We start from the raw sequence: 72089 nt of genomic DNA, 5'->3' as shown, positions 1-72089 counted from the left end.
AGAAAAAACAGCTGACTCCGTTAGCTGGGCGACCCTTATTAATGGATCATATTACGTTCAAATGCCCGAATATCAACATCAACATACGTCTTTTCCTAATGCAAAAACTACAAAATGTTGACATACACCAAACTTCAATCGACATCATATTAAAATCGAACAACGTCAAAGCTTACTTCGCTTTATGGAAATATTACAAAGATGCAGACATCAAAATCTAAGAATTAAAAAACAATTCATAACTACAATTTTACACGTGAAAAAGACCAAATTTACAATATTCCCAAAAAATATATATTAATACCCGTGAAAGTGGCAATATAGACATAGTGTCTCGTGTCACTTTATAATTCCTCCCCTAATTATGGTGGAATTGACATATGGCAACGTATGTCTGAAGAAGAAGAAGACCTTATTAATGGATGTTGATACAACTCTAATCAGTCCAAGCTACCACCAGAAACAAACAGAACAAAACAAAAGCTTTACCATTTGCGAAAGAGGTTCTCCAAAAACCAACAACATTAAGGTATAGTGTATCGTGCTAACAAAATTAGATCGTGAAATAAATAACAAACATCATATATCCAAAGAGGCGTAATGTGTCAATTGTAAATAATTAAATACGTTAAAAAGACATGAACTCGTTGCGTAACCTCTTTAGTTCGCGTACACTAAACTACCTCCGGCAAAATGGACAAAATGCGCTTATTAACATCACACAACCGGTGGACACTGCCGCCCAGACCAACCCAAACACCGGAGCTGAGGTGAAGAAAATCGATCAAAATCGGCCAAAAGAACCTTTGCTAATACCAAAAACAATACTAGATGCCACCGTCTTTACGGGCAAGAAACTGCCAGCAACTTCGTCCGGATCAATCTCGCCAACAACGCTTCAACAATATCGTCGGATGTCGCGTAAAATTCACATAGTCTATCGTTGTAAAATTTGTAATACCCGAAACAGCAAAAAGGTTTCCGAAGAGGCATATACAAGCGGTGTTGTGATCCTACAGTGCGATGGCTGTTCCATAAATCATTTGATCATCGACAATGTGGGATGGTTTACAAATACGAAGGGTAAAAGTTTTGATGAGGTGCTTGCCGAGAATAGCAACAATGTTAAAGTCATTAGAGTTAATGAAAAGGGTGAATTAATTTAGTGTTAAACAAAAAACAAAAGGAGAAACTACATAGATTTTTAAGTTTTTTATAGTGGTTTGTTTTTGTTATTGTAAATGTTTAAAAGAAATATACTATTTGGTTCGTTTATTTGAACTTTTGTATTTTTTCGAATACTTTTTGGTTTTTATTTTTTTGCATTACTCATTGGAGAAACAAATAATTTTATTTTTATATAAATGCAAAATGTTTTTTAATAATTGTTTTATAATAAAAAGAATCTTATCAACAAGTGATCACGGAATTTGTGTGTTTTATTATTTTTAATTTCTTGGAATCGTCTTACCCCTTACCGCGTAAATAGGGTAGCTATAAATACGCGTGGCATTAGCAGCCCCCACCACTGTTGCCTTTTTTGTTTTGTTTGTTGGTGCGTAAGGCGGCCATGACAGACAAATTTGTTTATCAAAAAAAAAACGAGTTGTTTTTTTTGTTGTTATATTTATATAGTGAAATTAACAAATTGTTGTTGGAGATGGGGTGGCCGTAGTGTATAGTATAGAATTGTGAAATGTCGTTCTTGAGCAGTTAACAGATTCTAGATGTAAACAACCGAACCAAATTGCGTTTTAAGAATTGGAAAAGTTTCCGTATAATAAAAACAACAACAATTATTATTAATAATTGAAATCAAAATTAACTATACAGTATGAGATTCTTTCCGCGTTAATAATTAATAGGATCTGACTGAAGATCAAGCCATTTACGACAACCTATTGACAGTTGGAAAAATGGGGATTATCAGCATCAAAAGAACTACTAGGGCAAAATTTTCTGAATGTTGCCCCCAAAGAATATATATTATTTCATTTATATGAAACTTGAACATTTAGACGATAGCAAAATGGGCATGTTGTTAGTTCGCCGCATAATGTCATTCGCCTGCCTCCACAAAGAACCTTTCAACAGTATATGAATGGATAGAGGCCAGTACTCGCGTTCTTCATCCAGCTGTATGTTAGATATAATCTGATTTCCCTTCTACATTTTCCCAGGTTATGACCATCATTTCAGTTCATTCTGATATATGGTTTTGACAAATTCCAACGATACACGCGAACTAGGTAGACAAAATTATTAAGTTCTATGCCGCCCCCTGAAATGGTGAGAATTCATCTAGTGACACAAAATTATGGTTCCTCCATCCCTTATTAAGCAACCCAGTCTGAACATCCTTCCTCAGAGACACATCCTTGAAAACAACACAAAATTATGCACTCCGAATTGCAACGGACTGTGTACAGATGACAGGTGTCTATCACATCTGTGAAGGCACCATTATGCCGCTATCTGTTCCTGTTCCTTAAATGCTATCATGGTGGTGGCTAATCAACCTACGCGACATCTATGTCAGGACTTCAGATGTTATCTGAAGTCATCCAAGGTGGTAATAAATAATATAAATGCAAAGCCCTAACGACACATAATTTTTTTAATTGTTCATCCGAACCAAAAATGTCTCTATCCAATTTTGTTCTTCTATTAACAAATAAATTTTTTCCATTTTCTGCCATTATTAAGGAACCAAAAATTTCAGGAACGATCTTTCAACTACTACAACCATATGTCAGAATGGGTCGTACCCAGTTATTTTTAATAGTTCGCTTGACTTAAGTAAAACACATAAAGCCTTTCTTTGTCCGCTCGACAATATATCTAGTTTTAACTGTGATCATACATTGTAAGTAAGGTACTAGTGCTACCAGGTATCTGTTTTATCTACAGCTTTGAAATTAGCAAAACACATCTCTCAACTCCCTCATATTTTATCGATATCCTATTTTAATTGCAATCACGTATATAATTTTGTATGTGTGTGGCGTGCTAATAACAATTGAAATCTGTTGCTATGTGGTAATAATAGTTGGTTTGGAACGGGAAGTTAAAATTAAAATTTGAATTTATTGTCGCATGAAGGTATACAAAACTTGGTACATATTTTTTTCAACATAAAAAGATAGAATTCATTTTTTTCTTTTGGGATATAAGAGGAACACATGTTTTCATTAATAAATCAATTGTTAAAAAAATAAATCAATAAAAAATTACATAAAAATCATATATAATATAGGTTGGTTGTGGTATATACCAAGGAATAAAGAAAATACACATTAATTTCAATACCTTTTTGAAAGGTAAGTAAACCTGTAAAAATAAAATTAAAATTAAAAATGTATGTATATAGAAAATAAAATAAAAATTAATAAAATATTGGCATACCGTCAGTCAGTATATAAATGTCGATTTGAATAAAATAAAAGTGTGTGGCCGGCAGGAACACTTTTATTCTAATTACTAGTTGCCATAAGACCAAGGCACTGCAGTAAATTCGGTGAACATAACAGCGGTAATTCATCCAGATGTACCGTTTGGACACACTTAAAAAATACTTGTTTCAATTGAGGGGCCTGATTACTGGTGGTATTATTCAGCAGACCGATGGCCATTTCCTCTAGTACGGGTATACGATAATGATATTGTGTATTATCGTTTGTAAAACTCTCCATATAATCGGAAAACATTGTCCAATCGGATTTCATTATTATGGCGACCAGCGCATCAATTACCGGTGTAGATCTATCACGACTGCGCTTCAACATGAGACGACAGGCATTCACGGGACTTAGACCACATTTGACCAATGAATCGAAAAGTAAAATTAGATTGTCAGCTTGTTCCGGATAACGTTCACAGTCATTTACCATTTTCAGTAGTATCATGCGATTATTACGTAGTGTGTGTATGTTACAAAATATACTGAAAAATTGTCGATATAATTTGTGATGATTATACACGAAGGAATAGGCTGTATTAAAATCCGATATGTTCAGGGCGTTTAGTGTTTGTAATACCACATCGGTGTCATTAATTTGATGGGACTTTTTACAGAACAGTGGGTTGTGGCATAAATTTGCAAGATGTTCCAGACATGTTATACCAAATATTGCTGCTACATTTCTAATGCCATAAGAGGAACAATGCTGTCGATTTGCATCACTGGTAATGGTAGGAGGAGGACTAAGGCCACTTTTAACTGTTTGTTGTTGTTGTGGTTCTGATTCTTTAATTGCCAGTATATCGGCGGGAACATTATTAAAAGTACATTTAAATATAGTTTGTTGTTTTTGTATTGATGTTGTGGCAGCAGGTGGGATGAGGAGGGACGTCTCTTGTTTAGAATTTTCCTTTGCTACTATTGTAGTAGCAACAGCAGTATTAGATTCATTCTTTATTATTCGATTAATATTTGAATAATTTGTATTCGGTGGTTTCAGCATAGCATAATAATCTTTAATTTTGATACTATCAGTATTCAACGAAGGCATTTTGACCAACTGTACAATGGGATGATTGTGTTTGTCAGGTATTTTGTTAGTATTATTGTGACTTTTGGTGTTGGTGGAGGAGCTAGTGGCAACTGTTGGATTTATTTTCTTCGGTATTTTAAAATGTTTAAATATTTCTGCTGAGGCTGGATTATGTTTGTCATTCGAATTTAAAATATTATCTAAATTGGGAAATTTAGGCACCTCAGTTGAACTCTTATTACTCGTTGTTGTGTTAATATCTAAGAGAGGTGTTATGATGTCTTTGTTGTTGCTGTTTTCCGATAACATTAATGATGAATTTTGGTAACGGTCCTCATTGGGAGAGCTTGGAAAAATAATATATTAATGGAAAAATTGCAATAAATCTTGCTGTGGGGTAATTACTAAGTTGATTTTTTAATATGTATATTATTTACAATCTAATTTTGTTAGTATCTCAAAAGTTTACAGATTTAGTTAGAAATTAAAAATAAATAAAAAGGATTTTTTTTCTTACTCGAAACCACAGGATGAAGTATCCAATACGAGAGCATCTAAATCATCATCGTCTTCCTCAAAATTTAATATATCCTCTTCCTCCATTTTGGACTCTAGTTCTAGCAGAGACATTTGTAATTCAGGCCACTTATTTTTTGTTGTATTACCTAGGTAAATTTATAAAAATATAAAATAAATAAGATAATACGAAACAATACATATTTAACCAAAAATCACATTTATAATAGAAAATGTCTCATGTCTTGGGATACATGATCTGTAGAGTAAATACTTTTTCGAAGAAATATATCATGTAATAAATTGTTTGTGAGAAATGTATCATGCGATACATTTTGTCTCTTTCAATAGATGTCTCATACAATAAATTTTCTATTGCTAAATGTATCATACAATAGATTTGTTTAAAAAATGTGTTAAGCCATACATTATTTTCGTTTAGTTTTAATGTAATTCAAGGAGATCACGCCCAATAATGATGTGTAAAATAGATTTGAGAACCCTTGAAAACCATAAATGACAAATTTCGATGAAAGCGTGGTTAGAAACTATAAATATCGAAATGGTATCGTTATATTTGTGCCATGGTTAAAGGGAATTCGTGAAACTACTAGGTTTTGAGTAATCATATTAGAAATGACTTTTTGAGTAAATTATGAATATTAAAAAATACACACACTTATAATTTTAACTTACTTTTTTCTTGCTGTACATTTTTATTCCCATTATTCTCCAACACATGAGAACTGCTTGTGTTTTTCTCATCTTGCAACTCACTTTCATTTGGAACAATCTCATCATCACTGTCGTCAACAACAGACTTAGTTTTTGTGTTACTATGTTCCACGTTTTTATCGCCATTTTTCATAAACTCATTATCAGCTTGTTCATCCATTTCAACATTAACGATTTCATCAGTTATATCCAAAATTTCATAATTATTTCTAAACTCATTACCACTTTGAATTTTGGCCCCATTATTGGACTCCATTGCAGTAACATGTTCAACTCTTATATTATCATTTGTAGACTCATCACTGTCGTTCTCTACCACTTCAACAACGACCGCATTATTTGCATCATTGACAATTTCATCTTCACTTTCAGAAATTTCTAATGGTGGAAATGTATCACAATCTTTTTCGTCTGCGTTTAAAGGATCATGGGTTTCATTTTTAAAATTGAGATTATTCGGCGGCTGACAGTCCAACAAATTAATTGTTGATGATTCATAGAATGATTCCGGCAGGGTTTTGTTATAATTAACTCTATCAGTTTGTTGATAGGTGTAATCTAATTTATGTTTTTCATCATCATTCAATTTTTCGTGGAACATAATTTTGTTTTCATCGACTTTATCGTTATTAAACGGCGTTTGCTGCTGCTGTTTTTGTTGTTCAGTAGAAATTGTTGTATTTAAAATACTTTGAAATTGATTTATTGTTGCCACAGTTTCGGAGTTTTGACAATTTTTAGGTGAAGGAATTTCCTTCAGATTTAATGGCTTACAAAGATCAATAATAACAGTTTCATCTGTTATATCCAAACAATCGACCATTTCAATATCTTGGAAGACATTTTCATGACTTTGGTTTTGTTTCGGAGGATCCGGGCTATTTTCATTACACGACGCATTGTTTAAATCTAGAGAATCCTTCCTGATTAATATTTCATTTTGTTGAGTATTTACATCTCTGTTTTCTTTAGACGCATTGCTTAAGTTTAAAGGATCAGCAGGAGCCACGAAAATTCCAAGATTTTCATTATTATACAACTGGTATTTGCTTGTTTCAATTGTACAATTGTTATTATTTGCCATTGTCTTGTCTCCAGTCTCAACTGGACTTGCACCACTCATCATAGTCAGATCATCAATATTTTGATTTAATGCATCCGCCGTTCCATTTGACATGTCGTCATCCTGTAATGCTTTTTCATCACCTTGCTTCCGTTGTTGTGGCACATAGATGGTATTCTCTTTAGACATATTGCTTAAATCTAAAGGATCACCCAATAAAACACTTTCTTGATTTTCGCCAGTGTGCATCACGTCTGAAATGTTTGTTTCAATTGTACAGTTGTTATTATTTTCCATTGGCATGTCTGTAGTAGCCAATGGGCATGCTACTTCAGCTGTGGAACCATCACCGACAATAGAAATGTTCAGCGAATTTGTATTGTTATTGAGGTCATTCGAGTGATCATCAAAGGATTTATTTTCTTCAAGTTTCTCAACAATTTTCGCTAATGCATTATCCTTTACCAACTTGTTATTCTCAATATTGTCGTCTTCATGGCATTCCAATTGTTCTTGAGTTTTATTGTTTTGATTAACCCCCTCTAATTTGATAGAATTATCAACATCTTCTTTTACTATTTTATCATTTGTTTCATCCGATCTTTCAGGTTGTTCCGGTATTGTAATGACAATTATATTATTGGTTTCATTGTGTTTAATTTCCTCGCAAACGTTTAAAAATCCTTGCTTGGATTTGTTAACAATCTTTGGTTGTGTAATTTTCTTAGCAATGCCATCTTCATGATTATCACATGTCTTATCATCATCTATTATCGCCTCCTTAATGGCCGTGTTATTTGTTGTTTCATTGTCCAATAATTCCTTATCACTATCCGGAATTATGGTTATTGTAATTTGTTCCCTTTGATTTTTCAAACAACTATTGACCGCCGCCAAGGGATCAGGATTATTTGTTATTGTAATACGACGCTTACGTATTTTACCCGCACAATTAATAATAGTTGGTGTATTTATATTTAAATCCGGCTGTCTTGGAGATGCAAATTGTTGTTTTTCCAAAACACTTTCAGTTTTGTTTTCCTCCTTTTCATTTGATTTGGTGGTATCCTTAAATAAAAAAGAGGACAAAATTATTATTGTGAATTGAATTGATTTACTTATTCAATTAAACATGAAATAAATAAACTTTATGTGTTTTTTAGAATAGCAGCGTCTTTTATAGAAATGTTTATCGGTGTCAGGCACTTGGAATAAAAACCGTTTCACAGAGGTCGGGACGTGGCAATCCTTACACTTGGTACAAGGTATGTAATTGAAATCACGCATGTGACTATATGCTAACCCATTTTGATTATGATTAGTCATCCTAGATGGATGAAATACCGCCTATCTCTCTGAACGGTCTTGTAATATACACCGACGATTCCCAAAATTAAAAAAACGACGGATTATATCCATCGAAATGGTCAAAACAAGAAGATCCTATGACTATATGACTATATTTGGTAAATTTCTACTAATCATCAGATATTATGTGCTATGACAATTCTGATACGAAGACCGAATTGGTGGTACGTATGCTATGTTTGGGAGCCAAATACCACGGTATAATCCTTGAATACAAATGGATGCGGTCTGCCAAGATGGTTGGTGCAAATTGTCGCGGTCTGTCAAGATGGATGGGGCAGTTGCTTTTTTTGTCGTAACTACAAATAACCCAATTAAGCGGCTGAATTAGTCAAATAACGTAGGATAAATTATCTGGAACCGGTGCCTATATTTGTCGATATCAACGGGGCTTTTAAGGCTATAAATTCAAAAGCGGCACATGAGTAAATACCAAATGGTTCATGGCACTGCAGCACGATTTATGCCGAATCGGTAATATTTGTGAAATTGGCGGCAAATTATAGATCGATCTTCAGATTGTTAGCTCACTTAGACTACCTAAGGGTATTACATTGACAATATCCGAAATATTTAACCAAATACGTTGTTATTATTAAAAACCGATGAAATTTCTGAGGAGAAATACAGTGAGAATTTGTCAATTGATTAAATATTGTTGAGCGCCAGTATTAGAAGAAGTGTGAATTAAAAAAAAAAGCGGCACATGAGTAAATACCAAATGGTTCATGGCACTGCAGCACTATTTATGCCGAATCGGTAATATTTGTGAAATTGGCGGCAAATTATAGACAATTGTTAGCTCACTTAGACTACCTAAGGGTATTACATTGACAATATCCGATATTTAACCAAATACGTTGTTATTATTAAAAACCGATGAAATTTCTGAGGAGAAATACAGTGAGAATTTGTCAATTGATTAAATATTGTTGAGCGCCAATATTAGAAGAAGTGTGAATTAAAATTGTCCGGTTAGAGGATTAATGGCTTGAGTAACTTGAATGAAGAACCCCAAATGCAGGTTAGAAGGCTAAAAGTCATTGATCATCTACAGATGTCTAACAATTCGAAGCAATTGTTTGGCTGATATAAGATTGATGCTATAACACTTTCCTAGACGATTTAGATGTCGTCATTTTTTTATACAGACGGATCCAAGATGGAAGAAGATACAGGAGCTGGTGTCTACTGTGAAGGGCTAGGCCTTGAGTTAACCTACAAGCTGGATAGCAACTGTAGTGTTTTCCATGCTGAAATCTTCGCTTTTTGGAAGTCCACCGGTGACTATATTTGTGGATAGTCAAGCGGCCGTACTCAAATGTAGAACAGCTGTGGAAGAACTTACAGCTATCGGCTGTGTTGGGTAGCAGGATACCGTGACATCATGAGTAATAAAAGAGCAGACGAATTAGCTAGATGAGGATTTCAATCTACAGATCTAGCAATTGATGGCTCAATCAAACGACCCTCATGTCATCTTTATCGGAACTTTGAGGCGTTCTACGACGAAAGAGCCTATGAACATTGGCACAACGAACCAAGGTGCAATGTGTCAAGATCTATTTGACCGTCTTTGTCTACAAAATGGACACACTCACTGTTGAACCTGAGCAAAGCTGAAATATGAGAAATGACAGGAATCATTACTGGTCATTGCCTGGCCTGGCTTACAGACGGCACAGACTAGTGGGTGCTCATTTTCTTCTCAACAACAGAACCTGCTCTAATCTACAGCATAATTAGAAACCTTAAGTGGTTGGGAAAGCGCAACCTTGACACGTCATATATCTTCTGTCCGACTTCTATAGCCGTCGATACTATCTAATACTAACCTTCTCACACTTCCTTGTAAGCTCCATAGATCTCTTCATATCTTTTTCTTTTTCGTGGATGATCACAAGAATCCAGACGGTCTCAGAGTGCTGCAGCCACATAAGTGAGTGCACATCCCCAAACCTAACCTTACCCTTTCCTATGAAATAGGTATAACTTCTAAATACGCCCCTAACCCATTCTCATCTCTTCTGCCCCATATTTTTAGGTGCTCAGGATAAGCACATAGGATCAAAGGTCTCCGAGTGAATCGATCGCTGTATAATAATTTGTGTTTTTATCCCTGAATGACAATCGAAATATAGCATTTCCACATTAAATGAAACCTTTTACAAATTAAATGAACCCTTTTCCAAATTAAATGAAACCTTTTCCAAATTAAATGAAACCTTTTCCAAATTAAATGAAACCTTTTCCAAATTAAATGAAACCTTTTCCAATTGAAATGAAACCTTTTACAAATAGAATGAAACCTTTTCCAATTGAAATGAAACCTTTTACAAATAGAATGAAACTTTTTCCAAATTAAATGAAACCTTTATTTTTATCTAAGGAAATATAATATTTGCAGTAATTTCAAACCAATATTTGAAAATTAAATCAAAGAATATTAACAAATATAGTTGTATGGCTATGTAATTAACATAAATATTCTTTAATTCGGTGTGATTTCATTTAATATCTTTTCTACATAAAACTAAATAAATAGTAATACAAAGTGAGGTATTTCTTGACATTTTAATAAATAAATATTTAAGAACAAGAATTGAATACCCGGTCCTAAATGCGAAATACATATTTGACTTAATAAATTGTTGATGATATGGTAACTGCTTATCTTAATGAAGGGGTTCCCGACTTGCAGCTTGTGGGATTTTCAAAACCATGTCCATAACGTAGTTAGAACAATCTTGCCGAGTAAGCTTTTGAATACTTCGCTCGATTACATCAACAATGTTATGTTCCATTGAAACGTCACACAGCTCAGCTCTTGGACATAATTTTATTTTTTTTGAAAATGCATTTTCGATTGGATTTAGCATTGGTTTCATTCTATTTGTAAAAGGTTTCATTCTATTTGTAAAAGGTTTCATTTCAATTGGAAAAGGTTTCATTTAATTTGGAAAAGGGTTCATTTAATTTGGAAAAGGGTTCATTTAATTTGGAAAAGGTTTCATTTAATTTGGAAAAGGTTTCATTTAATTTGGAAAAGGTTTCATTTAATTTGGAAAAGGGTTCATTTAATTTGTAAAAGGTTTCATTTAATGTGGAAATGCTATATATCATTCCAGTGTACAGAGCTTACCTTCACAACATCATCATTGACATCCTGGTCTACTGTTCTATTCACTTCTTTGAAAGTTTTCTTCTCATTATCCATTGTTATTGTTGTTGAATTTAATGGTTGCACATCAAGTAATTGATTAAATATTTCTCTGGTTGATTCGTCTGTAAACTGATATTCATCATCCAAACTACAGTTCAGAAAATTGGATGAATCCTCAGGCATTGAGGCATATGTAGAATCATTGGGTCCAATCGTGGAAGTACCTATAATACAAAACAAAAAAATATTTTATTTAAGTAATGAGATTATTTGAGCTTGAGGTCTCAAGCTCTAATAATCTCATTACTTGAATATCAACAAAAAGGTCGAAAAAACAATCAACACTCAACATAAATAAAAAAATATTTTATTTAAATTAGTATAATTTGGTAATAAATTTGTTTTAAAGTTTTATTTTATTTATTTTTTACTAAATTACCTTTCATGACACTATTTGCACCATCAGCATCATCAATTGTATCCAGTAATGGCATATCCAGTGCGGCTTTAAATGAATTATTATTATCCACATTTGCATCGGGCAATTGATCAAGTCCCAAATCAAAATCACTGGTTTCGATTAGACGTCGTATAAAATCATCATCCTGGCCATTGTCAACCACTGTACAGCACGGATTTTCCGTTAATATACCGTAGTCCTGATCGCATGAACTGGTGGTTGTGGAATTCTGTTGATGATTTGCATTTATAGATAAATCTAAGGGCGAATTGTCATCATCATCATCATTTGACATTGGACAGCCTAATGAAACATCTGCATTTATTATAACGTTGTTGTTGTGGCTTACAATTGGAATGGCATTGCTGGTATATAGTGTTGTGTTTGCCGCCGCCTTCACCGATAAGTCTAAAACATCGGCAGTTTTGTGGGCCGGTGGGGGTGGTGGTATTGTTTCGCTGCTTGTTACAATTGTTGATGTTGTTAATGGCAGTGTAGCTGTTGTTGTAATATCTGTAGTTATTACCGGCAATACAATGGAGTTGTCCCCAAGTGAATTTGGTCGAAATTGTGTAATAATTGGAAAACTTATACCGCCAGCAGCAGTAGTACCACCACATGCCTAAAAGAAAATAAAGAAAAAAGTAAAAAAAAAAAAACTAAAATAAAAGGGATTTAAAAGAGCACCTCTCATCTACAAAATATACAGGTAATCGTAACTATATGTATCGACACTCCCTCCACACGAGGACAATCCATAAGTCTTTGCTGGATTCCTTTCTAAACATCATCTTATTAAAAGGTAATTGTATATACTGACTGACATCCCCTTATAATTATTTTTCAGTTGGGGCCATTTATTATGGAGTTGGTTTAATAAATAGAATCGTTGAAACTCAATTCAATTCTAATCAAATCAGAATGTATTTTATCACCATGAGAAAATATGGCGCTCCCGAAATTGGCACGCTAATCAATCACATCCGATCGATTGCTATCCAAATTTCGTTTACGGCAGCCACAATTCTCATCTTTACAAAAATTATGCACTGGATATGCAAAGCCATACCCCACTGGAGCATTGAACCGTTCACATGAACTACAAAAACAATGCCGCCGCCAAACAGCAAGCAATTGTCTAGTTCAATCGATTGAACAGCAACGCCGCAATGCGTCCGCACACAGAACAATGTTCTGTGATCTTTTGCATATAAGTAAGTGCAAAGACGAGCGCCCTTTTTAAAGAAACCTGGCCGACAAAGTGAATCACTTTAGTGTATGAATTATTAAAGTGATTGAGAATTAAATGGAATAGCGTGAAAACAAATCAAACTGAAAAGAACACTGAAGTTAATTGTTGCTTATGCATGCACACACACAGCACAGCACATGTGGTGGCAAAAAATAAAACAAAACACAACATTTACTAATACCAATGCATTTTTCTGTTGGTAGATGAGCATGGTTGTATGTACGACGAAACAATAACAACAATTGCCTGTATGCCAGTTATGTGTGACTGAGCTATAGTGGCTGCTATTCTTATCCTTTGTATTTTTTATTATGGAAGTAAATAATAAGTTTCATTTCTACTTTTTAAATTTGGAAGTTTTTTCTTGACAAACCCCTATGTGGGATCAGGAATATTGAAAAACTCATATTACATGGAAAATGATGCCAAACATATTAATATGTATGAACGACCTTGTTTCCTTCAGAACTAAAAGCAACATTTTTAAAATTCAAAATACATTTTAAGTCGGAAAAGCAAGCGGGCAAAACTTAAGCACCCCCTAACTTAAAGTATAGAATAAACTATTAAATTTCCTATTTCGTTTTATTCTGGAGGACCCTCGCATATCCTTTAGACATTTAGGACATTAAAGTATAAATTATTTCAGACGATATCGCTGCAATTGGGTGCAAAACATTCCTTAACATTTCAATAATTCCTAGATTTAACAAGATTTTGCAGACTGTTCGCAAATCTCCAACTCATTTTGTGGGAAAAACCAGGCGAAACATCGCGATTTGAAGAGAAAAGGGATTATTCAGTTGACAACTAGAAAAAACCTTTTATTTCTTAAAAAAATAAAAAAGACAGATTTGAATTCGCCAACGTCCATCTCAACTGGAGTATCCCAAAATGATATACTGTGCTGCTTTCTGACGAATTTAATTTAAAGGATTTAGATGGTATAAGGCCATGATTCTGCCTTATGCCAATGAAGAAATGCCTCTTATATGGACATTCGAGCGACATAACGACCCAAAATATACACATATTCTTTCAAAACCCCACAAAAACTGAAAATTGGACGTACGATAAGGGATACCAGAAAATGTGGACCTATATTTATAAATTTTAGTGGGAAATTTGGTAGCCAATAAGAATCCAATGTACCGAATTTCAGCGAATTCGGTTGAAAAACGTGCTCAAGATCCCCAAAATAACGAAAATTGGGGGTACCCTTTTATGGGAGCTATGCCTAAACGTGGACCGATATAACCCATCTTCGAACTTGACCTGCCTGACAAAAGACGACTCTATGCAAAATTTTGGCATAGAGTCGTCAATTCCTTCTGAAGATAACGTGATTAAAACAGACAGACGGAATTCGACTTAGAATTTTACCCTGATCTAGAATATATATACTTTATCCACTTTAAACGATTTTTATTTACAACAAGAGGGCGCCACTTTCCCCACATGGCATTATTCAAAGGTTAGCCAACAGGATCATATCTTGTCCAATAGAAGTCCTCACGAAGACCTCTTGAAGGTCTTATGTCTTACAAAGGGCCATCGGGTTTACATATCCTATATTCTTGATCAGAATTGAATTCTTAGTCCACGTGGACATGTTCGACATATTGTTGAAATCGCAATTAAAATTTAAGAAGGAGCTTAAAAAATTTGCATTGAAAAATTCAATAAATCAGTCAATATAGCGTTACAGCCGCCTTTACCTCTTTTTTAACTCCGTTTGTGGTCGAAAATATGGAATTTTTCAAAAAGCTTAATTTCATACGGTCTTTTTTTCAACAAATCTGTAATTGCATTTTCAAGTATCTGTAATTTTCTCAGAGAATAAAAATACATCCTGACAGCCCGATTACATTATTTAAATTCTCATGGTGAGGGGTTTACAGGCTAGTTTACAATATGCAATTCTGTGGCCACTTATTACGAGGAAATTTCTTTCTTTTTCTTTCAGAAATCTGTATTTACTGAGATGTGGGCCTATAAAGTTCGGCTAGGAAACATGTATTTTGTAATGCTCTTTAAAATTCTCTAAAACAATATGAGTATCAATTTGAAAAAATTTAATTTTCTTATCGAAAAAAGTGCATATTTCCTGAGATTTCCTGGAAAGACAAACTTCCGCGAAAACCCTTTTAAAATCTTGAAAGCTAAATGTGTATCAATTAATAGTGACTGAAGAGCGGATTGAAACATTCATTTAACATACATTTAATTTTTTATCAAATAAGTCTACGCTTTCTGAGACATGGGTCTCCAAAATTCAGTAAATACCTTTCATGTAAAATTGGGCATGACAATATGGATGAGGGTATATACACTTTGATACGGCAAAAATGTGACTCATTGAAATATTGGTTTTAGGTCCCATGTTTTATCCAAATCCGTTTCAGACAATTTGGAGTCGATTTACAAATGACCGGCTGTCCGTCTGTCTAGCCGACTGATGCTCACGATAACTCTCGAAGGGAGTAATCAGTTTCATTCAAACTTTGCAATTTTGCGAATGGAAAATGTGGTCTTCAGACTTGGGAATTGTTAAAAATAAATAAATAAAAATATATAATCAGTTTGAACTAAATTTGATCAACTTAATATTTTAACTGTTTGAATGTATAATGTTAAAATATGGTACTTATCGGTCCACTCCAAAGGGGACCAAATTTTGAACACTCGTACATCTCATACAGTTGCGGCTAAAATAATAGTAGCGCAGCCAATAATCAATAGTTGGAAAACTAAGAAACATACATGCTATGATCGGAAAATTTACGATCCCTGAAACAATAAAAGATGGTAGAGCACTTTTGAAGTTTTGAGCATTTTTATCGTACTGCGGATTTGGAACGGGTGACGGGTACCAAGCACCGGCTCTGATTGGATTTAACATGACGAATCCCAGGCTTATCTTGGTCCCTCTTTCATCTTAATTGTGGATACTGACTGGATTTGCACCAAGATATTGTATTCAAAAAGCAATTTATGCCACTCAATGCTGCAACATGTTATGGTTCTGTATGCAGAATTTGAAATACATATAAAATGGAAATTTCAACAGAACAATGATCCAAAACAAACCAGTCGATTAGCAAAACATTTGTCCAGGACAACAATTTTGATATTATGAAGGGCCTATGCAGTCACCGGATCTAAATCCAATAGAAATTTTGTTATTGTTACAATAAAGATAGCAATTGGTAATGTTTTAACAATAATTTGACCAGAAAACATTACGTGAATTCAAAAAATGAAGATGGTTTTCTTCAGTAAGAATATTTCAATACATTACGGAGCTGTATGTAGCGAACTGAATACTCAATTTCATCAAACTGGGGTACATTCGGCACTGATTTTAGAGCTCTATATTTTCTAGCGGCGGACATTGACATTTTTCTATTGTATTTTCGGCAATACAAACACGCTTTGTTTAATATATGTATGTGCACAACTATAAAATGCTAAATCTACCCCGAATATACTATCTATTGTTTTCATTTTTTTCTATAAATCTTCTAAAAACATATTTTTTTTTTTTTTTTTTTTTGTTTTATAAGAATATACATAACGATTTTTTAATAACACTGACTTGAATGAAAATATTACAAAAAACATTTAAAACAATACAAAAAACCTAGATGTACGGTTTTTTGTATTTTTTAAGCTTAATAGCAAGAGATTTCAAAACTTTGCCACAGTTATTTATTTTGATATCCGACGCCTATGGATAAAAGCCAGTGATGTAGAATTCATATCAAAAACGCGATTGCCGAATGTGCCTCGATGCCGAAGGTGCCCCAGTCTCCCTAACTTAGATAATGTCCTTTCGGTTTACTCCTTCTGTCACCTCCCCACAGTGTCAAATTTTTTACTTTTTTAATGGTTAAAGAAGTTTATTAAGGTCTAAGACTACTCTAATTATAATTGGTACCCACATTGCTCTGAGTTTTCGAAAATCAGGGGAAAATAACGAAGTGTTTAGTGCAGAAAAATAATCATATTATTATAATGAGGGCTTCAAGGGCTACTTAAAAAATTTCAAACGATCCGGGACTGGGTCCTATGCTAGACTTCCCCCCTCCTCATATAGATATGTCGCATTAATATATCACGATATACAAACCCACTTCCATTTCACTTTGGGGATACATCTTATACCATATGTAGCATTTTGATACTGATTACAAAACAAATATTTGGGTTTTTAGAGAAAACATTACTTTCTGAGAATTGCCGGTTTCAGAGATTCAAAAATACTCCAAATTTTCAATAAATATCTTTAAGATATGTTGGTGTTGAAATTAATATGGATTATTAATTAATATATAGATACATATGGACTAAAAATTAATATCGATACTAACTAAATCCTTTTTCAGGTAACACAACAAAATCACAAATGTGGTCTTCGGACTTGGGAATTGTTAAAAATAAATAAATAAAAATATATAATCAGTTTGAACTAAATTTGATCAACTTAATATTTTAACTGTGAATGAATGAATGTATAATGTTAAAATATGGTACTTATCGGTCCACTCCAAAGGGGACCAAATTTTGAACACTCGTACATCTCATACAGTTGCGGCTAAAATAATAGTAGCGCAGCCAATAATCAATAGTTGGAAAACTAAGAAACATACATGCGATGATCGGAAAATTTACGATCCCTGAAACAATAAAAGATGGTAGAGCACTTTTGAAGTTTTGAGCATTTTTCTCGTACTGCGGATTTGGAACGGGTGACGTAGGGGATGATAGATACCAAGCACCGGCTCTGATTGGCTTTAACATAACGAATCCCAGGCTTATCTTGGTCCCTCTTCAATCTTATTTGTGGATACTGACTGAATTTGCACCAAGATATTGTATTCAAAAAGCAATTTTTGCCGCTCAATGCTGCAACATGTTATGGTTCTGTATGCAGAATATGAAATACATATAAAATGGAAATTTCAACAGGACAATGATCCAAAACAAACCAGTCGATTAGCAAAACATTTGTCCAGGACAACAATATTGATATTATGAAGGGCCTGTGCAGTCACCGGATCTAAATCCAATAGAAATTTTGTTATTGTTACAATAAAGATAGCAATTGGTAATGTTTTAACAATAATTTGACCAGAAAACATTACGTGAATTCAAAAAATGAAGATGGTTTTCTTCAGTAAGAATATTTCAATACATTACGGAGCTGTATGTAGCGAACTGAATGAATACTCAATTTCATCAAACTGGGGTACATTCGGCACTGATTTTAGAGCTCTATATTTTCTAGCGGCGGACATTGACATTTTTCTATTGTATTTTCGGCAATACAAACACGCTTTGTTTAATATATGTATGTGCACAACTATAAAATGCTAAATCTACCCCGAATATACTATCTATTGTTTTCAATTTTTTCTATAAATCTTCTAAAAACATATTTTTTTTTTTTTTTTTTGTTTTATAAGAATATACATAACGATTTTTTAATAACACTGACTTGAATGAAAATATTACAAAAAACATTTAAAACAATACAAAAAACCTAGATGTACGGTTTTTTGTATTTTTTAAGCTTAATAGCAAGAGATTTCAAAACTTTGCCACAGTTATTTATTTTGATATTCGACGCCTATGGATAAAAGCCAGTGATGTAGAATTCATATCGAAAACGCGATTGCCGAATGTGCCTCGATGCCGAAGGTGCCCCAGTCTCCCTAACTTAGATAATGTCCTTTCGGTTTACTCCTTCTGTCACCTCCCCACAGTGTCAATTTTTTTACTTTTTTAATGGTTAAAGAAGTTTATTAAGGTCTAAGACTACTCTAATTATAATTGGTACCCACATTGCTCTGAGTTTTCGAAAATCAGGGGAAAATAACGAAGTGTTTAGTGCAGAAAAATAATCATATTATTATAATGAGGGCTTCAAGGGCTACTTAAAAAATTTCAAACGATCCGGGACTGGGTCCTATGCTAGACTTCCCCCCTCCTCATATAGATATGTCGCATTAATATATCACGATATACAAACCCACTTCCATTTCACTTTGGGGATACATCTTAGATAATTTATACCATATGTAGCATTTTGATACTGATTACAAAACAAATATTTGGGTTTTTAGAGAAAACATTACTTTCTGAGAATTGCCGGTTTCAGAAATTCAAAAATACTCCAAATTTTCAAAAAATATCTTTAAGATATGTTGGTGTTGAAATTAATATGGATTATTAATTAATATATGGATACATATGGACTAAAAATTAATATCGATACTAACTAAATCCTATTTAAGGTAACACAACAAAATCTAATACTGCTACTTATCCTTGTAAATTATTAACTTACCGCTTGATCATAAGAAATATTAAAATTATTTGTTTGCATTTGAGAACATGCAGCAGAAGCAGCAGCAGTTGACAAGTTCACATCGGTTGTCAACAATTGACATGGATCGCCACTTTCCCAGTTGCCATGTAAATAATACATAACGGGACTTGTTTCCGACTGTTGTTGCTGGTGATCGACAAATTCGAAATTTTGTGTCGTTGATGAGACCAACGGTTGTGACCTGGTCGACGATCCGGCTGGTGTCTGTGATCCACGCATATCACATTCATTGCCAAAACTCTCTACATAGGCCGCTAAATTACTCTTTGTTGGTGGTTGTGATAGAAGAAGTTGGTCAGATTTGGATTTGCGACCACGTTTTTTAGGTGCTTGTTTCTCTTTGTTTTGTTTATTCGCTGATGTCCGATTGTAACGGCGTTTAGCCGGCTTTTCATTTTCAAATCCCAAGAAGCCCAGCTGAGAATTGTTTTCGAGAGGTAGTATGTCACCGTAATTATCGATCACATCGTTATTGATGTTTTCTATGGCATTTGTGGCTCTCCATGTCTCTTCCTCACTGCCAGTTGTGCCAATTACGTCGTTTATCAGTTGGGACAATTCCGCCTCTTCACGCTCCCGTTGAGTGTCGGTAAAATGTTCCACCATGGAAATGGATGGTTTTCTCTTGTGTGATCGCTGCTTCTTATTCGGTGGTGGATGCAATGCTTTTTGCAAAATCTTTTCTTTGGCAGCCTCCGCCCGGGCATCTATTACCTTACGGGTAATTTCAAGCTCACTGAAATTTATTTCATGGAAATCCGATTTAAAAAGCGAAGGAATTTTCAAATGAAAGGTACGAGAAGATGTACCCTGCTCGAAAACAATATCATCCTGCTCGCAGCGATGAATAATTCCGGATGTAGAAGTTCCTGACTCATCCCTTCGGTCCTTATGGTGTTGGTGGTGGTGGTGGCAGTGTTGATGATGACTGCTGCTCTTTCTGTGGTAATTCAAACTGTTATTCGAATGGTAACTTCTCTTCGATTTAGCCGGTGAAATATATTTGGAAGATCGCTTGCGTTTACGTGGAGTTCTACGCAATGAAAGTGGGATGTTTTCGTTGAGGTCAATCGAGGTGTTCCGTTCCACAGATTCCTCTCTTATTCTTTTTGTGTTGCGATTTCGTGATCTGCGTATTATCAGTGCCTCGTCATCATCACTTGAATCTCTTTGCAATTCCTGCTTTATTTCACCATGCTCACTTGCTGCAGATCTGCCTCTCGGTGTTTTGGTGCCAAAGGCTTTCGACTCCCCATTGTCTCCCTCATCCTCCTCATTTTCATTAATTAAACATTTCAGACGGTAAATTTGCTGCTTCACCCTTTCCTCCCACTGGTCGTAGAGTGGCTCCATATGTTCAATGCGTACCACTGCCTCGCCCATCAGTTGGGCCTCCATACGCTTACTTAAAACTGATAATTTCTCTGGTATATATTTTAAAGTCGGATTAAGTGCGACGATTTGTTCCAGCAAACGCTCTAAATTTATACCAGAATTTGTTTTACTGTCCATCATCTGTGTACGCGTTTTGTTATTTTCTATTGTAATTTGGATAATTGTCGAATGCACAAAACTATTTTAAGTTTCTATGTCAGTGAAAAGTCATTATAATTTGAAACTTTTCACAAGTTAAATCAAAATAATAAAAAGGGGGACGCTGACACTTCGCCAAACCAAATTAAATTCGAAATCCCGTTAGAAATAGTGCCTGTTTCAATTTAAAAACGTTCCGCCTTCTACGAGAAGGAGGGAAAGTAGAGAATGCCCGATAAGGGTACTATTCTATTTACGAATGAGTGTAAAGCAAACGATTAAAGAAACTCATGGCGAAATACCGTTAGGAATGGTTTGTTCAGTATGGCAACGCATTAACTTGGTAAACTTGTGCTTACATGTGCGCGTTTAGATTAACGTATGTTAATTGTCATTGCATAATTAGGTTCGTTCGTTTACTTTCCCAGTAATATTTACTGAGTAAGAATTTGCAGAGAGTAAATACGAATTTTTCCTTCTCAAGAGAGAAAACTGCAAAAAGTAAACGAACAACATCCAGTAAAAAGAATGTTTCGACACAGCTGATTAAAACAACAAACAAATTGGCGCAAACTAAAAAACAACATTTTTATTAGAAAAATTGATAACAAGGGAACATTTTAGATTTTTTTTATAAATACATGCGTTGTCTTCATCCATTTTCCTGTTTAATGATACAACATCAAAATAAAATTCACAAAAGAATCAATTTGCTTGATAACAATTTCGTTTTTTGTTTACAAAACATAACCAAACAGCTGATTAAATATCAGCTGTGGTACAAGAAAATTCTTACTGAGTAAATTTTCCTTGTAAGAATTTGCAAATACTCAGTAACACAACTGTCAAATCTGCTCTCTCAATTAACTCTCTTTTACTGGACTTTTGGGTAAACGAACAACATTTTGTTATAATTTGTACAAATTCGTACAAATTATTGAGTAAGCGAACGAACCTATTATTAAAGGTAGTGTCATTTGCTAAATCGATGATGGCAACCTTAGCAACTCTTTACTTGATTTTGTCCCATGGTATAATAATAAAAGGTAACAGCAAGTGTACAAAAAAACGATACAACAACCACATGGAAATTTGTTGTTGTAAGTTCTACTAGTGTCAACTCATTTGACAGAAAAATGTAAACAAACAAATTATCATCAAATTATTTTTATTTTGAAAATGAAATATTTTCGAATCCTCAAAATAAAAATTGAAAAACATGAATGAAAATCTATCAAATTTATATTTCTATCGCTTCCACATCTTTCCTTTAATTGAGTCATTGCCATATATATGTGTAACACGTATGAAAATGCTGGGAATAGCGAGTTATTCCTTCAAGAAAGATTTGTTTCCTCAAACTTTCCCAGCAGGCAGATTGAGTAAATTGAATACGGAAGCACATTAATAAAGAACAATTTCAAATTGTATGCGTTCCCAATTTTCCTGTTGGATGATTTTTAAAAACATAATTTGTCAAATTCATATTGACACTAGTATTACGTTGGAATCAAATCAGCTGGGATTTGCTGTTACCTTTTATAATTGTACTATGATTTTGTCCATGGCCCAAATATCTTACTTACTTATTTAGCAGGCTTGTGACGGAGCTTTCGTTCCATAAGCCGGAGTTAAAAACGATATTCAGGCGCGTCGGCCTTTTGCGCAGTTTTTCTAGTTTGAAAGACCATATTCGGCAAGGTTGTCTGAGGATCTAATAATTTGGCGTGCATTCCTCTAGCCAAATTGTACTAATCAGCTGGTACATGCTCCTTACCAGCATCTGACCACAAGTCTTTAATAGTTCGGCTGGTAACCCATCGGCACCTGCTGCTTTATTATTCTTCAGCCTATTGATTGCTGTTCTGACCTCATCTTGGCTAGGTGGTATATACTCTATACCGTCATCTATTATTGGTTCTGGAGTATCCTCTTCACCGCTACTATTTGATACCAGAAGTTTTTCAAAATGCTCCTTACAGATCCTGTCTGTATCTGTCACCATGATTTCTTCTTCATCTCTACAGGAGGATGTGCCTGCGCCAAAGCCTCCGGTTTGGTGTTTTACTCGTTGGTAAAATTTTCGAACTTCATTCTGACTCCTGTACATCTTGATTTGCTCGCGCTCACGTGTTTCTTGTTCTTTCTTCTTTTTCTGAAAATACGATTCTCCTCTCTCCTTTTATCTCGATAATTCTCCATCGCAACTGTCTGCAGGGTTGCCCTATACGCTGCGTTTATCTGTTGTGTTTGCAGCTTTTAGACGTCGAGTTTCCGTGTTACATTAGATTAGGCACAATGAATAGGTAGTCCATTTAGCGCAGCTGATGTCTTGACCTTGGTGGCCACAAGGTAATGGTCCAAATAGATATTCGCTCCTCCGATCGATCGAACGTCTAAAACACTGGATGAATGCCTTCCGTCTACCTCAACATGATCGATTTGATTTCTCATTGTTCGATCGGGAGAAATCCATGTGGCCCTGTGTAAATCGAGATGTTTGAACCTGGTGCTGCTAACTGCCATGTTTTTTGTTGCCTCGAAGTCAATCAACCTCATGCCGTTGTCTGATGTTTCTTCATGGAGGCTGAATTTTCCGACGGTGGGGCCAAATATATTTTCCCTTCTGATTTCTGCATTAAAATCTCCTAGCAGAATTTTAATTTCATGGCCAGGGCAGCGGTCATATGTAGTTTCTAGGCGCTCATAAAAAATATCTTTGGTGTGTTCATCATTGTCTTCCGTAGGAGCATGGGCGCGAATAAGACTGATGTAGAAGAACTTCGCTTTTATACGGATTGTAGCAATTCGCTCATCTACTGGAATGAATCTGGAGACGAGGTCTTTTATTCTCCCATTAACCATAAATCCACAGCCAAATTCACGTCTCCTTTCCTTTTTCGTAGTAATATTTTTGATAAATTTATTAAAAATATGCCAATCGTCATACATAAAATTGTATGGAATTTATTTTTCATTTTAATTCATATAGATGATTTCCAAATTAAAAAGGGTTGTCATCATAAAATACTCAAATGAGACTACCTTCTGTAATTATGCCATGATATTTAATATAAAGTAAATATAAAGTAAATTCTTAAAGTAAATTCTCAATTGTTCCATTTTCATTCCATTGTTCCGTCTTAATTTTTGCAAATTTCAGTACTTCGTGAGAGTGTTTTATTTTTTCGTACAAAAACTGCATTGCATCCCTGACGCACGATGATTCAAATTTGTATGAAAAATTATGGCAAATTCAGCCTGATTAACCAAATAAAACCTGATTCTGCCTTTAATCATGATTAAATGTTATGTGTAAATCCGCTTTATGCTATGCGGGTTTGGGGACTATGGATTTTTATAATTTAAATATATTATTTAACGGTAAACGTTGGCACCATACGACGATGAGTAACTGACTGTAGAAAAACAGCTGATAAGTCTCCATACATATCAATTTTAACTATAAAATACCCTGCATCATAATATAAAGAACATTGATTTGCTTTAGATTTTCCTTGATGAATTTGAAATGTTTTACAACATTTTGAGTACGGAAATAGACCACTTTCTTACAAATTTGGCGCAAAACTTAACTCTATTTCCCCGAATTGTAGGTATTGTGCAAACAAAAATTGTCATCATCAGTATTCCTTTTATGGCATTTTTTATTGGTTTTGGAAAAGTGAATATATATTTATCCCAACTTTTATATGCAAAAGTTGATGTTGGGGCTGGATAGACTTAACATTTCTTAAAGATTGAATTTGTTAGCATTCTAAAGGGTATACACAATATCGACCTGACCAACCGTTTCTGCATTTTTGCGATGTGCTTGTATTTATTATTGTTTTGATTCTGTCAGCTTGTGGCGAAATCAATTGTTTGGCTTGTTCGGCTTTTATCGGCATTTGGTGAAATGACTCACAATTCCACTATAGTTGAAGTTTAACAGTCATTGAGATCGGACGTGTATTAGCTCAGAGTTCTTATTGCAAATATCGAAATGGACAACAAAAATGGGTAATTCACAACATCAAATTGTTTTGCAAAATAAACAATATTGAGGTTCTGCGGAAAATTATAATTTTTATTTATGTATTTTATTTTTGACAATTGATCACTAGTGAGATTTAATATAGATGTGTTTTTTAGTATTTAATTAATATATATCTATATATTGTTGGCAATAGCATGCATGCATACGTATTTCACCATAATAGATAATAGACTTTTAATTATTTTTGAAGTGTTTCATATTTGTTATTAGTAAAAATGGCAAAAAAATATTTATTGTAAAAAGTGTATTATACTATAGACAGACGACAGCCTTATTTTTTTACGTTCGTTCCCACGCCTCACTTTCGTAGGGATCGCGTACACACCATAATCCGCATTATGATGGAATATGAGAAGGGATAGAAAACCAGCTACAGAAATCTACTTCAACAGTTGTACAGTAAGTTGTATTATTCATTTAAAAATATAATGATATTAGATTTTATTAGTTCTATATTCATGCAAAAGTCTACGTTAGAATACACAGAATTGAAATCAATACACATTTTACTAAGTGGATCTCCCATAGAATAATTTGTGCGATGAAAATCTACCTATAATGGTTGATAATATCTACTTAATCGAAAAGGCACATTTATTCTAATGGATGAAATTAGGAAGTCTGAGGGTATACTACCGTTTAGTATTTTAATTACCATCATAGTGTTCAACATAATACGTCGTCTACTTTTTAATGTAGGCAATCGAATTAATTTTAACCTGCTAGTGTAAGAAGGCAACACAAATTCACTATTCCAATGTAAACCTCTCAGTGCAAAAATTAGAAATTGTTTCTGCACTGATTAAATTTTATCGGAATATATTGTATATTGGGGTTCCCATACAACAGAGCCATATTCTAATATGGGTCGCACAAGAGATGTAAAAAGTTGTTTTGTAATGTAGGGATCAGAGAATTCTTTAGCCCATCGTTTTATAAATCCTAAGACACCGTGGGCTTTGTTTACCATAGAAATGACATGATTATTAAAATTTAATTTTGGATCCATTAAAATACCAAGATCAACAAATGAATCTACAATTGATAAAACAGAACCATTAATATTGTATTGCCTTGTTAAAGTAGAAGATCTGGAAAAAACACATATGCTTACATTTGTTTAGGTTTAAATCCATACAGTTTAATTCGCACCATTGAAAAAGGCTATTTAAATCATTTTGAAGTAAGTCAGCTTGCTTCATGGATGGGTGATAAACAATGTAGTGTGCAGTGGTGTGATATGAAGAAAATATTTAAAATTTGCATCAAATGAATTCCTGAGGCTTAGCATACATATTTCCTCAGCCTTATTGCTCGCCGTTTGGGGTGGGATCTTGCCAAAATTCATTTATATGTTCTGCCAACTACCAGTTAAATTTTTTTATGTATGCTCAAAAAGAAAAAAAGAAAACAATAAGCCAAATATTGAATTTAGAAGAAATCCATTACTAAAGAAAGAACAGTATAAACAAGGATCTGTTGTCCTGAAAGTATAGAGAAAGAATTGCTTACGTTCACCATATTTCGATTAAATGCCATGTTAAGGTGATATTACATGGACAGCCCACCCATCCTGTTTACTAACTTAATCCAAGAAGGAAAACCCTCATACAACATCATAGTAAACCCACAATCAGTCACCCTATTTAACTCAGCCGAACCCTTTTTGTAAAATCAAACTCGAAAAATTATCTACTCCATAATAATATGAACAATAATTTTATTAAAATAAGAAAATTCCATTTTTTTTATAATTCAGAAAAATAATTAACTATACCTAATAAGAATGAAATACAGCGTTAAATCAGCTATCTTAATATATAAATCTACACTCAACATTTTGCAAAAGCTAGATATGTACATATATTTATATAAAGAAGAAAATTATTGACAAGAAAATTTTTTTATATCGAAATCAAAGACTATTTTTCATGGAATATAAACCAATCAATTAAATAAATATTAAAAATTTATAAGTATAAAAAAAATTCAATAATAAAAAAATTAATAACAATTATAACATGCAATGAGAATCTGAATCAGAGTAGTTGGTGAAACAATCAATGTTAGCAAAAAAATATGTTAACACACAAAACGAAATGTACATCGGTTTGTGTGTTTCTTTTCTTTCTTTCTTTTGTAACAAACAGCTGTTAGGTCGTTCAACCCGACCAACAGCAAAATGTTAAGCACTGTTAATATCAATGATCTTTTACAGATTTCTTTTGTACTTGTTTGAATATAAATACTTTGAATTTTATTAAACCAAATATAAAAATTATGTAAAATGGGACTAATTGTATGGATATGCTGTAATATTTACTTTATTAATTAAAATTATGGCAAAATAAAACCAACTGGTTGTAATGGTAAAAGTTTGAAAAGCAGTGCTTCTCAAACTTTGACACTGAATGTAATTAGCTAACAGCAGAACTGATGCGTTAACATTGGTTGCTATGTTAACACCAGCATATCCACACAACCAGTACAGAAAATATAAATGACAGGAAATGGAAAATCGAACGAGCAACAGGAAAATCCTTTAAATATACACCAGTAATTAATTTAATGAGTTTCAATAAATTAATTACGATCAAAACAAGATTAAATATTATTAAATAAAGAAACTTTAATGTTAATATTTTCTGGAGAGGAATAACGGTGCGCTCTCAGTAGGTGGTTACCTTGCTTTGCTTGTTCAATTTTAACATGTTTCTCACTTACTTGGTTTGTGACAGAATTCCCTCGTTGAAAGGCCTTTCGATGGGGTGATCAGCAAACTCCCATTAAGAGAATATAGTAAGAGTATAGTATGCACCAAAATAAATCGCCATCCATGTAAATTTATATTATTTCACACAATTTTTATATTTGTTTGTTTTATATTGTGCTTCTTTTAAAATCGTTTTACTATTTTAATCATTTCTTTATGTTTGACGGTCAATTTAAATATTTTTTTCCAACACATAATCTTTTCTATTATTTGTATTGTTTCACTACCGTCTGTTTCAGATCTCACACTGCCTGATAGAACCAACAAAAACAATTATTTCAACATTAACCTTGACAATAATTGAGAGAACAAATATATAAAAGCACATGCAAATTATTTTAATATTTATATATCTTAAGTTTTCATTGTTCTTCCACACCACAGATTCAAGCAAAGGATTCGTTTTTGTTTTCGGTTTAAATTATTAATTTTTCCCACTGGCACTGAATGATTTTTCAAATAAAATGCGTCGATCACAATACCACTTCACCAACTACATGAATAGCTCTGAGTAAGGTGATGGTAGAAATTCTCACTAGACTGTCGATCGATCCATGGAATTGGAGAATAAGGTGTTCTAAAGACAAGAAAGAGGGGACACAAGAGTGGGAATTAGAAAACACATAGAAATGATGACACAACGAACACTGAACCTTACCCGTGATTAAAGAAGAAAAATAGTAGAGCATTGTCAGGAATAGTTCTGGGTGAAAAATAAAATTCTTCAATATTCTTCACGAAAATGAAAATCAACCAGGGCGAATTTTATGACCTCTCCTCAGGTATAGAATGCTTCCTTCTGGGACAAAATTAAGGAAATTTGCACAGATGGGTAAAACAAAGCCGCCAAAGAATTTCTATTATGCAACCAAAACCCATAGTTGGATCAACTCCTCACAATGGCTCCAAAAGGCTTGTGCTTAAGTGCGTGGTTGGAAGAAACTGCGCAAGATGTCTTCCTAATTACCCTATTTTGTAACCTCGGATGATACGCTGCTACAAAATGCCAAAACTAATACCAGTAAAAAAAATTCCAAAATTAAATATGTCTACTTTCTATATATGTATATATTCCCCACAACAACGAAAATATCCTCTATGATCCTCGTATGTGTGCTTGAGTGAGATTAGAAAAACAAGCGAGTAGAAAATCCTAAATTTTCTAGTAGCTCTGAAGGGGAAATTATAGCATCAACTTAACGAGTAGAACGAAAAAAAATACTATGTTGCTGCTAGTTAGAAAATAGATTTTTGCCTTCAAACGCTTATTCACCTGTAAATCATGATAAAATTAAACTAAATAAAATTTGATTTTCGAATATAACGAGACAAAAAAAAAAATAAATAAATAAGAAATAAAAAAATAGATAAAAAACAACAGCCCCAACCAGGGATAGAACTCAAGTCTCCGGAACCATACGCCGACACACTACCCTCATGCCACCGATAGCCTACAAGCAGTGATATGTAAACAACATCAAGCGAACAGTGCCCAACATGCAAATCGTCGCTGTAAAGATAACATAGCTAAGTCACTGCAAATAAAGAAGAAGAAGACCTCATAAAGAAAAATCTATAAATAAATAAAAGACACTGCAGAAGCAACCGAACTAGCAATGTTAACTTACATTTAATGAAACATTTGAAATAAATCAGCCCTGTCCAACCTTCTGTTTAGTGGGTGCCAATAATAAACATAAGTGAAGTGCATTTCTAAATTTACATACATGCGCCACTACAACAACTTGACATCGTCAGCATACATTACCAATTTGGAATGGATTATTGCATTTGGTAAATCATTTATAAATAGAAGAAAGAGGAGTGGACCTAAATGACTTCCTTGGGGAACACCGGAAGGAACATTAATTGATTTGGAGAGACAATCATCAAACAAAACTACCTGTGATCTATTTCGCAAATAAGATGATATCCATTTAACTAAATTTATACTGAAACCAATTTGATTTAATTTATATATTAAAAGTTCATGGTTAACCCAGTCAAAAGCTTTACTGAAGTCAGTGTAAATTGTATCTGTTTGATTACGCTGAATAAAACCTTTTATGATGGTTCAGGAAAATTGAATAAGATTGGTAATGGTTGAGAGGCCACTACGAAAACCATGTTGATATGGACTTAAGATTGGCTGAACTTTATGAGAAATTATATAAGTAATCAGTTTTTCGAATAATTTTGGAATTGCACTTAATTTAGCAATTCCTCTATAATTCGAGACATTAGTTAAGCTGCCCGATTAGTGTAAAGGAACTATATAGGATTTCTTCCAGAAGGTAGGAAAATGACTATACTTCAGGGAATAATTAAACAACAGCGTTAATGGGATAGCTAATGTATCTGAACAGTACTTTAGAATTATGCTAGGAATGCCATCCGGACCTGGACTTTTAATTTATCTTAAATTACGTAGATTTTTAGAAACATATTGACTTTGTAAAAAAGGCATAGATATTTGATCTATCGTCGATAATTTATAGCTATATGTGTCTTTATTTGAATATGAATATGTTGTAGCGAAAAAATTTGCAAAGCACTCTGAAATTTCAGAGTTTTTCTCAAATGTCTGAGTATTGAATTTCAAAATGGTGGGTTTCGACGTTGCTTTTCTTTTTATATTAACAATGTCATAAAAAGATTTAGGATTGGATTTGAAATTATGTTTAATCTTGTTTAAATAAAGATTGTAAAGTTTTCGGGACTCTGTCGTACATTTAGACCTTGCGACAGCATAATTAGCATAATCTATAGAGGAGCTTTATTTTTTATATTTTTTTAAAAAGTTTATTTTTTGTCATAAGGACAAACCATTTTTAAAAATTATTATTATTGATTTTTTATGAATTTTCTGGAATTTCTATCCCCTGAATTTCTTATGAAACACAAAATTTGGCAACTCTGTTTTGAGATGTCAAAATAACAAAACAAAATATGTAAAAGAAATGTTACAACAACAATATAAGCTAATGTAACAAAGAAACAAATTGGGAATTGAAACAAAATGCCAATTAGAATTAAAAAGATTAGCAAAAATATGTTAAATTTCACAATTCCAATTAGATCAAAATGCACAAAAATTATTTTACAACACTTTTAAACACTGTTACCACAAAAACACTGATTATATTTGGTCTGTTCCCGTACTGCAAGAATCTACTACTTTTTACTACGATAACGAATTTTCCTTTATGATATCGAAGAAAATAGTAAAATATAGTAGATTCCTGCAGTACGGGAACAGAAATTAAATATTTTTTAAACGAGCACAGAACACCACAAAATTAGTGAACATTCACGACAGGGTTGCATTAAAAAATTCATAGTTGCATTAAAAAATTCAATTCGGAATTACATACATGATATAACGGAAGAATATACATGATATAACGGAAGATGTTAACAAAACAGCTCCCAATTTGAAAGAATATTGTGATTTACATTTATTTTTATTTTCAGAAACGTAAACATATTTACAATACAATCAATTGTTTTTTCGAGAGCATTGCCATATTGAAATGGTTTAATTCAGTATAAATTCAGTTTTTTTGTGCATTAACAACACATAAAAATGAGGATAATGTACAAGTTAATTTGAATTCAGGGTGCCGTCTGTCTAGGCTTTAAAATGGTATAAATAGTAGATTCTGTCAGGTTTTGGAATGGCATGGAACCGCGAGGGTCCCTTTTTAAATTAAAAACTTCTTACTAAATTTGAATAAAATTTTTATTCAGAAAAAAAACTCGATTAGATTTCTAAATCAAAATCCTAGCTGTTTAAACTAGTAGCGCATTTACATACGCACCTTATGTGAAATGGATTTGCGAAATCCTGAAAATAAATTAATAACTGACTTTGACTTATACGCTATGGAACTTACATTTGAAATCAAGTGGATTCAGTAGTCTAAACGAGCTCTAGTCGACGAGCCTACCGGAAGACATAAAGAATAATTTTTTGTGAAAAATCATGGCATAATTATACAAGGTAGTCCCATGCAGTCATTTGTTTCCAATTTTTTCATAAATTTGCATTTGACAGTATTCAGCTTTCAAAATTTAAATGAAAAGATCTTCCTTCGAAATGTACGCATATCATGTGTTCAGTGGCAAAAATTGCTAAATAATTTATATTTATGAATATTTTCAAGTTCCCTGCCTCTAAAAGTTATAGATATAAGATGTAACAACCATGGTTAAATCTTCAGAACAATATTCAGCTTTAGAAAATATATTTTGTTTAATTTATTGAAAATATGCCAATCGGCATACATAAAGTTTTATGGAATTTATTTTTCATAGTATTTAAAATAGATAGATGAGTTCCGAATTAAACAGGGTTGCCATCATCAAATTCTCAAATGAGACTGCCTTCTGTAATTATGCGATGGTAAAAAATATGTGTGTTTACTTTTATCGATATTTGTCGGTAACGGTAAAAAGTTACAGAATTTAACTACAGAGTAAAATATTTAGATAATCTAGTAAAATATATATGTATTTTTAATTTGTTTACAGATATTACACAATTGTTGCACCATTCACCATACAATCGGGCCTGGATTATGCTGTCACCATAACTACTTATCAAATTCTGGAACCTGTCACCATTAAAATAACAATCGCTGGCCCTACATATTCCGACTTTAAAACCATTCATGTCCTACCATGTACATCGGAAATTGTAAATTTCAAAATACCCGCATTTCTGCAAGAAGACCAAGGCCAATATAAATTGCTAGCAGAGGGCATTCATGGTTTAACATTCAAAAATGATGCAACATTATTTGTGGCAAATTATAGACCTAAACTATATATACAAACCGACAAAGCCATGTATAAACCCGGTGATTTGGTACAATTTCGTATTTTGGCTTTGGATGAAAATCTACGGCCAGCCAAACTCCAGCAACCGCTTAATTTTGCTATACGAGATGGTGCCGGAAATCAAATTACATATTTAAAGGACATCGAATTCACTAAAGGTGTCCATAGTGGAAAATTCCAGCTGTCAGAACAGCCAGTACTGGGACATTGGCATATTGATATAACCACCGGCGTGGAAAATAAAGACACAGCCCATAAACAATTTGAAGTTGCGAAATATGTTCTACCCAAGTTTACGGTGGAAATTGAAACGGATGAAGAAGTTGCAATTTTAGATAAAGTATTGAAAATTACAATAATCTCCAAATACACCTATGGCAAACCGGTGTGCGGCAAAGCAACGATAACTGTTAACTTGCCGAACTTGTCGAAAAAAGTCCAAAAGACACTTGACATAAATGGTAGGGGTCAGGTTGAGTTCGATTTAATGGAAGATTTGAAATTAGATCACTTTTATGATCATTATATGCCCCAACTCAATGTTGAAGCCACTATGACTGAAGCCCTTACCGACTTTCAGCAGAGTACTACGGCCAACGTAAATGTTAGACTTTCTCGTTTTAAAATTACCGTGCCGAATATACTCAGCGAATATGAGGTAGGTAAACCATTCGAAATTAAGGCAATAATAAAACGGCTCAATGGCTTACCAGTAACTAATGCCAAATCGACAGCAAAACTTTTGCTTAATCGTCATAGAGGCGCGTTTCATAAAAGCGGTTTAATTTTTGAAAGCTCTATCAATCAGTATGGAATTGCTGAATTCCAATTGAAATTTTCCAAAGCAATCGAATTTGGTAGCGTGAGAGTTATGTACGAAGAAGAAATGTATGACTGTTCGGAATTTATAGTGGTAGATGAAATTGGAAAAATGCCCACTACTACTGGATTATATTCGTATTCGAATAAACCATTGAGAATATGTTCCACGACCAAAGAGTAAGTACCATTTGATTCTTATTTCTGTTTAATCCTTGCAGAGCAAGCTGTACTAAAAGGTTAATGCGAATAATGTTTAATAATACAAGGTATGGCAACATGAGGTGAATTACAAAAATGCAACACTGTATGTAGTGGCTTCTAACGTTAAATACATGGCATAATAATAAAAGGTAACAGCAAGTGTTGTTGTACAACAAACGATACAACAACCACATGGAAATTTGTTGTTGTAAGTCATACTAGTGTCAACGTCATTAGACAGAAAAATGTAAACAAACAAACAAATTATCAAGAAATTATATTTATTTTGAAAATGAAATATTTTCGAATCCTCAAAATAAAATTGAAAAACATGAATGAAAATCTATCAAATTTATATTTCTATCGCTTCGACATCTTTCCTATAATTGAGTCATAACCACTTATATGCGTAACACATATGAAAATGCAGGGAATTGCGGGTTATTTCATGAAGAATGATTTGCTTTCTCAAACTTTCCCAGCAGGCAGACTGAGTAAATTGAATACGGGAGCACATTTAATAATGAACAATTTCCAATTTTATGCTTTCCCAATTTTCCTGTTGGGTGATTTGTAAAAACATAATTTGTCAAATTCATATTGACACTAGCATTACGTTGGAATCAAATCAGCTGGGATTTGCTGTTACCTTTTATTATTGTACCATGCGTTAAATATAAAATAAATAAACGCAACAAGTGATTGTATTTATTTGACATTTTTGCAACACAAAATAAATGAAAGGTTGTGATTTCTTCCCAAAATTCAGTAGGGAATACCTACCATGAAATGTTTGTTTCATCCATAACAATTTAATTTCAGTTTCAGATGAACGACGGGAACAAGTTGAGTTTAGGGGCTCATCTCCGATTTTTCTGAAATTTTTGTCACAGGTAGATCTCGTCTCCCTGATCACGAAAATATATGACTTTCATGGGGGAAGTCCATAATTCCCGAGATATGGACCTCTAAAGTTCCAAAATTCCTATGCTCATAACTTCGTTATTTATGAATCGGTGAAGGTAATATTGGTATGATTGTAAAGCGTACACATTATATTTCCACTTAAATTCGTCTTAATTAAAAATTATCCAAAATAGCCGGCCTTCGGCCGGGGATTTAAGACTTTCTTCTCTGGACAGGCGGAAAATTCGGCTAACGCATCAACAATATTGTTTAAACTAATTTTTTTCTAAATAGTCGGCCTTCGGCCGGGGATATAAGACTTTTTGCTATGGGCAGGTGGAAAAATTTGTTACGCGATTAAAATTTCCTTTATATCAAAGTTTTTCTTAAATAGCCGGCCTTCGGCCGGGGAATTAAGACTTTCTCCTATGGACAGGCGGAAAATTCGGCTAACGCATCAACAATGTTTTTAAACTAATTTTTTATAAATAGCCGGCCTTCGGCCGGGGATTTAAGACTATCTGCTACGGACAGGTGGAAAAATTGGCTACGTGACTAAAATTTCCTTTATATCAAAGTTTTTCTTATATAGCCGGCCTTCGGCCGGGGATTTAAGACTTTCTTCTATGGACAGATAGAAAATTCGGCTATGTGATCGAAATTTTCTTTTAAATAAACATGTTTCTCTAAATATCCGTTAATATTACCATTATCGGCCCATAAATGTCCAAGTTATGAGCATATGAATTCCGGAACTTCAGAGGTCCATATCTCGGGATATATGGGTTTCCCCCATGAATGTCATATATTTTCGTGATCAGGGAGACGAGATCTACCTGTGGTAAAAATTTTAGAAAAATCGGAGATGAGCCCCTAAACTCAACTTAAGCCGAACGACGGTAAAACTCATTTTGTTCTCAAATAAATTTGAATATTTTTCAATTTAATTTATTCTCATTTGGTCTGTTCCAGAACTTTTTTAATAGGAAAGCTATTAAAAGGGAAACAATTTAAAATCTCTCAGAGTACAAAATTAAGTTCGGGAACGCAAAAAACACCATGCTATTTAAAAGGAGAGTCTGTCATGTAGAAAGATTTTCCTTGTTTTCATAGAGTTCTAAGGCCCATATCTTTTGATCCACAATAGATACAACCACATATCGCACCATTTTGGAAAGGGCAAATTGTGGTCTATCATTTGAGGGACTATAATGGACCCAAATTCGACTTTTAGGGAGTTTTTCAAAAAAATCGGGGACCAAAACCCAGTTTTTTGACTATATCTCCAAATGGTTTGAGATAACCCCATATTACCACTCAATGGAAAGGTATTTTTATAACCTTTAAAATGATACCCATATTATATTAACCGGATACGTCCCCCAAGAAAAAAAGATATCCCCGTAATTAGGGTAAAAATACCTACCTCTGGAAAAAATTTCAGAAAAATCTGATTGTTTTTACTAAACTAGAGTTGTTCCAAATATAGTTTTCAGACTCTATTCGTGTAATAAAGAATTAAATACTTTATTTTACAACGATTTTGTATGCTGTATATAGTATCAGTTGCCAGAAAACACATAGTTTGTAGAATAACTATTTTTCTTTTATGCAACGTCCAATTCTTTCTAAAATAACAATTGGATGGTGTTTTACTACAATAATATTCTCATAATTACATATAATCGCATCCTTCTTTTTCACAGATTTCAAATAGGTGAAGATTTTACACTCGACGTGGTATCGCAAAAACCATTATCCTATTTGGTCTATACAATAAAGGCACGTGGAAAAATTATCCAGAATAAATATATTCATATCGATGAACAAAATCAACATCGATATAAACTGCAATTGAAAGCAACATTCGACATGATTCCAAAGGCCGATGTATTTATCTATTCCATTGATGATGGTAAATTTTGTTGCGATGAGACCACTATAAATATTTGTAATGAATTCGAAAATAAGGTAAAGTAAAGGGCATATTTTCATAAAATAGAAAAATATTAACATTTAATTTCAACTGTTAGCTTGAAATTAGCGCACCCGAACAGGCTAAAGCAAGTGATGTCGTCAATTTGGCAATCAAAAGTGATACTGACTCATTTATTGGTCTTCTGGCTGTTGATCAGAGTGTTTTGTTGCTGCAGTCCGGCAATGATTTCGATAAAGATGCAATTTTTAATGGTTTAAATTGCAATGAAAGGCAATTACATGGATTTAATTCTCCAGGATGGAAATCTTGTTTTGTTACAATGACAAACGCTTCATGTAAGTACTACAAATAAAAGAAATATGGCATGCCATTTTTGTAGAAACCTATTTTCAATACCTAGGAATAGTACCAGCTTCCCTCCGATTTAAGATAATTACTAAATAAATAAGGGGGTACTCGTGATAAAGTATTTTCATATATTTCTTATCTTTACAGCTCCAGTTGTCCAACCTCAGTATAGATGCTTTGCCCAGCCGGCAGGTATGTTGTTTGGAGGCCCACCTGTACCAGGCGTCTTTGCAGCAGCTCCGATGGCTCTAGATAGTTTACCAATGGCTTCTGCAGCATTCGGTGCTAGAAACACTTTTGTTCAACCGCCAAAAATAAGAAAAAATTTTGTCGAAACATGGATATTTGACAATATTGAAAGGTATTGATTTTTTTAAATAACCTTTATTGCATTAAGATAAAAATAGGTAAGGTTCGAGAACATGAACTTGTTATTGACAGCAGAATGTACCTTCCAAGAGAGAGTCACAGAACCTAATTCCTTTTTTTATCGAAAACATGACAACAAGCCCCCCTCTTTTTTTGGACAATACTATAACTATACCTTTTCTTTGTCTTCTTTTTTAGCACGGATTCTAATGGCATAGCATCCTTGAGCAAAAAGATTCCCGATACTATAACATCATGGATTATTACGGGATTTTCAATCAACGATAAAACCGGATTTTGTTTAACTGATGCTGCAACCAAAATTCGTGTTTTCCAACCATTCTTCTTAAGCACCAATCTCCCGTATTCCATTAAACGTGGAGAAATCATTACTGTACCCGTAACAGTATTCAATTATATGGACCATGATTTGGAAACAGTGGTCACAATGGATAATGAAGATAATGATTATGAATTTGTAGACGACACCTCCGAAGGCAATGAACTAACTAAAAAAGTTTGCGTTCCTTCCAACGGGGCCGAAACGTTGTCATTTACAATTAAACCCAAAATTGTCGGTGACATAATGTTAAAAATCAAAGCTTTAACTCCTCTGGCCGGTGATGCTATGCATCAGAAATTAAAGGTAGAGCCGGAAGGTGTAACCAAATACGAAAATGAATGTCATTTTATTAGCGTACCAAAGGGTCTCACTGTAGAATACAATTTGAAAGCTAATATTCCCAAAGATGTGGTCATAGATTCGGAATATTTGGAATTTATGGTAGTTGGAGATATTTTGGGTCCCACCATTAAGAATATCGATAAATTGGTACGCATGCCATACGGTTGTGGCGAACAGAATATGATTAATTTTGTACCGAATATTTTGGTATTGGAATATTTGAATGCCATTGGCCGTGATATGCCATTGTTGGCTCAGAAAGCCAAGAATTTCATGGAGGCAGGATTTCAAAGGGAATTAACATATAAACACAAAAATGGCGCATACAGTGCATTCGGTGAGGGTTCCAGTGAGCCGAATAGCTGGCTAACCGCCTATGTGGTGCGTTCGTTTATGCAGGCGCGCAAATTTATAACAATCGATAATAGAATTATTGAAGATGCCTTGGAATATTTGGTGAAAACCCAAAAAGACAATGGGCAATTTCCTCAGACAGGGCAGCTATTTCATTCATCAAATCAGAATGAGTTGGCAGTATCTGCCTTTATTTTATTGGCATTCCTGGAAGATAAGGTAAGATTGGATTCTACAATAAATAATAGGATTCTACAATAATTCAAATGTGTCTTTTCTTAAGGATTATGCCATGAAGTATAAATTGCAAATTGACAAGGCAATACAATATCTGGCCGAGCACGCTGAAAATGAAGATAACATTTATACCTTGGCTCTGCTGTTATTGGTATTCCAAAAAGTCCAACATTCGCTGACAACAAATATTAAAGATACAATTCAATCTAAATCGCAATATGGTAATAACCTAAAATGGTGGTCGAATTCATTGAAATATAATAACAACAATGACATCGAAGTGACCGCATATATTTTGCAATCCCTGTTGGAGACTGAAGAACCGGCTAAATTATTGCCCATTATCAAATGGCTAATTGGGCAACGTAATAATTTGGGCGGTTTCAATTCGACACAGGATACCGTTGTAGGACTCAAAGCTTTGGTGGCATTTGCAGAAAAATACAAAACAGCCGGTAATGGTCAAGTTACAATTAAATTTCAAGGTTTTGATGCAGAAGACAACGAGACCACATCTGGCAATTTCCAGGTGGACAGAGACAATTGTTTGACACTGCAAAGTCATTTGGTAAGTTTGTAACACAAATTTTCTTGTAATTATTATTCTATTAATAATAATTACTTCCAGCTGCCCAAGTCAACACGTAAAATTCATATAACTGGCGAAGGTGATGATGGTTCGGCATTAATACAATTATCCTATCAATATAATGTACATAATGAAGAGTGCAAACCCAGTTTTATAATTCAACACACAATGAAATCATCTGCGATGCCGCCAAATATGCTATCAATGAATGTTGTTGCTGAATACAAACCCCAATCCGATGACAAGGATGATCCTAAACAATGTTCCAATATGATTGTTATGGAAATTGCTTTACCATCGGGATATGTTTGTTATAATCACAACATGGAGTCAATTCGTAAACTTGCCCAAGTACAACGTGTTGAAACCAAAAATGATGACACTATTATTGTTATATATTTTGAAAAATTACATTCCGGAGAACCCGTTTTAATTGATATTTTAGCTGATAAATCTCATGATGTGGGCAAATTAAAGCCAGTGCCCATTACAATTTATGATTATTATAATGCCGATCAGCGGACAACTGTATACTATGATGTAAATAAATAAAATTTGTAAATATAGTAATTAAAAATATAATTTTAATATAATATAATTTAATATAATATTATATAATATAATATATATTTTTTACTAAAACTATACCTAATTTATTATAAAAGTTATATAAATACCAAAAATAAATAAAAATATTAATACTAAGTATCTCATAGTAAGTTATTATTTCAGTAAGTTTTTTATTCAGTATGAATTTGCAGAAAGTAAAAACCAATTTATTGTTCTCAAGAGAGGAAATTGTAAACCAACAACATCCAGAAAGATTGTATCGAAACGGCTGATTTAAACAACAAACAATTTGGCGCAAACAAAACAGCAGCACTTTTATTAAAAAAAATGGATAACAAGCGGAAAAATTATATTGTTTATAAATAGTTTCGTTTTCTTCATCATTTTTTTAATGTTTAATGATACAAAATCAAAATTACAATTTACAAAACAATCAATTTCGTTGAGAATAATGTTGATGTTTGTTTACAAAATATAACAAAGCAGCTGATTAAATATCAGCTGATGGTACAAGAATTTTTACTGGGTAAATTTTTCCTTGTAAGAATTTGCAAATACTAAGTAACACAACTATAAAATCTGCTCTCTCAATTTACTCTCTTTTATTGGACTTTTGGGTAAACGAACAACATTTTGTAATCTATCTATCTTATCTATATCTATATATATAAAAGAGTTGCGTTATAAGTGACTGACTGATCATCAACGCCCAGACGAAACGGCTAAAGCTAGAAACTTGAAATTTGGAATGTAGGTCGGGTTTGGTGAGTAGGCGTGTGATAAGGCGGGGTTTTTGGAAATTCGTACTAAAAGGTACTAAAAAGTACTAAAAACTGTATTACGCGGGAACGGTTAGATGTAGAACTCTGAAATTTGGTATGCATCTTTGCCTAGGATGAGTGAAGTGGTATGTGTGCAAAAATTTTGGAATTTAGTACTAGAGGGTACTAAAAAGTACTAAATATTATATTTCAATGGAACCGGTGAAAAAATATATCTGAAACATGGTACGTAGCTTAAGCTATTACAAATAGAATAATGTGCAAAAATATTTTTTGGAAATTAGTACTAAAAGGTACTAAAAAGTACTAAAACTGTATTATTCCGGAACGGTTGGAAGTAGAACTCTGAAATTTGGTATGCAGCTTTGTCAATGATAAGCAAATAATAATGTGCGTGGAAATTAGTACTAAAGGTACTAAATACTATACTACGATGCAACAGGTAGGGATAGATATCTGAAACTTGGTACGTAGCTTAAGCTATTACAAATAGAATGATGTGCAAAAATATTTCTTGGAAATTAGTACTTCGCTTATAGCTTTAACAATTACAAATAGAATTTAATGCATAACATTTGGAAATTAGTGCTAAATAATAAAGTACAATAGAACTGGTATAAATAGAAATCCAGAATTTATGTTGTAGCTTACTCTATTGCAAATAGAATGCTATGCATAATTCTTTTAAACTTAGTAATATATACTGTAGCATAATGAAACCTGAGGGAATTGAAATTACAAATAATATGCTATACAGTAATCAATTTTTGGAATTAGTACTAAAATAGTACAAAATATTAAATTATAATGGGAGAGACAAAGATTGAAATCTGAAATTTAGTCTGTAGTTGAAACTATTACAAATAGAGCGATATGCATAATATTTTTGGAAAATTGTACTAAATATTGTACAGTGAATGGTAAAAAATATAAATGTAAGTTTAGAGTGCAAAAATGTCCAATTCTTAATACAAATAAGAGGCTTGGTTTATTGGAAATTCGTACTATATGGCACCAAAAATACAAAATATTGCACTGTGTAGGGAAAAGTATAATTCTGAAATTCGGCATGTAGTTTTGTATATTATAAACAAATAGAATACGAATGAAATACAAGTACTAAATATTGTGTACGGTAGAACGGATAAATATAGGAACTTATTATTAGATACTTGTCTAGAACTATGTCAATAAACATTTATACACAAATATTTTGTAGAACTAAGTTCTAAAATGTATTAAAAAGTACACCACATTGTATACGGTGGTACGGGTAGATATAGAATATGGGTACAATACTTTTTCTATGAAAAACAATGCTTTTCGCAAAGTATGATATGTGTACTTAAAGTACTAAATATTGTATACGACAGAACGAGTAGAGGTATAGTCCCGAAATTTTGTATGTATATTTAGCTATAACAAATTAAAGAAGGTTTTTTTTTTGAAAATTTTTAGTAAAAATTACTAAATAGGAAACGAGGATATACTATAAATACCGAAAAGTTTTTTCATTGGGGATTTTCTAACACGTAATGCACCAGAAATACTAAATTTCTGCAATTCTAATGGAAATCTTCGCTATAAAGGCATGTCTCTGCATAACATACGATGATAATGGTACACAAGTACTAAAACTTACTACATGTTTTAAAAAACGTATTATGGTACTATTTGCATGTGTCCATCGGGAGGATCGAGAAAATAGTGCACATTCAGAAAATATAAAAATAAGTAAGTTGTACTCGATTTAGTATGATAGAAGCATCAACGTTTCTGTTCGAAAGAAATACGGAGTAAGATCAGAGATTCTGTATAAAAATAAACATTTATACATAAATATTTTCCAGAAATAAGTTCTAAAATGAACGAAAAAGTACAATACATAGTATAAGGCGGTACGAGTGGATATTAAATTTGGTAAGAGGCTTTTTCTATGAAAAACAACAATTTTTACACTTTTGTTTGGCATTGACATTTAAAGTACTAAATATTGTATACGACAGAACGAGTAGATGTAGAGTTTTTTTAATTTAATGGAAATTGCTTCCTTATAAAGGCAGGTCTCTGTATAATAAATGATGCGCTGTGCAAAATATAAAATTACAATTTCGTGCTATATACACGTACCTTAACCTACTACTTTTTCCCATTACAGGAAGGAACAACATAATTTGAGAAACTTCCTATTTATATTAGTCAATTTGAAGGATCGAGACAATAGTACACTTTCCGAAAATATTAATATAAATAAGCTGCACTCGATTTAGTAGGATAGAGGCATCAATGTTTCTGTTCGAAAGAAATGCGGAGTAAGATCTGAGATTTTTTTTCCAAAATTGAAGATATGGGACCTATCACTATTTAAATTGTTTCAAATTTATACTTAATCCAAAAGTATATTGTGTAGCTAAATTAGTGTTTATTTATTTTAACTTTTAAAAGATCCGCTAACGACATAGTGGGCCTATGCTAGTAATTTGTATAAATTTGTACAAATTATTGAGTAAACGAACGAACCTATTCAGTAAAAGAACGAACCTATTCAGTAAACGAACGAACCTAATATTTTTGTATTCCCCAGGATTCTCATTCATTAATAGAAACAGATTCGAAACCAAATAAAAAACAAATCTTTTATATTTTTTCTTTATTATATACATACGTATATATTTTTGTACAAATAACAAAAACAGAGTATACCCGCGCTTAGCTAATCCGAGCGACACAAAGTTTATGATCATAAAAAGAACATGTTGCCATATGCATACACGCATCACCCGGTTCGAAATTCAAACCCCAATCGGCACCATAACAGATGCTTTTATGCTCACCGAATTCACCAACTAACGTGGGTGCATTTAAATCCGACAAATCCACAACACTAAAATTATGATACATACAGGCACACAACATTAAATTGTGATCTATTGGATCGGATTTTATTCGCCATATACCACCTTGTAAATTAATCTCACTCAATGGCCCCCTCATAGATCTCGTGTCAAATGTACGCAAATTTTCATCATAACTACCGGTCAATAAGATATGCTCTCGCACGGGATGACTTAGCAAGCAAGTGACACCAGCCGAATGCGATTTATTTAGTGAAATACGTGATTCCGTACGTAAATCGTAGACATTTAGAAATGTGTCATCACCGCCCGTATAGACACGATTTATATCCCATTTATCGAATGCACATATCCAAGCTTCAAAGTTATGAGCATGCCAAGATTTCAATATTTCCAACGGTCTTTCATTGGATCTAGTTACAAGGCTTATATTGCCCTTGGAGTCAGATGTCAAAATTTCGTATTCATCATTTTTGTCACTGCATTGTCTCCAGTCCAATGCTAAGGCCAATAGATTATTGTCATCCGATTTAAGATGTATGGAATCGCAAAGTTTTAATTTACAACAATCATCCACTAATTGAAATATTTCAATTTGACCCAAAGCAGTAGCCGTTGCTAAAACGGGTGTTTCAGTTTCATTGGAGTTTAGCCATTTCATATCTAAAATGGCAGCCGTTTCAATACGTTGCAGTTCCTTTAATGAGTTACAATCCTTCTCAAATTCGAACAAATATATACGGCCTTTGCGTTGACATGGCTTCTCCTCTTCTCCATCCTTGGTTTCTTCGAGTTGATATGTTCCGCATGCAAAAATATTACGATAATTTGTATGGGGACACCATTCAATGGAATCGGCGGAATACTCCGTATCAATTGTGTGCAAAAGTTCAATGTTCAACATTATCTAAATGGGGATAAAAAAGAGAAGAAATAGAAACGTTAGATATATTATTTTGTAAGTTATTGTACTCTAAATTTTGAGAGAGTTGGATGGAGGGACCTTCAAAACCTTTGGCGTCGTAGATGGCACTCTCTACAACAGGAATCATTGAAAAACTCGTTTTTAGCATAGTCCGACCACACTATTCGATGTATTTCAATCAGTTGTTAATTTTAAATTTTGAACAAAGTCATAAAATATTTTTTATTTTATGAATGTATTCCTTTAATAAAACGGCATTTACATAAAAACTTTTTGGCTGATTAGCCTATAAGGATTTATTTGACGAATATGCAATGGAATTGACAAAACCGACAGGGTTAACTAAATCGGTACAATGTAAACGTACTATAAGTCTCTAAAATAGAACTTACTGAGTAAATATTACCCGAAAAGTAATCTTAAGCCGCTGTTATTAGAACGGATATTAGCAATCTGAGCATTATAATCAAGGAAGAAATTTCAATGCATGAACGAATTCAACGCATGAACGAATTCGTTCGTTTTATTACAAAATGTTGTTCGTTTACCCAAAAGTCCAGTAACAGAGAGTGAATTAAGAGAGCATATTTGACAGTTGTGTTACTGAGTATTTGCAAATTCTTACAAGTAAAATTTACACATTAAGAATTTTCTTGTACCATGAGCTGATATTTAATCACCTGATTTGTTATGTTTTGCAAACAAACAACAAATTTGTTCTCAATCTATTTTTTTTTTTTAATTTTATTTTTATTTTGTATCATTAAACATTAAAATGGATGAAAAAAACGCAAGTATTTATAATCAACATCAATATTCTGCTTGTTATCCATTTTACTAATAAAAATGCAGCTTTTTTGTTTGTGCCAAATTGTTTTTTTTTTCGTATGCTTTTTGCCATGTTCTCAATTCGTATTTACTCTCTGCAAATTATTACTGAGTAAATGTTACTGGGAAAGTAAGCGAACGAACCTAAGGAATTCTTCTGGATGAACTTGAGATTATTCTGGTTTAAAAAAATCCTTGTCTAGAAACAGGTGTTCAAAAAAGACGCATCCGCCATTTTCTTACAATAAAAAATTAGAAATACTTGCTGTCATTGTAAAAAAATGCGGATGCGTCTTTTTTGAACTCTATTTCTATATGAAGGAGTTGGCAGATCGAAACAAAATTTAACATATGTTCATAACAGAGATGGAAGTTTCCAAATCACATAACTTTTTCTGTTTATACCGAGCTTTTTGTGCTAGGCTATGAACTTTCAGAACTGCCCTCGTATTTTCCAACCGATTTCTCTGTTAATTTATATTTTGAGTTCTAATTTTGTAAGAAATTTCCCAAAAACATATACAGTGAGTGTAATAAGTATTTTGCCTCAATAAAAAATTGACAAAATTCCAATATATACGCCTAAAGCCAGCAAACTAAAGATGTAAAATGAATCATGCATGATGGAGTACGTTTGTGAACATATTTAGATCGTATATCTGCAAGAATCACAGCGAAAGACCTATTGGTGCGAAGATATCGGCCGAAATATATAATAACCCAAAAATGTTTATCACAAAAAAGTATTTTGCTTTTTAGTATTAATTTAGAAAAAATTGTTACATAGAACACGTTTGGTCTTTTTATAGTTACAATTGCGGTTAACCACATACTATAAGCGATTTGACGACGATTCCAATACATCACGGCATTTTTTCGTGGGTATTTTCTCACATTTACATTCAATACATTCTCCATCAGTATTTCATTTAATATTTGGTATTTTCTCGTCCTAATCATAAGATGAGAGTATTAAACATAGTCATTGCGGCTTCAAAACATCCCAAATATGTTTAGAATAATAAAGAAGAGGTTTTGCAAAATATAACGCGAGGACAGAACCTTAAAAACTATAAAAACCAAAACCCGACAAACAAATTATTTAAAAAAAAATCGCGAAACCCAATTTTTCTGTAATTTAATCGGTATAATATTCTTTAGTAGTTCAATATCCCTCCCTTTTACATTTAAGCCGCTTAATACGATAAATTTTATATTTAATTGTGAAATGTAGCTTACAGCCTTAAGGTCGAAAGACTGGGCACTATGAAATATATAAATAAATAAAATAAAAATACCCACGCAAAAATGCCGTGGTGTATTGGAATCGTCGCCAAATCTCTTATAGTATGTGGTTAACTGCAATTGTAACCATAAAAAGACCAAACGTGTTCTATGTAATATTTTTTCTAAAATAATAATAAAAAGCAAAATACTTTTTTGTGATAAACATTGTTGGGTTGTTATAGATTTCGGCCGATATCTTCGAGAACAATGGGTCTTTCGCTGTGATTTTTGCAGAAATACGATCTAAATATGCCCACAAACATATTACATCATACATAATTCATTTTACATCTTTAGTATGCTGGCTTTAGGAGCACATATTGGAATTTTGTCAAATTTGTATTGAGGCAAAATACTTATTACACTCACTGTATATTTATTAAAAATTTTGGTATTTTCAGGGTTTCTGGACACATTTTGAAACCGAATGGGTTATAATTTTATATTCTGTATTTTATGATTCTAGGTGTCCTCAATATAAAGAAATCCACCTTTTATTTTTTTTAATTTTACGAAAATTTGCCTTCAAAAGTGGCTGCCTCACCTTGTTTGCATTTATTTTGTCAAGTTTTCAAAAGAAAAATAATGGTCGGTGGTCAATGGTTTTGTCTTCTTTATCTGTTTGGTCGTAGCATATCAATAACTTGACAGCTACGCCTGAAACCCCTGTTGAAACGTACAGGTGCAAGGCTCAGTTAAAAAAACCCAGCGTAAGGGTCATCATTTTAGATGGTAGATGGTGACCAATGTTCATATGGTTATTTAGATGATTCTGCCATTCCCTCTCCGAAAAAACTCTCCGACTGTCCACCAATCAAGAATTTTATTGTTGATTTACTTACCTCTTTGTGAAGACGAGATTGAAATAGTTTCAGTCTAATAATAGTACGTTTACACTATATCGGATTTATTTAACCCAGTGGTTTAAATAGTCAATTCCTTTGAATATATGCCAAATAAATCCTCATAAAGCAGGTTAAAACTCCTTGTACATTAGAAATTTTTACCGGGTTAACCTACTTTATGAGGATTTATTTGACATATATGCAAAGAAAATGACAATTGAAACCCACTGGGTTAACGAAATCCGGTTAAATGTAAGCGTACTGTAACCCGGTAAAAAATTATAATGTAAATGCCATTTTACATAGATTGTTTTTCTTATATCCGGGATCAAAGGGTTTATGAGTGAAGTTCCTTCTTACTAAATCATCGTATCGTAAGCCCAGTATATAATAAAAAATAACTCACATTTTTACTACTTTAAAAAATTATTGACTTTATTATGTTTTGTTTTTCTTTTTTGTTTGTTTGTATCATAATAATCAATCATACATGTTTTTTTTAATTATGTTTATGCGCTCATCATGTATACAAGTATTAATATTATGTATGTATATATGCATGTATATGAATATTATGTTTTTTATATATTGTATAAATATATATATGTATATATAGTATTCATATATAATATAGTAATGTTTTCTTGTTCATTTTCTTTGCGGTTTTTCATAAAAGTATATCTTTTTTTTTTTTGTTTTTGGGAGGGGTACTACAGTTTAGTTTTATTTTTTGTTATTGTTGTTATTTATTATTATTACACAGTAATTAATATTAACATAAATCGTATAGTTTTACAATCTTAGCATTAATAATATATTATTATATATTTATGTATATGTTTTCATAAATTGATGTTGTGGTTTCCTACTTTGTATATATATATATGTTGTCTATGTATACATTTTCTTTCTACATACGAAATAAAAAAGATAACGAATTGAAAATAAAATATATATTATAGTGTTATTAAAATAAAACTAGGAATAAAAAATAATAAACAACATTGTTATTTTTTGCAACATAAACTTTATAAACTCATAGTAATAATAATGAGGAGATAATAACTATTCCACACTCAAGTATAGTCAGGGGGTATTTTTGTGTGTGTTTTTTTATTTTCTTATTTCTGAACTATAAAATATATTGTGTTAATGCTATTGAAGAATTTGTTGATGTAGTTTTTGTTGTTAAACTTAAAAAAAGGGGTTTCTTTTTTGTCCTTCTATAAATACATTATTTATTGCATATTAGGGAGTGTGTTTTAGTTTATTTATCTTTTTGTGTGTTATATATTTAAATGGTTTTCGGTTATTTCTTGTTTTGTTATTATTATATATTTTATTGTTGTTGCTGTTGTTTTTGTTACATATGTATTTAGGCTCCTCTCATCACATTTTCAAATATATTGTTGTTGCTGTTGATTTTCTAGGGTTAATATTACATAGTCCACTACTTTTACTTGTTCAACTACACATTATTATATGTATATTTATTGGGATCTGCTGTTTTATTTTTTCTATATCTACCATCTTATAATAATATAAATATAATATTGTTTTACTTTTCTTTAAGCATTCTTTTTTATAATAATTTCAGTATTATAAAAAATAATAGAAATTTAAATATCGCAATAAAAATTATATTTCAATGAATTAATGGGTTCGTTCGTTTACTCAATAATTTTTACAAATTATTACAAAATTTTGTTCGTTTACCCAAAAGTCCGGTAAAAGAGAGCGAATTGAGAGAGTAGATTTGGCAGTTGTGTTACTGAGTATTTGAAAATTCTTACAAGGAAAATTTACTCTTGTACAATCAGCTGTTTTGTTATGTTTTGTAAACAAACAACAAAATTGTTCTCAAGTAAATTGATTGTTTTGTGAATTTTATATTAGGTTCGTTCGTTTACTCAATAATTTGTACGAATTTGTACAAATTATTACAAAATGTTGTTCGTTTACCCAAAAGTCCGGTAAAAGAGAGTGAATTGAGAGAGCAGATTTGACAGTTGTGTTACTGAGTATTTGCAAATTCTTACAAGGAAAATTTACTCAGTAAGAATTTTCTTGTACCATCAGCTGATATTTAATCAGCTGTTTTGTTATGTTTTGTAAACAAACAAAAAATTGTTCTCAAGAAAATTGATTGTTTTGTGAATTTTATTTTGATTTTGTATCATTAAATACCAAAATGGATGAAGAAAACGCAAGTATTTAAAAATAAGGTAATACGAGAGTAATTGGCGAACGATTTTTTAGGTCCCAATCCAAACAAAAAAGTGTGCATCCCTAACATGTCTGGAACACCATCGGTTATGTCCACCCCAATATCAATTGCAGATACAGGAATAACAGGTCACAACCCTTTTAAATGTTTGTGGGGAACAAACAACATACATTTTCCGCTTGTTATCCATTTTTCTAATAAAAATGCTGTTTTTTAGTTTGCGCCAATTTGTTTGTTGTTTTAATCAGCTGTGCCGAAACAATATTTTTACTGGATGTTGTTCGTTTACTTTTTGCAGTTTTCTCTCTTGAAAAGGAAAAATTCGTATTTACTCTCTGCAAATTCTTACTGAGTAAATATTACTGGGAAAGTAAACGAACGAACCTATTGACTTAGTATCATTAAACATTCAAATGGATGAAGAACCGAAAAGCATTTATAAACAACATCAATTTTCCGCTTTTTATCCATTTTTGTTTGCGCCACATTGTTTGTGTCGATACAATTATTTTACTTTTTGTAATTTTCTTTCTTGAGAACGAAAAAATCGTATTTTACTCTTTGGAAATTCTTACTGAGTAAATGTTACTGGGAAAGTACACGAATGAACCTAATAAATTATTTATTTCTACCGGGAGCAAAGCTGTATGCTATCGATGAGTCCATATGTGGCGGACAGTGAAAAGATTTAACAAATTCAAGGATCAGACAGTTATGACAAGTGCCTCTGATCCTAAAATAAACCAGGCGACCCTAAATAACCAATTTTTAACGTTGGTGTGTAAAGCGATCTGATACCCAAAATTTTTGTAGTCAGCGTACCGACTTTAAATTTCGTTTCAACGTTAGTGTTGGGATCCTGGACATATCAGGCAAAAAATTTGATTCAAGCTAATTCGAGTGAGTCATTACACTTCTTTTTTTAATGGTTTTTAATTAACAGGGCATTGGAATTACTTTTTTTCTCGCACTCTCGAAGCCGTTTGAATAGAATTAAAAAAGCGGCCATTTGTCTTTGTACTGATGTAAACAAACAATTTTCTCGTTTACTGGTAGTAAAAATGATATTGAGAAAATGAAATAGACAATAGACTTGACATTAAACTTATTACAAAAAAATATGTATATGTTTTAAAGTAAGCAATAAAATTTATATATATTACAAGATGGTTGAATTAATATCTTTGTAAAAATTAGATCATCAATGATAGAATATATAATTGTGGTCACATTGCCTGTATCTCTCTCTTTCTAGTGATTGCTATTTTAAGTGGTATGCATATAAATATGTATATATATGAATATAATTTGTGTGGTTGTGTGGCTCTATATTTATTATTATTTCAATATTAGGATTTTGTTGAATGTAGAATTTTTTATGACTTTGGAGACCATTTTTTTATAAAGACTTTTATGAAAATATTTGTTCTTGTTCTTTGGCAAAAGGACAATTGTAAATATAATCAATTCTTGTTCTATGTAAACATGTAAAATTGAATTAAAATGTTGAATGAACATTTTGAAAGTTTTCATTTCAGTTTTTTTATAGAACAAGAATTGAGCCCCAGCAGCTCAATATGGGAATACATTTAATGTTGGCTTAGGTGAAACTAAGTTTCAGTTTAAATATTTTGGTTTGGAAACTAGGCTCATAACCCGAATAACAAGAAAAAACAAATTCCTCATTTTATATATTTTAAAATAGATATGTAACCAAAACGAAAGATGGCCAGCCATCTTGTCGAAACAAATTTAGAAATTAAAAAAAAATACAAATAAAGTTATAACGTTTAATATAAATTATTCATTTTTATTCATTATTCATTTTAACCAAACACACTTTAATCTAATCAAAATTTGTTTTTCAAAGTTGGTATTGTCTGACAAAAATAAATTAGTTTGAGAATTCCATTTGAAAATTAATTGTTTAAAATAATGTAATTGAAATTTACAAATAGAATAATCGAATTTCAACTTAAATATTTTGAATTTAAAATTGCATTCCAAATGAAATCTTTCAAATTATTATAGTTATAGACGGGAAGACATGTAGCTTTTGCCATGTTGTGATAGTAATGGGAGCCATAAAAAGCAAGACATATGCCCTTAATCAACATGTCACCTTTTTGTAAATAAAAAAAACATTTACAATTACTGAATAGAATAGGAAATATTTGTGTATGTGTGTGTGATATCAAATTTATTATACAATTTTAATTTCAGATATTAAAAATGTGCATATCTTCGCCGAATTACCAATTTACAAATGTCCTGCCCGGACAGAGAACAATATCTTCATTTCCATATTGTCAATACAATGTTAGTGTGTTTGTTTTTTAAATGGTCTCTCTTGTGTTTTTTGTTTCTATGTTTCCTATTTTTCTTATTTTGTTTTCATAACAATTATGGGTTCGAGAATTTTTAACATGTCGTTATTGTTTTCCGGTTGATTTGTTGAATTTGTTTGATTATTAAAATCCTTGCCTTGTTGCTGTTTTAAAAAATTATTATTATTGTTGTTGTTGCTGCTGATGTGATTGAGAAGATTAGGTGTTTGCAACATACGTTGTTGCATTAATATTTGTTGCTGCTGTTGTTGTTGTTGCTGCTGTTGATGTTGTTGTTGCTGCTGCTGTTGTTGTTGCTGTTGTAATTGATGATCCTGACTATTTGAAGGACTACTCTCCTGCGATAAGCTGCCACCACTTAAACTCCCTGCGCTGTGTAAATCAGCCGAGATATTATTTTTGGTATCGTAGCCATTTGTTGAGGCACCACCAGTTGAACCGTAAAGATCCGTTGAGGGTGACGCAGCATCACCGCGACTACCACCGCCAGCTGTATCGTTTTCCAGTTTAACACGATTATAATGGGGTGTGTGTGTCCGAAGGCGACGCATTCGTGCATATTCCGCCTGTTTGGCAAGGCGAATTTTCCGTTCCTCGGGTGTTTCGGTGGCACGTATTTCCGCGCGTTTTTGACGCGCACGTTCGCTTAACTTTTGTAGACGCACTGCCCGTTGTTCAGGCGTTTCATTGGCACGCAGAGCACGTTGATGGGCGGCCATTTTTTCCAAGCGTTTGCGTTTTTCTTCGTCGTTTTCATATTTGAGTTTACGCGGCATGGGTGATAGTTGGGAATGTTGTTGCTGTTGTGGTTGATCTTGTTGTTGTTGTTGCTGCTGCTGATGCTGTTGTTGTTGCTGGTCCGGATGCTGTTGTATTTGCTGAAGTTGTATTTCCTGTGGCTGTTGCTGTTGTTGCTGCTGCTGTTGCAACTGCGCCAACTGCTGATATGATTGACCACGTCCGCGTCGCTGTGTCAACTGTGGTGAGGCTAACATTTGATTGATCTCTTGCTCCAGCAGTGCACTCATTTTCTGTTGATGCTGTTGCAGGAGTATATCGTCCGGCGACATATTCAATGGATCTTTACTGTTGTTGTTAAATATCAGCTTTCTAGGACGACCGCGGACCGCTTTTGGAAAATCCTGTATAACATGTGTCTGCTGCTGTTGTGCCTGTTGTTGCTGCTGCTGCGGCTGTTGTTGTTGACTGGCTGCTCAGGTGGTCATGTCGCCAGAATTTTGTGACAATAACAAGATGAGAATACACAGAACACACACAAAAAACGGAAAGGAAAAGGAAATAAGACAAACAAAGGAACAAAGCAAAAACACAAAAGAAAAGAAAATTTGACGTTAGTACAATAACAATAACAAATTAGTTCTATCGCGAAGAGGAGCCGCCGCTCTCCTTCAGCATTTTGCGCGTACCCGAATTAGGCGGCGATGATCCCGTCGTGGATCCTCCCACTGCATTCGATGCTGTGGTAAAATGTACCGGAGTAAATGGTGGCGGTACGGTATTCGGTGCTATGCCCAACTGAAAGCCATTATGATACATGGGATAGTAAGCAGCAGCGGGAGCCGTTTGTGTTGGTGTATTCGGCGGTGTGGTAACTGCAACTGTGGTATTTGCTACTGCAGCTGCTGTGGCAGCCGCTGGAAATGTGGCCAAATATGGAAATTGATTGTAGAGTGGTGTGGGAGGATTTTGTATTTGTGGATGTGTTGTCTTCAGTTTTTGTCCCTCGTTTTTCTCATTTTGACTGGCAGCGCTAGAGACTCCTCCAACAGACCCGCTGTTGTTGATATTACTGCTTGGTGAGTTGTTGTTTGTCTAAAATAATGCACGCATGTCATGTCTTGCTTAAGTATCAAAATGGTGCTTCAATTATATTTCTTTGATTTGGTTATGGAATGACATTTTTGAATAATGAACCAAAAATTATTCAACAACAATTTGCACATACATACATATATTTTTGTTTTATAAAATCAGAAAAAGATAACAATATATGTAAATAAATATTTTTTTTTTCTAAGGAAACATTTATATTTGGCATCGTTTTTTGGAAATACTAAACAAAATTCCTATCAACTAAAGGGGGTGGGTATGTGGGTGGGCGGATGTATAGTTGCTAAAACTTCTTCAATCTACTAAAGCTGTTGTTCTCAAACTGAACATGTATCTAAAGCATATATTTTAAATTTAAATATTTTCTGCCATTTTAGAATTGGTGGACATTGGAAAATCTTTTAAGGAACACTAAACATGAAATATTAAATATTAGGTATACACTCTAGAAGTCAGTGAATTGCAAAAAAAAAACCGCCATACATTCAAATCGGGGATTGACATATTGCAGATATATAGCAAATAGTGACATACTTTTTTAAATATGGGAAAATTCCACAGGGATCCTTATATAGACCTTATATTATGGATACCTGACCAAATTCGTTACGCGACAGCATTTCCATTTAAATAGATTAGTGTTTGTTATTAGCCGACCTTTGGACGGGAATTTAATACTTTCTTTTATAGGTTGATTAAATGTTTTCAATCGGCACTGCAACCACGTCAAATTTATATCCTTAGTGCATTTTTAAAAGCAAGTTTCCACGACAGAGGGGTCTACGATCCGAAACGACCCGAGTCTTACACGACCAAAGTATGTAGCCCTCAGCCCATTGTGTATAAGCATTAGTGATGCTACAACAACAACAATAATAAAGGCCCCAGCGGAACTTGACATAATCATATCTCAGGAAATATGGACCATGCGCACCATCAGACTCCATCTTAGATGGTTCACAGCTCGTGTTGGTATTTCCTGAGAGAAACAATATTAGGAAACCTGCTGTTGCTTTAATGAACTGAGTTCCATAAAATATTACCAATTTCCACATTGCATCAGTCACCTATGTATCAATCTAAAAAACAATGTATCTATATTTTAATCATTGATTTGAAATAATAATTTCAATGGTTTTGTTATCCTTTTCTTACCTTTAGCCTACACTCTGGTCACTTTTGCACACCTCCACCATTGAGCCGCCTAATTAATAATAACTAGAGAAATGAAAAAATACATAAAATACCCGACCATAGGTACAAACTAATAAATCCCTATGGCGGCACCTAGCACAATACGTCAAGTATATAATTTTCTATACAGATGTATGAAATATGGCTATTGCATTTCTTTCCCACTTTTCTGGTATTATCCTTAAATTATTAGAACTATGGACAAAACTATCTTCTCTTCATTGGCCTAAACGCAACTAGAATTGGGCGTATAAACGTGAAGAAACTAAAACATGTTCAGTTCGACACCATACCCACCTGTTGAAGCTCCTGCTTCTTAGCATACTTATTCTGTTGTTGATATAAATCTAATGAGCTAGCGATTGTGCTGAAATGAGGAACATTAGCTGCTGTTTGTGGCAGTTTAATGGATACCTTTTGTGATGCCTCATCGTACAGATGCTGTGAAAAGAGATTTGATGCCTCCGAATCGACAAGCAAACTGGCACCACCTACGGCTCCACCTCCACCCCCCGTTTGCTGTTGGTGTGGTGTGCCAAAGCGATTTTGTTGTAGGCTACTATTAGATTGTTGTTGTGGTTGTGTTTGTGGTTCCTGCTTCAAGATGGTGGCACTACCTGTGCGTAACGTTGTTGGATTAATAAACATATTCTGATAGTATTCAATGGGATTGGCAGCCAGGACGGCAGCCTGTTGATATGATGCAGCTAATTGATGTGGATCTCCTCCACCTCCAGCAGTTCCATTGGCGCTACCTTGCCGGGAGAGATCCTCATTGCCGGTTGGCGTTGCAGAATTGCCGCTACCATTTGTTCCAGCTGCGCCTCCACCACCACCACTGCCCGGTGTTGTTGTGGTTCCGCTTGTTGTCGATGCAGATGCTGGTGCCTGATGATTTAGATTTAAAGAGTCATTATTACAATTATTTGTAGCGCTTTGCGTCGTCGTATTCGAATTCTGGATGGAATTCGGAGTCTGCGCCGCGCCAGTTTTTAAAATTTTTTTCTTTTCTCTGACCTTTCTTGCATATTCATTGAGTTTTTTCAGTCGTTCCTTACGCGATTCCGGCGATTCATTGGCAATACGTTGACGGGCCCGTGATGCCATCTCGGCCAGCCGTATTTTCCTCTGTTCGGGAGTCTCATTGGCTCGATACATACGCATACGTTCGGCAAGTTTGATCAGTCGTTTGGACCGCTGGTCGGGAGATTCCATGGCGCGACGCAGACGCTGTCGGGCGGCATTACGTACTAGGCGCATTGCCCGCTCCATTTCGTTTTCGTTTTGTCTACGTAGGCGATTGGCTTCGGCATTGCGGGCCAGCCGCTTGCGATATTCTTCTTCTGTTTCGCGGTTACGTCGTTCCCGCATTCGTTCAGCGTTGCGTGCTAGGCGTCGAGCTCTAGCTTCGGGACTTTCATTCCAACGATGTCGAACAGCCGATGAGGTTGAAGATGTGATAGAGGCCGGGCCCAAGGCTGTGGTAGTTACACCGCCTGTGCCAGCGCCGACCGGGGCACCAACACTGGCAACTGCATTACTAACAATTGGTGTAGGAAGGGGTTGTTGTTTAAGCGACAACGGCTGTGGATAGACGGCAGTTAATTGCTGCAACTGTTGATGCTGTTGCAATTGTTGTAACTGTTGCTGCTGCTGTTGATCCGCCTGTTGCTGCTGCTGTTGTTGCTGCTGTTGAGAAGCTAAATGCTGTTGCAACTGTTGCTGTTGTAGATGGTGTTGCTGGAGTTGTTGCTGATGTTGATGCTGCTGCTGCAACTGTAGCTGTTGTTGTAATTGTTGTTCATGATGCGACAGCGGTACTAACAGCGGATGATCGATAAGTAAGCGTGCATTCGAGCCATTGAGAGCTAGCAGATTGGTGGGATACTGCTGATGGTGATGATGCTGCTGCTGTTGTTGCTGGTGCTGCTGCTGTAGATGTTGTTGTTCAAGTGTCGGTTCAACTTTTATCCCATTGGGACCAGATTCCATTGCTTTGTACAAAAGCGCCAAACAAGGACAAATTTACGAAAAAAGGAACAATTGTTGCAGTCGTTTGTCGTCTAAAAGAGAGGACGACAAATCTATACGTAATATATTATATATATTATAGATTTATGTGGTGGCACTGTTTTTGTTGTTAACAATATGTGTAGAGTAGTAAAGCCGCCGTGGAACAACAACAGTTGACAACAAATTTATTGTTGCTGGGTAGAAAGAACAAAATGCTTAACTGATGATAATGCTAAAGGCTGCTGTTGTGTTTGTTGAAGTAGACGTTGTCGTAAGTGGCGGTGGCGACGTTGCTGGTGGTGGTGATGGTGGTAGCACAATATGTTTTCTTTTATTCCACATTGAAAATCAACACTTTTCCCATTGGCTAATAGGAATGATCAAATTCATCTGTGTATAAATTAGTCAATTTCCAATTGGATTTTGTTTTGTCTCTTCTTTTTCACTGTGCCTTTGCTTTTTTGTTACGATTTTCTTTTTTATTTTTTTACTTCTTCTTTGATCATTCACAACGACTGATGTCACTTTATTAGTTTTACAACAACATCACTATCAACAATAAAACGACGACGACGAGTAAAACACCACATCTATCAATGAATAAATTGCGCTTTTTGGCCACAGTGTTGTCATTTCCCGGTGAATATGGGTATTTTTCTTCTTCTTCTTATTCGTTTGCTGTTGCTGCTACTGTTTGGTTATGCGAGTTTCTTGCAATATACGAACAAATTACGCGTGTGTCCGTTGGGTGTTTGTGTCGCGTATATATGTATGTGTGTGCGTATAGTAATTCCAATGTCATCTACATGGCATTGGAAGGGAGAGATATTCTCGTTCTCTTTTTTCTATTGTCTCTTATTGGCGCGCTAGTTTCTCTCACTCTACTTTTTGTATGTATGTATAGGCGAATTTCCAATCGATTTTTTACTTTAGATTTTCACATGATAAAGCTGGCACAGAATTGAAAAAAAAAATCTTTTAACACTATATTTAATATTTGCAAAATACACTTTTGACAATACCACAAACTTTTTGTTTAGCGTATTTAGCTTATTTGTTTTTTATTGCAAATTATTGCTTTATTTTGTTTTGTCTGCTACCAATTGCTTCTTCTTCCTGCTGCTGCTTGCTCACAGTAATAAAGTAGTTCTATGGTGGTGGTGCATTACTTTTTACTTGGCTTTTTTTGTTTGCCTTATTTAGCTATTTATTGTATATTATTCTTTGATTTTATTTGGTGTTATTGTAGAATATCACGTATTTGAAGTAAATAATAAAAATTTTCGCTTCTTATTTTGGTTTTTCCCACTTAAAAAAATATTTTTTCCGCACAAATCACCGAAACGAGTTGTCCGTCGTTGACAAAAAATGTAAATAAATTCTTATTGGAAAGCGGTACGTAAATTGGAAAGAGCAAAATGACACTGGCGAAAATATGTTAGTCCAATTGGAGAGAATATAAATATGGTTTTTGTTGGCGATCGGAAATGTTTGTACAGTTATTATGACAGGTACAGAAATGAATATATTTTGTTTTATTTAATTTATATAGTCCAAGTGAAATAAGGACAATATTTAAAATTATATGTTCCTGTTGGTTCCGCTACAATTTTACAGTGTTTAAAAAAGGTTTGTGTCGATTGATAAAAAAAGAGTCGTTAAATTGGCCGGGTCAAAATAACAATACCCAATCAATCGGGACTATAACATATGGCCATTGGGTTAAGACCTTGAACATACCGGTAGGAAGATTTTCAACCCAATGAGCGCTCCAAATAAAAAATATGCTCTTCATAAACTTGGGACAATACTGATCATTTTTGGTAGAAGATTTTTCCAATATATAAAATTAGAAGCAATTTGGTTGAAAAACATGCCCAAACTAGGAAGATTTGCTACCCAATGGTAACTTATAAATACCAAATTACAACCAATTAGATTAAAAAAACTTTTCCAAAATACCGAATATTATGGGGGACGGTTATGAGTGGGTCGTACCAGAACGTTTTTCAGGTAGGAGAAGTAGAAATGTATGTGGTTTAAATAACCAGACAGCCATGGCTAAATCGACATCTAACTTTATTCTAATTAAAACCTCGCCTATAGATATTCACCGGAAACCCAAACAAGTATATCTCTGGTGAATATTTCGAGGTGTTGTATATAAACGCTAAATCCAAAAATGTTTTTTGTCGACTGTTCCGCTTGAACAACGTAGGAGTGCATTTGTGAGTGGTGCATGCCTTTTTGTTTGTTTGTTTGGCTGAGACCCTCGGGGGATATTCGATAAACGAACCATAGTGTGACAATTTTGCTGCCAGAAGCTGCTGTTATAGCGTTCAAAAATCATGTGAATGTGTTTTGGTCGGAATAGAAACAGTGCTTGGTTTCAGTTAATGAAAAAGAGTAAAAAGTCATGCGGGAGAATTCATTGAAACCAATATCAACATTATCATTATTAAATATCGATAGTAGCCCTCAAAAGACACTTTGTACACAAAAACCGCGAATAACGTTAATTTAAATAAAATTAAAACACATATAGATATCTAATTAATATTATTTTTTTTTCATTTTAATTTGTTTATTTTATTATTTATGTTTTTGTGTATTTTTTAATTTCGCATTCCATTTTCTTTTTCCGCAAAATAAAACTGAAAAAGCTTTCATAACACGAAAAACGCAAAACCGTCAAAAATAAACTCGGCCCATTGTCATCACTGCTTTCAAGAGTAAATGCCATGCCAGACAAACTCAAACACGCACCTAAGTAATAGCCATGACGCAGTAATGGAGTAATGGCAATGACTGCTGCACGGCACAGCACAAAACAAAAAGAAAAAAGGGGTTGTGTGTGTGTGTATATCACAAAAAAGGATTAACTTCCAGTGCTGCCAGACACACTCATTCCAACGAAAGTTTCTCTTCGGAGAATGTGGCATATATGTGTGTGCGTGTGTGGGGAGTGTGTGTCCATGTGTGGAAATAGTAATGAGTGTGTGTGTTGTGTGGAATAGCACATTGGCAGGGGTGTTAACACATTACAGGATTATATGTATGTCGATGAGGTACATACATATATGGGAAACGCGATTGTATAATGTGGACATGGATGTGAGTGGGTGTGGATGTGTGTTTGAACTTTATGCTAGGATATGCATGTACATATGTAGATATGTGTGTGTATACCATTTCCTGTTTTTCACACTCCATAGTGTATAACTAAAGGCATTTTTGCTAGAAAAATCGAAATGATGGTGATGATGATTTCGACATTGTCCGTCTCCCGTTAAAACTAGAAATGTTGTGTGTATACCTACATATAACATAGGAGGATAATTTTTTGTTTGGTTTTGGAAAGGACATACATAAATATATATATGTGTGTGTGTGGTACACATATGTGTGTATCATCATAACTTCATATGTAGATACTAATGGCTGAGTGCGTAGTTAAACTACACGACGACAATTAATACTTGAGTAAAAAATAAAATGCTAAAATAATATCTTTGTAATGTCAAAACAACGGGTTTGTGGGCTTTTTTGCAAAATCAGAAAAATGGCGGGAAATTGTTTACTCTTACAACCAGACGAATGTAATGGGCTTTAGATGGCTGCAATAAATATTTTCTTACGAAGAGTTGATCTTAGGAATGCTTGTACACTAGAGAAAATATAATGAAAATAATGAAATTTGGGAAATATAAATTCCCTTTCAAAAAAAAAAAAAAAAAAAATGGAATTTGAATTAAAACATTTCCCAATTCTCAGACACTCAGGAAGGAAAATTGGCTTCAGGACCCTAAACATAAATATTTATGAAGAAGTTCTGTACGCGCCAACGTCCCAGAACATCAAATTTCAGTAATTTCGTAATACTAAAATATAAGCCCACCGATTAAAAAATGCACCTAGAACCATAAAAATCCCTATAGACCCAAGTATTAACGATATTTATAATTTTTGTTAAAAAATTTGGCCAAGGACTGAGACTCAAAAAAAAAAGATCGAATTCGGTTGAAATATATATTCGAAGTTTGAATTTTTATTATAAAATATTTACCACAACATTTAAAAGCGATAATATATTCGGTTGAATTCGTGTCGAAAATCCTTAATAAAAAATAATGTCTATTAGAGAGAGAAAACTATACCAAAACGTGGACCAATATTAATAAATATTGTTCAAAATACCCAATATTGGGAATATCATTACAGGGGGGGGGGGGTATATCAAAACGTGGACCGATTAATACCCTTTACAATGGGAACAATCGTCATATTGTCATTTTTCCGATGAAACCAGAGATCATTTAAAATGCTTCTTCACGAACAACTTTCGTTGGATGTGGTTCGTCTTCGACTACCGGGTCGATTGCTGTTTTTTACGAGCTTATAAGCATAGATTCATTAAGCGGTGTACACACTAGCACTTTTGAATGGCAATCTTGCCCAAATTTTGCTTCTTTGATCGTGTGGCCTCTCATGTTTGTCATTCATCAGGAATCCACAAGAATATTCATGGTTGTTGGACAGTCAGTAATCGATAAAAAAAACTGTCACTCAAAAGTTACATGTGACGATCACGATCAAACATTTTTTAAAATTTCTTTATACCAAATGGCCTGTGCCTTTTTAGAGATATTGTCGAATTGTTCGGGTCTAAAGAGACCAAATCTTTTTTTACACCTGGCGATCATAAAATATTGAATGTACGAGGGCTGTTCGGAAAGTTCTTGGCCTAGCACAAATAGTAATGGAATAAATAGGAATAAACAGAAAAAATTAAGTGTTTTGGAAACTTCCATCTCTGTTATGAACACGTGTTACATTTTGTTTCGATCTGTCAACTCCTTCATATAGAAACAGGCGTTCAAAAAAGACGCTTCAAAAATGCGCGCTTTCACATGATCGTAGGTCAACCCGTAATGAGTACGTTTATCTCAAATTTCCCAATGAAAATATCAGATGGCGACAGACTATATATACATATATTACCCCTCGTATGTACCTTCCATTCTGTCCAAAATAAGGTGTATATTCCTCCAAGAATGGTTAAATCGAAATATATATCACAATGACTTGTTTACTACTATCAAAATTTTGGGAATTGGGAAATATGAATTCACTCTTCCAAAAATAATGAAATTGTATTCACATTTCCCAATAAATTTTAAAAATTCCGAAACATCTCTCAACATTTGTGTAATACTTGAAAACTTTTTATGAAAATTTGTGAATTTTTTTAAACAAATAGTTTTATTTAATTGAAAATTGAAAAATAAGGATATGTAATTTATTTTCCTCTCTGCTGTGTGCTATTTATTATTATCTTAAGGTATTATCATTCATTTCGTTATCAACTTATGCATATTTATGCATGTATGAATGAATGTATTTTCTGTATATATAAGTTAATTATTATTTGTCTTTTTTCCACTTAGTGTCGCCTAAGGCTGGAAATGTATATAGTATCCCTCGTATATACCCTCCATCTTATCAAAAACTGTGTCGGGTAGGTTCCCGTACAACTGTTCCGAATTTTCTAAAGAAGACATATTAGCAAGGCCCAGCTATAGCTAGTCATTTACAATGATTTACATATCTGGGGAAATCTCCTTTCTCCTTTTTAATATAAAACTAAAACTTTTTTATTAAATAACCAAACAAATATAAAACACCATAAATTTTTTTAAAAATGTGAATGCAACTTTATTCATAATTTTTGTTGTTGTTTGTTTGTTTTTAGAAAGTGTACAGTTAATTATTATTATTAATAATTATAATAATTAATTTATTATTATTTTTACGTTTTATAATTCAAAATACAATTACATATTTGATTTGAAATTAATGATTACATTACATAATTATAAAATAAAATCAATTCGCATTTAATTTTAAGTTATATGATAATTTCTGTTTTTCTTATTATTTCGTCCACTAGATATTAATAATGGTTTCAGCATTTTTTTCTTGTTGTTGTTGATAATTAAAATTTTCCAAGTGATTTTTGTTTGTTTGTTTAATTTTGACTAGAACTAAATTATACAAGATACAAAAGAAAAAAATAATTAAAGGAAAATAATATAATTTTAATAATAATAAAAATATGTTAAAATTTCATCAAATAATTGTTTTTTTTTTATTTTTCTTAACTAAAAATAATATAATAATTGTATGTATGTATATATGCATGTGTGTTGTTGATTTTGCTTGTATATATGCATTGCTTGTTTTCTTATTATTATATATATGATTTTGTTTGTTTTTAATTTGATTTCTCTACAAGAATATATTTTCTTTTTTGTTTTTATTTTTCTTATTATAGGCTGATCTTGGTTTGTTATTTTAGTATTTTCTTATTGTTGTTGTTTTTTGGAGCAGTGAAAATATGTTTAATGAAAGGCTAGAGACAAAATTCTTAAATGTTTAAATATCTAAAAAAGAGATTGTTTTAAAAGTGAAAATAATAAAAATAAAACAAACACATTTCCTTACACAAATATCTTATTGAAATAATTATGATAATAGGAAAATAAAAAAAAATAATGAGAAAGAAATATATAATAAAAATGATCTGAGGGGTCGTCGTTTGGGGGTGTTATAAAAGACTAAGACTAAAGCATTGGTGATGAATATTGCCGCGCACTTCTGTGATATTTAGATTTTTGTTGTTTGCATTGGACAAAGGGAGATTGATTGTTTTATTTCTTTTTTTAATTATGTGCCGTTAAACAATTTCATCCTTGAAAGCTTTTTGATGGGCCCTTTTCAAAATGGGAAGCTCTGTTATCAGGAGATAATTAATTGCAAAGAATGTAACTATTACATCACTTCAAAATAATTCCAAAATTGTATTTATCAATTTAGTTTCCTTAGAAAAAACTAAATTTTCTATAGAACGTATTGTAAACTGAAGTGTTCTCTATGGAAAAAAAATTGTTATTCATATGGTTACCAAAAATTTGTTCTATGGAGAACACGTCATCCTTGTTGTCGTACCATTCCTACTGATGTGACAATTGGGTCCGAATGAGACTCGGGTCGGAATCGCCTAGGGACCAGAGAAATTGGTTGAATATTGCCGCGCACTTCTGTGATATTTAGATTTTTGTTGTTTGCATTGGACAAAGGGAGATTGATTGTTTTATTTCTTTTTTTAATTATGTGCCGTTAAACAATTTCATCCTTGAAAGCTTTTTGATGGGCCCTTTTCAAAATGGGAAGCTCTGTTATCAGGAGATAATTAATTGCAAAGAATGTAACTATTACAACACTTCAAAATAATTCCAATGTAATGTAAACTGAAGTGTTCTCTATGGAAAAAAAATTGTTATTCATATGGTTACCAAAAATTTGTTCTATGGAGAACACGTCATCCTTGTTGTCGTACCATTCCTACTGATGTGACAATTGGGTCCGAATGAGACTCGGGTCGGAATCGCCTAGGGACCAGAGAAATTGGTTGAATATTGCCGCGCACTTCTGTGATATTTAGATTTTTGTTGTTTGCATTGGACAAAGGGAGATTGATTGTTTTATTTCTTTTTTTAATTATGTGCCGTTAAACAATTTCATCCTTGAAAGCTTTTTGATGGGCCCTTTTCAAAATGGGAAGCTCTGTTATCAGGAGATAATTAATTGCAAAGAATGTAACTATTACAACACTTCAAAATAATTCCAATGTAATGTAAACTGAAGTGTTCTCTATGGAAAAAAAATTGTTATTCATATGGTTACCAAAAATTTGTTCTATGGAGAACACGTCATCCTTGTTGTCGTACCATTCCTACTGATGTGACAATTGGGTCCGAATGAGACTCGGGTCGGAATCGCCTAGGGACCAGAGAAATTGGTTTTGGATACCGTCGTCATAACCGATATGTCATTATAAACAACTGTATCTGCTGTGTACTCTACTGTAGCCTATAGAAATCATTCATATACATAGTGTTCTCTACAGAAAATATTTCCATAATAGCTTTCTCTTGAATTCGATGAAGATTATTGGCACCGCAAAACCTTCAAGGATAGTTAAATCGAAATATAAATCACAATGACTTGGTCACTAGTATAAAAATTTTGGGAATTGGGAAATATGAATTCACACTTCCAAAAATAATGAAATTGAAATTCATATTTCCCTCTCAATTTTAAAATTTAAATTAAAAAAATTTCGAAACATCTTTCTCTCCGTCTCTCAAAATTTGTGTAATACTTGAAAATGTTTTATGAAATTTTGTGCATTTTTTTAAACAAATAGTAGATTTTTTTAATTGAAAAAAATTCTTAAATCATGAAATGTGACTATGATTTTGTTTTTGTTGTTGTTATTACTGTTAAGGATATATAATTTTTTCTCTTCTGTGTGCTATTTATTATTATTATCTTAAGGTATTATCATTCATTTCTTCTTCAACTTATACATATATGTATATGCATGTATGTATGAATGTATTTTCTGTATATATGTATATATAAGTTAATTATTATTTGTTTTTTTCTTTTGCTATGCCTCTTCTTCTTTATCATTCTTTCAAAAAAGTATAAAAATTGTTTGTTGTTTTTTATAGTCTGTTAGATTCCCAATTGTTGTTATTTATTTTTTTATTTCATTCTCCAAGTTTCCAGTCCTTGTTTTGCTTTGTTGGTTTGTTTTGGTTTTGTATGTTTATCTCAAAAGAAAGAAGAAGACGAAAAAAACAAGGATTGTGCAAAAAAGGATTTGTTTTGATTATGGTCTGGTAAAAGGTCTAATGGAGGTGGTTGGTCTCTGAGAGGGGTAGTAGGGAGGTGGAGACAGATTTGCGGTTTCTTAAATGATTAAAAAACACAAGGGGGACAGGATATGCTCAGATAATGATAATGATGATGCAGAAAAAGGTGTTAAGTGACTGTGTGTGTGTATGTATGTGGTGTATTGGTGTTTTTTCCTTGTAAAAATTTACATATGCAAATTGTGATTATTTCTACCACATAGTAATAATTTTTATTTTTGTTTGTTTGTATCTGTTACATGTTGTTGTTGCTTGATGTTTATTTTTTATTGTTGTGATATTTTTTTGTTTGTTTTTATTCTTATTAATTTTTTAATTCTTTTTTAAATATAATTGTAAGCCATACATGTATAATGCATGTGTTATAAAAATACTTTGTTACTTAAAACGATTTATATTTTGTTGTTGTTGTTATGATTTAATGCTTTGTTAATAGTATTTTTTTATAATTACTTTATTTTTTCTTACTATTTTTTTGTTTTTGATGATGAGGCAAAGTATTACTTTAAGTTCTAGCTTTGCGCGTTATTCTTCCATTATTTATTACTATTACTATTATTATGTATGTATATGTATATATGTTAGTATTTATGTATATATAATTTTCCATTTTTTTATTGTTTTTTTTTTTGCATTTTTTTCTCTTAATCTTAATATTATTTATTTTTTACTACTTCGTCTACAAAATATTTACTGTTTTTCTCCATCATCAACTACTGTTTTGTTGTTGTTGTTGCTGCTGTTAATTGTATGAATATGTCCATTTCTTATTGATTTCTATATTTCATTTTAGTGTGATTGGTTGGTTTTGTGTGTTTTTTTGGGTTAATTATTTACCATCACCAAATATGATAATCTTGTGATTGATTTTTTTGTTGTTATTATATTTTTTATTTTTATTAAATATATATATGCCTTTTTAACTACAGCTACGAACTACAGTTCATTTTATAGTATGTATATATGTATGTTTTATTATTATTTCTATTTTATTTCAATATATATTTCCATTTAGCTTTCCTTGTGTTTGATTTAAAACAAAAAGTTAAAAAAATACGATAAAATATAATATTTTTCCCTATAGAGAGTAGAGAAGGCAATGTTTTGAAACTTCCCCATATTAAGAGATCAATTAAAAAAAAAGATAGAAATATTACAAAAATGCTTCCATTTTTTCAAACATTGATATTTGTTGAGTCTTTTTTTCTATTATGAGCTACACAAAAACAATTTTATATAGTTTAAAACATTTCAATATGATCAGCATGTATCTGGTCTACAGAGTACTCTACAATTGTTGTATAGAAATCCTCCCCATATGTAGTGTTCTCTACCGAGAATATTGTTTTCCATAAAATTTGATGATTATTTTGTGACGTTTTAGTTTAAATCGACATGTAAATCATAATGGCGTAATCACTTCTAGTATATAAGTTTTGAGAATTGTGAGTAGTAAACTCCCTCTCCCAAATAAAAAATGGTATGGGATTTAACATTCAATCTTTTTTCATTCATTCCCATTTCCCAAAATTTTTATAATAGAAGTGTAGGACAGAATTTTTAAAAAATATCGTTATGAAATGTGCAATGGTTTCAGATGGAGCTTCTATGCAATTTAATCCTATAAAAGACAAACATATATGTCGATAATATGTTAAAATAGTTCACAATAGTTGTGAATTGTTGAAATTTATATTTGGAAAGTTTAACTACAATTATCTTTTTTGAATGGAGTCAAATATTTGAGTTTTATTAGGGGAAACAAAAAATAATAACATTTTGCTCCAAAAGATTCTATATAAAATAGGTTCACTATCAAAGCAAGAAATAACTTCCTAATATATTAAAATTTCCACATTCTCGAGAATAAAAGTCCCGTGGGAATTGCCTATTTTTTAACCACAAATCAAGTTAAAAAATAAGGAAGATCTTAACCAATTGGATTTATCCTAGTTCATATGATAGCTATACACTCACAGAGAAACGTCCCAAAATGTGGAATCGATCGGATTATTAGTCTTTGAGTTATCGTGCCCGCCATTCGCACAAACGCTGTTTGGGTAAAAACGCGTTTAAAGTTTGAGAAGCCCTCTTGCCGTCACTTGATGCTAACACAATAATTCTGCGATATCTTCAACAGTTGTTGAGACTTTCACATGAAATTTCATAGGGACATTCTTGAATTAGTTTAGATTCGAATTAAACCGAAATACAAAATTAAATTTTTGGAAACTATGTATGGGGGTAGGGTCCCCTTAACCCGAATAGTGCTGAAATTTTTTTTCGAATTGTGGGACGAAACTTTCAGCTTCTCTAGATTGTGAGTCACTGACTCCAAAAAATTAATTTGTATCCTTTTTTCTTATCAGGATAAATTTTTGGGCTGTGACACTATGTTCACACTGGCACTCCTCGGGTACAGGTTTTTTAGAAGATTTGTTGATCGTCTTATGTGGTCACGCTAGCACAGCTCGGCTTAATAAAAATAAATAAAAACGAGATGTGCTCAATATTTTCATTACGGTAAAGCTCACGCTCGTACAATGACTTGAAATTATATAAATTTCGCTACCAAAATTCGGAATCGGTGACCGAAGTGGGTGTTAACTTAAATTTATATTTGTAATCCTGGCAAATATTAGCCATAAATAAAATTATTAGGAATAAAATACATTTTTTTAAGGATGTCTAAAGGACTTGAAGTATGTTTTCAGCATAAGCTTTTTACCTAATGTCATTGGTTTTTTTCGTGTAGAACCATACTTGTTGCTGCAGGTTTCTGAACTGAAATTATAAAATTTTAAAACATCATCAAATCGGACAACAAGAAATGAGGTTATATACGATATATGCGCAAAAAGTGTAACCAAGAATCCACCATATGAAATTGCTTTAGAAAAAAAGAGAATGAATACAGTGTCACTATATTTGAATTGATTGCCTTTGGTATTTTTACTCAATGGACAGAGGTGACAGTTGTAATGCTGATCGATATTTGTCGGTTGGCTTTTGTGCACGTTGGCCCAGAGGTGACAGATGTTGTCCAATAAGCGGAGTTACACTTTCTTATAATTGGCGTTGGTTCTACTTGCCAAAGAATACAAGTTTTAAAAGTGTCTGGTACCGAAATAAGTGTCAAAATAAAACGGCACATTAGAACTTTTTACCGGTTTAACCTACTTTAAGAGGATTTATTTGACTTATATGCAAAGGAATTGACAATCGAACCCACTGGGTTAAATGTAAACGTACTATAATGCATTATAATTGTATAATAGGGTAGACTAAAAATTTTCTTCTAAAGTCAAAATATTAACAATCAGAAAATAAGGTTAACATTTTATCCGAATGGCAAAAATTTAAATCCCCAAAATATATTGTGCAGCATGTTGATTTCTTGAGCACTATTTGAGGTTAAAAGTAAAGTAGTGAATTTTATTTCATACAAAATAATGCAAAAGCTGTTACCAGCCTAATAATTACATTACAAGTGCTATGCTTTTAGGTTACCAAATTTGTCTAGATAGAATAGAAAAATTATTCCTTAATATTTTATTTCGTTTTTTTTTTTTTTTTTGGAGTTGAGGAAAACATTAGTATAAAATAATCTATGCTTAGGTTTCCCACGGAAGGCTATACCTTACAGTGATCATTTTATATTTATATAAATTCGGAATAATCCAAATTAGCTGCATTAAAAATATTTTCAGCGGTAGTCTGATCACGTTGCTAATTACTGCCTATTTTCTTAGCTAATATTTGTAAATATATGTCCATAGGTCACATTTGAACAGACAGTCATCATCAAAAATCATCAAATGAAGAAGTAAAGTGTACAATTTAAAATAAATTATATATTTTTATTTAAAAAAAATCTGAAATATAAAAAAAGGACACTGGTTGTTAAAAAGAAAAAAAAAACATTCAAGAAGATATTTTGAATTCAAACCTTTTAAAACGGCTTTCCTTTTCTAAAAGTAACCTTTGAAGAAGGAAAACAAAGCTATACTTATTATGAAGCATTTGAAAACTATTTGAAGATTCTTGCAACAATTTTGAGTAGAAATTGGGAAAATACTTGAACAAAAAAAAAATATTGTTATTACGATTCTTATTAAATATTTGTGTATTTATCTTTGTTGTTGTTATTTTAGTTTTTCATTTGTATTTATACTTTTTGTTTTGACAATACATATGTACGTAGAGATGTTGAATATTTCCTGTAGTTAGTTTTGAAGGGGCGGGGTTTGGGGGATTCACTGTTGTGGTACAGGATGATAAAAACGGCTGGCCATCATCATAATCACTTCTTGAAATGTTGAAAAAACTCTGAACCTTAAGGTTGATGAAAGATGCAGCTCGTCAACGAAAACGACAATAAAACCAATACATATATCTCAATTTTCTTCTTTTCTTCGCTGGGTGCTCCAATCGGCAATTGTTGTCATCCTGATCCTGATCGATCATCATTACATTTTGTTAACATTTTAACCCCCATCACCCACATCATCTTTGCTGTTGTTGTTGTTTTTTCTTTTTTTTTTTGATACAATACAAAAATCTAGCCATTTAAGTACTCCATTTGATTGGATGAAATGAGGGAGGAAAGCAAGCATTTCACTTGGTCTCAACAAATAATTAAAGAAACTCCAAATATATATTTTTTGTGGAACAACAAAACATTGCCTTCTGCCACTTCAAAAAAATTGGGGGGAAAACCAAACTAAAACCAAACACATATTTTAAAATTCACACAAACATTTTTTTGTTTCTTTCTAAATTTCTAAAATGTGTGCGGAGAAGACTCTCCTCCTTTTCTATTTGCAAATGGGAGAGTAAACAATTTTGAATTAGAGTAAGATATAAAAAAAGAGAAAAGGATAACCTCCAGGGCTCCTTTCTATTTTCTCGCTCCATTTTTGATTTGGGAAACAAAAGCTTGGGTCTTGAGAGCGCGAGCGCCTTGATCACAAAAACAAAAGTCTGTTAAAATGGTGTTCCAAACTTAAATATACTTGAAGAAGTGTGGGTTGGGGTGGTGGAGGTGCCTATTAATTCTAATGTGCTGGTGTTATTCTTTTTTTGTTTTATTTTGTTTCTTTTTCTCTGAGTGTAGATTTTGTGTGTGTATGTGTGTTTTTTTTAACGTTTTGTTGTTGCTGTATTATTACTTTGCTCTTGTTGTTGTTATTAAATATATATATTTATATATCTACTATATGTAATGTTTTGCTGTGCTGCCTGGCTGTCATCGTAGTCGGTCGTCGTGGTCGTCGCCTAACAGTCCTTTAAACTTTCCCGCCCGCCCCTCATGGCTTTCGTACTACCTGTGCGTCACAGTAATGTGCGCCTAACTCCCTGGGTCTTGAACAGAGAAGAAGTTCTGCATAGCTTGCATGCATGCTTTTGCTTCCTTCTACGTTCGTTTCTTTTTCAAATATGGATGGGGAGTGGGGGGCCTGAAAAGTTCAAATTACTGTTGGGCGTTGTTGTTGTTTTAGTTGACGCTGCAATTGTTGTTGCTGTTGTTGTAATGCAATGCGTTGGCGCTTTTTTCGAGCTCTTTTGCAGATTTTTTAGTAGTTGGTAGCGGCGAGCGACATTGATGGCGGCTTCTTTCGTTTCGTTTTTCGTAGATTCCTGGATTTTTGTTTTCTGTGTGTGTATATGTGTAGGTGTGTTGCTGTGTGCTTCGCTTTCTGCGCTTAGTAACCCTTAAGACGATCCTCCAGAGGCGGCTTAGGTATTTTGGGTTGTTTGGCACGCGCTACACGCATACGCTCAGCTGCTTTGGCCAAACGCTTTTTTCTCTCCTCGGGCGTTTCACTGGCCCGTCGTAATCGTTGACGAGCAGCATTTTTCATCAGTCTTAAGGTTCTTTGTACTTCATTTTCATTCTGACGTCGTATACGATTCGCCTCGGCATTCTTGGCCAGACGCAAGCGGTACTCGGCCTCCGATTCCTTGGCGCGTTTCTCGCGCATCCTGGCGGCGTTGCGCTCCAGTCTTCGTTGGCGGGCCTCCGGTGATTCGTTACTGCGGCGACGGGCGGCTTTTTGGGCGCGTGTTGACTGTGTTGTGGGTGTGCTGAGGGTATGATGCAGCGGGTGTGCTGTGTTTGCGGGGTTGTTGCTGTTGGTGTTGTGGGCGTTAGTCTGTTGTTGCAACTGCTGTTGCTGGACCTGGGCCTGATGCTGGAAGGTGTTCTCTAGATTAAGGGCTACAGCTGCTACGACAGTGGGATTGGCAGCGGCGGCAGCAGCGGAGGTGGAATTGTTATTGGTGTTGGTGGCGGAGGCAGATGTTGTATTACTGTTGGCGTTATTGGCGTTGGTGCTGTTGTTCGCTGAGGAGGCGGCTGCCACTGCATTTGCTGCTGCTGCCGCTGCTGTGACCGTATAATTGTTGTAGTCTATAAGCCCCCTATTACTTGGGTACAGATGATGCATGGGATTATCATAATTGAGGTATTCGGGTTT

The 72089-nt window shown here is 33.3% G+C and overlaps 5 protein-coding genes and 1 non-coding gene across 6 annotated transcripts in view; 2 read left to right on the top strand and 4 right to left on the bottom strand.

Annotated features, from left to right (window-relative positions):
* Positions 1-584: 584 nt before the first annotated feature.
* LOC133336829 (uncharacterized) lies at positions 585-1167 on the top strand. Its single transcript, XM_061545108.1, has one exon. The coding sequence runs from the start codon at positions 639-641 to the stop codon at positions 1164-1166; it is 528 nt and encodes a 175-aa protein (XP_061401092.1). The 5' UTR covers positions 585-638; the 3' UTR covers position 1167.
* An 11586-nt stretch (positions 1168-12753) lies between these two features.
* Positions 12754-13039, bottom strand: LOC133336844 (U11 spliceosomal RNA). The gene has a single exon (XR_009754562.1). It is a non-coding gene; the product is annotated as a U11 spliceosomal RNA (small nuclear RNA).
* An 11944-nt stretch (positions 13040-24983) lies between these two features.
* LOC133336819 (thioester-containing protein 1 allele R1-like) lies at positions 24984-39654 on the top strand. Its single transcript, XM_061545097.1, has 8 exons — positions 24984-25000; positions 32344-33651; positions 36288-36552; positions 36615-36855; positions 37016-37229; positions 37436-38495; positions 38560-39081; positions 39142-39654. The coding sequence occupies exons 1-8, from the start codon at positions 24984-24986 to the stop codon at positions 39652-39654; spliced, it is 4140 nt and encodes a 1379-aa protein (XP_061401081.1).
* A 3509-nt stretch (positions 39655-43163) lies between these two features.
* On the bottom strand, positions 43164-44213 carry LOC133336818 (diphthine methyltransferase). Its single transcript, XM_061545096.1, has one exon. It carries the CDS (start codon positions 44211-44213, stop codon positions 43164-43166), a length of 1050 nt encoding a protein of 349 aa, XP_061401080.1.
* A 7591-nt stretch (positions 44214-51804) lies between these two features.
* On the bottom strand, positions 51805-56872 carry LOC133336816 (myb-like protein Q). The gene is made up of 4 exons (XM_061545095.1): positions 55112-56872; positions 53197-53602; positions 52724-52979; positions 51805-52570 (listed from the first exon to the last, which is right to left on the bottom strand). The coding sequence occupies exons 1-4, from the start codon at positions 56804-56806 to the stop codon at positions 51805-51807; spliced, it is 3123 nt and encodes a 1040-aa protein (XP_061401079.1). The 5' UTR covers positions 56807-56872.
* A 14439-nt stretch (positions 56873-71311) lies between these two features.
* The window catches only part of LOC133336830 (putative uncharacterized protein DDB_G0291608), a 995-nt gene continuing 217 nt past the window's right edge, over positions 71312-72089 (bottom strand). The window contains exon 1 of the mRNA XM_061545109.1: positions 71312-72089. This exon is cut by the window's right edge and continues 217 nt beyond it. Coding sequence (XP_061401093.1) covers positions 71316-72089 — 774 coding nt within the window. The 3' untranslated portion in view covers positions 71312-71315.

Source organism: Musca vetustissima, unplaced genomic scaffold (genome assembly GCF_032173495.1).
Source record: "Musca vetustissima isolate MV318-11 ecotype Yass unplaced genomic scaffold, APGP_CSIRO_Mvet_v1 utg6369, whole genome shotgun sequence".
In the NCBI taxonomy this organism is placed as follows: domain Eukaryota; kingdom Metazoa; phylum Arthropoda; class Insecta; order Diptera; family Muscidae; genus Musca; species Musca vetustissima.
The sequence above is the reverse complement of the archived record's forward strand: the minus strand, read 5'-3'. Positions and strand labels throughout refer to the sequence as shown.

Coding starts and splice junctions, on each gene's coding strand:
- LOC133336816 (XM_061545095.1), bottom strand. CDS start 56,806: ATGGAATCTGGTCCCAATGGGATAAAAGTTGAACCGACACTTGAACAA. Junction 52,980..53,196: donor ATCATCGCCGCCTAATTCGG/GTACGCGCAAAA, acceptor CCACCTGAGCAG/CCAGTCAACAACAACAGCCG. Junction 52,571..52,723: donor ACACAGCGACGCGGACGTGG/TCAATCATATCA, acceptor TCAACCACAACA/GCAACAACATTCCCAACTAT.
- LOC133336829 (XM_061545108.1), top strand. CDS start 639: ATGAACTCGTTGCGTAACCTCTTTAGTTCGCGTACACTAAACTACCTC.
- LOC133336818 (XM_061545096.1), bottom strand. CDS start 44,213: ATGTTGAACATTGAACTTTTGCACACAATTGATACGGAGTATTCCGCC.
- LOC133336819 (XM_061545097.1), top strand. Junction 36,856..37,015: donor TACAATGACAAACGCTTCAT/GTAAGTACTACA, acceptor TTATCTTTACAG/CTCCAGTTGTCCAACCTCAG. Junction 38,496..38,559: donor TGGCATTCCTGGAAGATAAG/GTAAGATTGGAT, acceptor TCTTTTCTTAAG/GATTATGCCATGAAGTATAA.